The sequence below is a fragment of the Sinohyriopsis cumingii genome, chromosome 6 (genome assembly GCF_028554795.1).
Source record: "Sinohyriopsis cumingii isolate HCF-2022 chromosome 6, ASM2855479v2, whole genome shotgun sequence".
Lineage (NCBI taxonomy): Eukaryota > Metazoa > Mollusca > Bivalvia > Unionida > Unionidae > Sinohyriopsis > Sinohyriopsis cumingii.
Window position 1 is genome coordinate 54,742,605 of NC_142966.1, and position 72,089 is coordinate 54,814,693.

General features: G+C 35.4%; 1 protein-coding gene across 3 annotated transcripts; it reads right to left on the minus strand.

Annotated features, from left to right (window-relative positions):
• Window positions 1-10,037: 10,037 nt before the first annotated feature.
• LOC149796960 (protein FAM47E-like) lies at window positions 10,038-59,713 on the minus strand. Of its 3 annotated transcripts, none has more exons than XM_089961642.1 (10): window positions 59,624-59,713; window positions 46,066-46,222; window positions 44,212-44,433; window positions 42,209-42,363; window positions 35,998-36,094; window positions 34,116-34,373; window positions 31,597-31,611; window positions 24,214-24,378; window positions 18,813-18,893; window positions 10,038-12,154 (listed from the first exon to the last, which is right to left on the minus strand). In XM_089961642.1, the coding sequence occupies exons 1-10, from the start codon at window positions 59,674-59,676 to the stop codon at window positions 12,008-12,010; spliced, it is 1,350 nt and encodes a 449-aa protein (XP_089817768.1). In that variant the 5' UTR covers window positions 59,677-59,713; the 3' UTR covers window positions 10,038-12,007. The 3 variants fall into 3 exon arrangements, with proteins under 3 accessions (XP_089817768.1, XP_089817766.1, XP_089817767.1); XM_089961640.1 differs by lacking the exon at window positions 59,624-59,713 and adding an exon at window positions 50,638-50,924; XM_089961641.1 differs by lacking the exons at window positions 31,597-31,611; window positions 59,624-59,713 and adding an exon at window positions 50,638-50,924.
• Window positions 59,714-72,089: the final 12,376 nt, after the last annotated feature.

The window sequence follows — 72,089 nt, forward strand, 5'->3', positions numbered from 1 at the left end:
TTTTATACGGGAAGTCCCACACTCGTCTAAGCTTGACATTATATTTTAAAGGATATGTTCAGCTTTTTAAAAAATATCAAACACAGTATTAATTTCACGAGTTAAATCAAATTAAAAGTCAAAATAAATGACAACATTTTAATTATTGCTATTTGATGTGACGCTCCTAATTTTGAGGTGCTAGCACTAACAATGAAAATTTGAACAAATTTATTTCGAGTCGACCTTTCAACGTGTCCGGTGTATTTGAGCAGATACGATAACGTCCATGTTAGACGGAAACAGGATTTCCAAATGAATCCGTTGGAAGGACATTATTGTTAGTTTACTGGCTGAGCATGCATTTTGCCTTAAAACTTCTGTTTTCTACTTTTTCACCAATCCCTCTTTCCCCGCTCCTTGTTTTCAGTTCTTTTGCATACAGAGAGAGCAAAAGGACACGGTATCAGTAATAAAAACAGAGTTGCCGACGGGTACTCCATTATAACATATTTTTGTTTTGTATCAAGGAGCAAAATATTGCAGGTATTGTCATGCCATCCATTATATTCATGTTGAACATGCCTGGTACACCATTCTACCCTTAAAGTAAAACTTTCATTGTGAAAATGAGAAAGACTGTCCTACAATTAAGTACTTTTATACTTCGTGAAATAAAAACAGCCCATAAATGTAGTATACATTTCGCCAAATACGATAAGATACAAAAAGTAACTCCTACACGGCATCCCTACATCTACCCAATAAGAAAAGAATATACTTCAAACATTACATGACCCATTTATTCTGATCATGCCAATTAAATATTAAAGTGGAGTACTTGTGATTATTCAGTTACTTTATCATCAGTATCAAAACAGTTTTAGAAAGGTCTTATATTCATATCTACATCTCAAATTACGCTTTCTACCCATAAGTGGGGTCTTCATATTTTATCTAATTTCTTTCTTTCTTAGGAGGCTTTAGGACGAAAATAACATCCAGGTGAGGTCACAGTCCACTGATCTGGTCTATAGCTTTCTGTTTGCTACACCCGATCAGCCCCATTAGATCTTAACTGATGTTTTCCGCACACCTTCGTTACCCAGTCAGGTTTTTGACAGGTTCTTGGACATGACATCGATACTATGAGTACTATTTCACATCGTTATATAAAAATATGGCTCCGTTTTCAAAATATTTTTAAAGATCTATTCAGAACATTTAAGCATCTTCATGGTAAAAGGGTCTCGTCTCAAAACTGTTGGTATTTATGCCATAATTCCTTTACAAACCTTCTGAGGAGAAACCTGGTCGGACAAGCTTGATTTTCATCGTTCTAAGTCTGCTTTTAAAGGAGTTATATCCCCGATTCACAGTCTCAATTATGTGGGTTTCCGAAACATAATTTTACTGTACAATTGTTTCAACAAATTATCCATGCAACGTTATTGAGCGGAAGCTCGATATAGCGATCATTTTGAAGTCCGTGTGCAAATCAGTCCGTAAGTCCCTCAACAAAGATTTGGGTGAAAGTTATTTTTTATGAGATTGCAATCAATAATACAGGTTTTTTTTTAAAAAAACCTACTTCAATAAAGGTGGGATTAAAAAAAACGGTATATTTTATTGATACAACTTTAAATCATGTTTACAGCCTTCTACCTCGTCTTTAACTGCCAGAAAGGCCGATCGAGCTTGGCCCCGCGTCAAGCAGTAATTGCTTTTTTCCACTCTGGAGGCCATATTTCTAATTAAATTTTTGTCACACTTGAAATATGGACTTACATCATCACGATTTCCAACGAGTTCGATAATGCGTCCCATAATAAGCCAGATCCAGGCATATGAATGAGGGCATGTGCATGCCGAGCTTGTTTCATCTCTGGGGACAATATTTCTTATCTGATTTTGATCAGTCTTAGAATATGGGCTTTTATCAAGATCTCTAATAGTTCATTTATGGCATGGGGCGACAATTCCACTAGTTTCTCTTAGTCCGGTATCATAATCCTGGGAGAATTATCCTAAAATGTAGAGTTTAGTAATTTTTCTAATGTAAAATTTGGGCCCTTTGCATAAAATTAACTTGTTCAATTAAAGTTTTTATTCACCGCGCTGGTTGAGTTACGGACTTGTAGTGTCCTGAATAAGCGAGGTTCACGCATATTAATTACGTGATCTTGTGTCTGATTGACTGAACTTTTTACCTATCTGGAAGCCGTATTTTTAAAAAATCTAATTTAGATCAAACCAGGAATATGTTCTTCTATCTTTAAGATGTCAGAAGAATGCGAGTATGAGAAGGAGCGACGATTCCAGTTTTCACTAGCCGGGCAAGATGGTCGTATGTAATTATTACAAAATTTAAGGTTTTGTTTAGTTTTGTCTGCAAGTATTGGGATACATGAAATTCTGCTTGCCCACCAATACTTTGTAGTTTCCGGGCTGATTGGGTTATGGAATTGTCCTCCCCCGATTGAGCGAGATTCACACATTATAATTAGGTGAACGTGTAGCTGAGTGTCTGAACTTTAGCACTCTGAAAGTTACATTTATGTTCCATTTATTCTTGAATATAAAATATGAAATATGGGCTTTTATCATCCACAGACGTTAATGATGCTACCTTGGATGATTGGATGAACAGCTTTTTGCCCAAGGTAATGAATTTTTTTTATCCCGTTGGTTATAGGCAAATATCATCATGATGTTGGTTTATTAAAACATTATTCAGCAAAACATTTCTTAAAGTCAGTATGTAACATTACTTTTCTCATATGTCTCTAGCAGTATCATGGATACTTTGATCACAATGCTTATGCAAGGTACCCTACAGTACAAATCTCTCAGTGTATAGTACTCTATGGTACAGCACTCTCGTATCCTATGGTACAGCAGTTCTCAATGTATATAGCAGTTATGCCACTAGCTACAGCGCATTACTTTCAATGTATTTGTTGTACTTATGTTAGTACAGTATCATGAATTACTCTCGGTGTATATACTAATCATACTTTGTTTCCCTGGTAACGTAAAATGTTTATCAAGGAAAATTCTAAGCATGAAAAGAAACATCTATGTTATATGTTTGACATTTGCACATAATGCGATGTCCCAGGCTTCCGAGTGTTACATATCAAAGAAAAAGTGTTAACATTTGAAATAAATGTTCACATATGCGGCAGTATTGCTTTCACACATACGTGATTTTTGTTTTACAAACTTTTTTTGACATTTAAAGGTGCTACAAACGTTTAATGCAGCGTTCATGGCCATCTGTTTTTGGTTACCTATGCAAATAGTCAATCACAACGAAACTTGTGGAAAATATAGACTTTCTTAGTGACTTGTGAAGTCGACAGCCAGTTTGACATTTGGAGACAATTCCTGGAATTCATATAACTTCATACAAATAAAATCTCTTTTAAACTCCAGGCAAAGTGATGTTTAATAGGTAAAATGAAAGACAATCTGTTTGCCGTGTTATGTGCTACACATAGCGTAATGGTATTCCAGTCATTAAAAAAGATAATAAAAACCTCGGAATGATTTTAAAGAGTACGGTTTAGACATACGTACTTTGACCATATATATATATATATATATATATAAGATAAGAAGATAAGAATTCTTTATTTCAGACTACATAGTCCGTACATCTAAATTAAAATATAGATATAAAGTAAAAACATTGTAAACATAAATTATTACCCGCGGACCCGTGATCGGATCTCCGTAGAGTACGAATTAAAAATTCTCTAACCTATATGATAGTCTTATTTGTATTAATTCTGCCTAATATTATCAAGCATTGTTCTATAGAATCAAGGGATAGCACTTTCCGTTCTGTAAACATAAATTGTATATAATATTTTATCCTTGTTTGATTTTTCTCATGGTGCGTATCTATTCGCCATTGGAAGGGTTTTGCCTTCCTATTGAGTTTTAGAAGGCTTTTTGTCCACCGATATGGCTTTTCTGCTCTGCACTATATAGACACATTACTTTTGCCGATGTGTCTTTAAAACACACACATACATACATACATACATACATACATACATACATACGCATTATTTTTAATGAGCTAAGGAGACTTAAAGAACGCGCAATGCGCTCCTCAAATAGTGACAAGTAACACTTAGCAAAAAATAAGAAAAGGAGTCAGACATATCGAAAGTACATGTATATGGTGATTTTGACATGACAGTAATTTTTTTCAGTTCGTCCAGTACAATTTTCACGTTCCTGCAATATATCTTGATATTTTTTTATCTTTCCCAACAGCAGTAATTTCAGTTTGATAGAAAACTTTGCTGATATTTATCAGTCAAAAAAGTATTTCACAACAAATCCGGGGAAAACAAATATTTATTCTTATCCCATGTTATAGTACTCTAAATCAGGAAACAAATTTTTGATTTGCCCATTAAAATTTGTAAAGCAACCAAAGTAGGATATTATGTATCTTATTTTCGTAACTGTAAAGCTAAATAGTTCAAAAATCATTGCTGAGCCCTCAAAATTAATTGAGATCCAGAAAATATTGTCGTTCTTGTTTCATAAAAATAAATAAAATGGTTGTATCTAAAATGTATAAATCCAAATTATTAACCATTCAAAATATCCATTTTAACTTTAAAAAATTTATAAATATCTTCCAGCGTACATTATGCTCAGAAAAATCATAATGATTCATAATGTTACAGTTGCATTCCTTAACTGTATAAACTTTATAACTGTGTTGTTTACTTTAATATGTGAGAGAAAAAGATGTAGCTAAAATATTTGTGTAACATTCTATGTTATCTGAGTGTATTTGTCCTCAAACCAGAACAATTATACAGAAAATCTTTCAGATAAAAATGTACAAGAAAATGCTGATGTCACATGTTGGATGTGATACAGATTGAGAGAGAGAGAGAGAGAGAGAGAGAGAGAGAGAGAGAGAGAAATTACAGAGTGGTATACTTTTATGTCTTGTTTTCTATAAATCATGAATGAATACTTGCATGAATGATTTCTTCTTATTGTCTGATGCTATCCAGTGGAACTAAATTTGTATCCTCGGGTATCAGTTTTAGTTTCAGATCAAAGGGAGAAACCTGACACATAATAAGCTTACATATCTGCAAACCAATTAGATTACAATGAAGCCATTATTTATATTAGTCACCAAATACCTCCATTATTAGTTGCGTTAAAGGTAACACTATTTTTTGGGTCATTGATGTATATGCTGATTAGCAAATTGGTCATTTTAAAGAAAGAATACAGTCCAAACATAAATAATACGTGGGGACAGGATGAGAGCTATACAATATCTAGTTGAGGATGAGGGTTATACAATATCTAGTTGAGGATGAGGCTATACAATAGCAAACTATACAATATCTAGTTGAGGATGAGGGCTAAACAATATCTAGTTGAGGATGAAGGCTATAAAATAGCAGACTATACAGTATCTAGGTGAGGCTAAGGGCTATGCAAAATCAAGTTGATGATGAGGGCTATACAATATCTAGTTGAAGATGAGAGCTATAAAATATCGAATTTAGGATCAGGGCTGTACAATATCTAGTTGAGGATGAAGGCTATACAACAGCAGACTATACAGAATCTAGGTGAGGACGAAGGCTATGCAAAATCGAGTTGAGGATGAGTTCTATATAATATCTAGTTGAGGACGAGGACTATACAATATCTAGTTGAGGATGAAAGCTATATAATATCTAGTTGAGGATGAGGACAATACAATATCTAGTTGAGAATGAGAGCTATACAATATCTAGCTGAGGATGAGAACTATACAATATCTAGTCGAGGATGACGGCTATAGCATATCTACTTGAGGATGAGGGCTTTACAATATCTAGTTAGGATGAGGGCTTTACAATATCTAGTTAGGATGAGGGCTTTACAATATCTAGTTAGGATGAGGGCTACACAATATCTAGTTGAGGACGTGGCAGAAGTTTCTTATGTATAAACCAATGAAGCACTAACAGGTGATTAAATGATCCACTTAAATCAAATGATGAGTGGATTTTACCTAGATGTATCATTGTTTTCCTGAGTATATTGAAACACACACACACACACACCATAAATTAGTTCACTATTTTTGTGTGACTCTTTTATGCATGTGATGATTTCTTTTCCATTTGTGTTTAAATATGATACCATTCCATAGATATTGTGGACAAGAATGTGCATTTTCTAACATTATGGAATCAATTTCTAACTTTTAATATTAGAAACAGGTGTAACATTAGAGCAGTGCTGTCCATCCTGCATCCTGCTGACTGGTTTTAAATGGCCCGCCAGAGCTTGAGCAGCTATATAGTCGTTGCTTTTCAGTTCTCTGCTGCAGCCCTCGGCTTCAAGAAAAATATTTTTCAGTGGCCTATGGTGTTAAAAAGGTTGGACAGCACTGCATTAGAGTATCGGTATTAAGAAATAATAGAAAATGCCTAGAAGTTTTAAATATTAGAATATCATGATCCAATATTTTAATATTACAAAAATATTCCATTTATTTAGAAAATTATATATTAGAAAATCTTGTGTACAAAAATAGTAGAAAATGATTTTCTAAACATAAAAAGTCAGTTAATTTTATTTAATAAGAGAAGTCTTTGTAGCAATTGTTGTTTGCTTTTAATATAACTACTTTTGTATAATATAAGAAAACTATTCTAAATCAGAGAAAATGCTTATTTTTGTCCAGAATGGTTTCACAAAATCATGTGAATGGTGAAATACATTTCATCTGCAAGTAGAAATAGAGCCTGGGCTAATCAATGAGTGGGAAAAAATGGAATTTTTAAAATATTTATATTGGTACAATTTGAAAATATCAACATTTTGAGATAGTATTCACCGGGACTTCAGTCTTATAGTTTCTTTCTCTTTTCCCATATATGAATGTTTCACTATTTTGGGATTAATTTTACTAAAAATTCTACTTTATAAAATAGTCTTAACCTTTTTAATACCCTTCCCAACCCAGAATGAAATATGAGATGGTTAAAGTCATTTTATTCACTTATTTTTATAATACATGTTAAGCAATAACTCTGCAATGGAGTCAAAGTACTGACAATCAAAGATAATTCCTTCACAGAGTCAAAGTACTGACATCCAAAGGTAATTCCTTCATAGAGTCAAAGTACTGACATCCAAAGGTAATTCCTTCATAGAGTCAAAGTACTAACATCCAAAGGTAATTCCTTCATAGAGTCAAAGTACTGACATTTAAAGGTTATTTCTTCATAAAGTCAAAGTACTAATATACAATGTTAATTCCTTCATGGAGTGAAAGTACCAACATTCAAAGGTAATTCTTTCATAGCATCAAAGTACTGACATCCAAAGGTAATTCTTTCATAGAGTCAAAGTACGAACATTTAAAGGTAATTCCTTTGTAGAGTCAAGGTACTGACATTTAAAGGTAATTTCTTCATAAAGTCAAAGTACTAATATACAAAGTTAATTCCTTCATGGAGTGAAAGTACCAACATTCAAAGGTAATTCCTTTGTAGAATCAAAGTACTGACATCTAAAGGTAATTCCTTCAAAGAGTCAAAGTACCAAATTCAAAGTCAGTTCCTTCATGGAGTAAATGTACCAACATTCAATGATAATTCCTTCATAGAGTCAAAATAATGACATCCAAAGGTAATTCCTTCATGGAGTCAAAGTAAAAACATTCAAAGGTAATTCCTTCATGGAATCAAAGTACCAACATTCAAAACTAATTCCTTCATAGAGTGAAAGTACTGACAATCCAAAGTAATTCCTTTATGGAGTCAAAGTACTGACATTCAAAGGTAATTCTTTCATGGAGCCAAAGAACTGACATCCAAAGGTAATTCCTTCATGGAGTATATGTACCGACAATCCAAAGTAATTCCTTTATGGAGTCAAAGTACTGACAGTCAAAGGTAATTCTTTCATGGAGTCAAAGAACTGACATTCAAAGGTAATTCCTTCATGGAGTATATGTACTGACAATCCAAAGTAATTCCTTTATGGAGTCAAAGTACTGACAGGCAAAGGTAATTCCTTCATGGAGTCAAAATACCAACATTCAAAACTAATTCCTTCATAGAGTGAAAGTACCGACAATCCAAAGTAATTCCTTTATGGAGTCAAAGTACTGACAGTCAAAGGTAATTCCTTCAAGGAGTCAAAGAACTGACATTCAAAGGTAATTCCTTCATGGAGTATATGTACTGACAATCCAAAGTAATTCCTTTATGGAGTCAAAGTACTGACAGTCAAAGGTAATTCCTTCATGGAGTCAAAGAACTGACATTCAAAGGTAATTCCTGCATGGAGTCAAAGAACTGACATTCAAAGATAATTCCTTCATGGAGTCAAAGTATTCACATTCAAAGACAAAAGAAACTATAAATAAAATTTCAAGCACATCAGAGGAATGATAAATTATAACAAAATGTACACTGCCATGATGGCAAGACTGAGACAAGATTCAAATGTACACACTGAAATTATGGTAAGACTGAGACATCAACAACAATAACCTTAGATAAATTGTTTTACTGGTTCATCTTTTCACTATGGTATCTACCATTTTGATTGATGTATTGCATTTTTGTTCCTAACATCATTATTTCATTGTGTTTCTTTGGCTACAAGACATTCTGTTGTCTTTGGCGAACCTACTTCTGTTCACTACTGAATGAGAATCACCCCATGCATGCTCAATTCCATAACAGTCAACTTGTGTGTATTACTATGCATTGTTCATGTTTCATTCATAAAATGAACACATAATTGTTTAATCAGATGTTGAAATAATTGTTTGTTTCAACTGTTTTTCCAATAGCATAAACATAATAATTCATATACTTATTATTAAGCATATAATAAGAAGGTTATTGACTGAATAAAATAAAAATAATAGTGTCCTCTTCCATATGCCCCAGAATGTCCTTGCAAGCTTGGGCATCCTACACCACATGACCTTGGGACTGATCATTTTCATTGCTCACTTAATAATTTATACATATTCCACTAGATTTTGCTATTAAATACTGATAAAACAAGTGTGCAAATGCAATTAAACAGTTACTATTAAAGAAATGAATATGCAGTGTCACAGCCATTTTAAACTGCAGTAAGGGAAGCAAATAAATAATTGATGGTCTAAAAGAACATGTAAGGGTTATTTCCCCTTAAACACCTTCCGAAACAAACCTCTACCATTGAGCAAAATAACTATTCTAAGGAATTATGTCAGGTATGTTGAAGCATTTTCTATTAAAACATTTATCAGTAAAGAAAATCTTCATTTAAGAGATTTCTTTAATTTTAAATAATTACCATTCATGTGCATGCAGCTTTGAAATTTAAACATTAGTTGTCCGTGTGGGTAAATGTAAGCATTAGTTGTCAATGTGGGTAAATGTAAACATTGGTTGTCCATGTGGGTAAATGTAAACACTGGTTCTCCATGTGAGTGAATTTAAACATTAGATTTCTATGTGGCTAAATGTAAACAACAGTTGTCTTTGTGAGTGAATTTAAACATTAGCTGTCCATGTGGGTGAATTTAAACATTAGTTGTCCATGTGAGTGAATTTAAACATTAGTTGTCCATGTGAGTGAATTTAAACATTAGTTGTCCACGTGAGTGAATTTAAACATTAGTTGTCCATGTGAGTGAATTTAAACATTAGTTGTCCACTTGAGTGAATTTAAACATTAGTTGTCCATGTGAGTGAATTTAAACATTAGTTGTCCATGTGAGTGAATTTAAACATTAGTTGTCCATGTGAGTGGATTTAAACATTAGTTGTCCATGTGCGTGAATTTAAACATTAGTTGTCCATGTGAGTGAATTTAAACATTATTTGTCCATGTGGGTAAATTGTTAACATTTTTCAAGCGATTACATGAAAATCAAATGATTTACTTTATCAAGGGAAATGATTGCAAGGCAACATGCATTAGCTGTAACTTTTAAATTACTCCTGTGGCTTTGATCTTGTAGATGACTGTTTTCAATGAAGTTGAAACAAAGGACAAAAACTTAGGCATGTTTATTCATAAAATTTTTGTTCACATTTATATAATTAAAAGAGAATTTTAAACAGCATACATAATAGGCTATAAAAATAATGAATCACAAACATGATGTGCACATGGTACCAACGTATATACAACACTGTAAATGGATCTTCTGAACTAAACAATAGTTACATATACTCACAGACAGATATTCACACACAGGGATCTCCACACATGTAAAATCAAATGCTCATATATGTAATTTTTTCACATTTTTATATATACAATTAATGTACTGATGTACAGATCAGGATGTACATACAACAGTGAACAGGTTTCTTTCTTCCAAATTTTAAATTTGTTTCAGACACTCTGAAATACATATCATATATGTACAAAAGTTCAATAATTTGCATTGATAAAAAATACAATTGTTAAATACAGAAAATATACACATGATACAAATTGTTAAGTCTTAAAAGTGTCAAAGACTTTAGAAAATTCAGCATCATGATCATGTGGGAACAAGTTGTACCATTAGGATTATGGTTATTGGGTCCTGTACTAAAAAAATGTTAACATTTGTCTGATTCAAACTCAAAGGTTCAAACTAGGCAGAGAATCTCCACAAACACTTCAGATTGATAAATTATAGAAATAAACTAAAATATATATTAAGATATTTTTCTAGTCATATATATATATATATATATATATATATATATATATATATATATATATATATATATATATATATATACTATTTAATAACATTAACAGTGGGCTCCATAAAAAAATACAGCATAAATGAGGGTGAGTGTCACCAAGGTAACTCTGAAAAATTAAGAAAGGGATGGACTTGGAGAGAGAGAGAGAGAGAAAGAGAGAGAGGGTTAAATGGTTTCATACTTGTGTTATAAACTTGTTGGGAATAACTGTCCATAAATAGATATTTCTATAATGAGGTTATTTGGTTTTCTGTATAAATTACCTTATTTTTAAGATTTTTTGAAAAATCATGAAAAACATTACCCCAAAATGTTTCAATACATATGATGTGTACCAGCAACAAAATTGTCTGTTTCATCACCACCTTTTGAAAACGAATGTGGAGACATTCTGGTGTTTATTCAGAAATGAACTAGATTCTTTTAAACAAAAACAAGATCAATATTTGTTTTCAGAAACAATATTGAAACTGATTTTACTGATAGAACAGTAAAAATCAAATTTCAATGCAATGCCTTTCAATATTTGTTAATTCTAACCTCTCTGCTGATATGTAATTAGCATAACAATACCAGTCCAATGTACATGCAAATTATTGCACAAATACTTCCACATGCCACAGCTCAATATACATACAGCACGTACTATGATTCTTATGGAAACACTATTGGGCATTGCTTTTGATGGTTCATTGACACTTTTCAAGTCTGAATACCAGAAAGCTTATCACATTTATGATGACTGCACTGAAATTAAATTAAAAGATAAAACCAAATCACAAATTTCACTTTACAAGTCAAATCAAAGTTGTTATAATTTTGATCAGCAAATATGGTCTATTTTTGTATTCAAGAGTTATCAGTGCATGCTAAAATCAGGAAGTGTGTGTATACAGTCAAACTACAATGATCTTGTGAAAATCTCACTATCTGGCAAAAAGCAAAATACTGGCATAATGCTACCTTAAAGCAAAATACTGGCATAATGCTACCTTAAATCAGATTTTTATTACTGAATGTAATAAAGAATCTTAGTGAAAACAGTATGGTAACAGACAGTTATACATTTAGCGAACTTTCTATATACCTTTTGCTGAGAGAAAGAAAAGAAACAATAAACCAATGGTATCCTTGAATGATATCGATATATCTTGATCTGTGGCTTACCTGTTTGCCAATGACTTAATTAGAAGACAGAGGAGAGATCAAGTGAAACACATATGGAAATAATTTTAGATGCATTTCTGGTTTTGGTGTTACTATGATTTTCCCTCAGAAGATGCATCCTGTGTGGGGTCTTTCTTCTTGTTGTGCAGCCTTTTTTGTTTCGCAGCTTGCTCTGCCTCCTGCCTTTTCCTCTCTTCCTCTGCAGCCTTCTGCTGGATCTCCGATATTTCATCCAGAAACTGCAATGTAGCCAGTTGATCACACATCATTAGTTTATCACAAAATACTATATTATCACACATCCTTTATGTTTATCATACCTCACTAGTTTATTACACAACACTAGATTATCACACATCCTTTATGTTTATCACACATCACTAGTTTATCACACAACTCTAGAATATCACACATCCTTTATGTTTATCACACAACACTTGAATATCACACATCCTTTATGTTTATCATACATTACTAGTTTATCTCACAACACTAGAATATCACATATCCTTTATGTTTATCACACAACACTTGAATATCACACATCCTTTATGTTTATCATACATCACTAGTTTATCTCACAACACTGGAATATCACACATCCTTTATGTTTATCACACAACACTTGAATATCACACATCCTATATGTTTATCATACATCACTAGTTTATCTCACGACATTAGAATATCACTCATCCTTTATGTTTATCACACAACACTAGATTATCACACATCCTTTATGTTTGCCACACATCACTAGTTGATCATACATCCTATGTATGTCATGATGCAAGCTAGTTGAATAATTTCAACCTTAGCTGCACAGGACAAACAATTTCTGAACAAGTGTGGAAACAATGTGTTCACACAAACCAAAAAAAGCCCCCAAAGTGTATGAAACATGAAAAATGTCCTTAAATGGTTCAGCATCTAGACAAGTACACATAAGTAACTTTAACTCAACAGGTGTACTTAATTTCAGTTGCCTTTACTGAGCAGTTACTAAGTTATTATGTTAATAAGATATGAGCTAAACGTATTGTGCTAAAATGGTATGAACTAAACTTATGTTACTGTAATAACAATGTATGAACTAAAGCCAAGTTATTGAGCTAATAAAGTTAGAACTAAATGTATGTTATTGAGTCAACAAGGTATGAAATGAATATAAGTTTAGTTCATACCATTTTAGCACAATACGTTTAATGAGAACACTAGTCCAAAAATTTGTAGAAGTCGTCTGCTTCAGAGATAAAATGTGCTATTTATTATGGATTTTGATGTGCTGAATTCAAATATGACAATTAAAACAAATGATTGGCTACTGTTTCCCAGATATTTAAGTTTTTACATTTTATATCTATGTATATTGTGTAGATACTAGAGTTTTAATCATAAATTGTAAACCTAGGTATTTTCCTGTGCTTTTGGGTGCTTTGCAAGATAATATTTCACCTGTCCTGTTTATGTAACACTTTAAAAAATAGCAGAAGGGTTATATGAATAAAATGTATCATGAAACAAAAGGCAAAAAACTATTATGTATATATAAGTACAAAATTTAGTTCTTATTCAGTGTCTACTCGGCGATGATTTGCTTGTCTCTTTTATTCATTAAATGGAGCATCTCTTGTCACTGTCCAGCAATAGTTTGCAAGCATTGATGGGCTCCATGTGCTGTGATAGCATTTCTCCATTATTGCAATGTCCTTATGAAATCACTTGCCGTGCTTGCCATTCACTGCTCTGCAGTTCAGTGGAAAAAATATATAGATAAGAGTGCAAAAAATGTATCTTTAGTGACATGTTGCAACCAAGGCTTTTGCATGCCTTGAGGATTTTTTTCCCCCCACCAACTCCCTGTAGTTGTCTGCCTTGTTTTTCTGAGAGAATTTGTTGCCACTGACCGGAAGGTTTTCCATGCTGTCTTTTCCTTGCCATGCAGTGCACGGTCAAATGCATCATCTCAGAGAAGTTCACGTATCTGAGGACCAACAAAGACACCATTTATTTTAGCTTCACTTAACCTTGGAAATTTTTCAAGGAGGTACTTGAAAGCTGCTTGAGTTTTGTCCATGGCATTGACAAAGTTCTTCATCAGACCCAGTTTGACATGCAATGGTGGTAACACAATATTCCTTGATTCAACAAGTGGTAGGTGCTGAACACTTCCTCCCAGGCTCCAATGACTGTCGCAGTAGCCAATCTCTCTTGACATAGTGGTAATCTCTTGCACGACTATCCCATCTGCAGAGAAACAGCAGTATTTTGTGTATTCAGTCTGCAGACCAAGCAAGAGAGCAAGAACCTTCAAATAGTCACAAAGCTGCCACTGATGTAATAGTTTATGCACCTCAAAAGTTGTTTCATGTATTCATAGGTTTCCTTCATATGGACTGCATGGCCAAATGGAATTGATGGCAAAACATTTCCATTATGCAGCAATACAGATTTAAGACTTGTCTTCAATGAATCAATGAACAGACTCCACTCATCTGGATATGAATGATGTTGAAGGCTGCCATCACACCATTGATGTTGTTGCAGGCTACAAGATCACCTTCCATGAAAATGACGGTCACAGAGCATGGAAATCCTAACATCACCTGCCAGGAGATTCCACTGTTGTAGTCTGGAGCCCCACAGCTAGCTATCTGCCTTACTCTTGGACAGTTCTAAATCTCTGATAATGTCATTCTGTTCATCTTGTGTTATTAAGTGTGGTTCAGAGGAGGATGGGAGAAAATATGGGTCATGTGACATTGATGGTTCAGGATTAGAAGCTTCTTCTTCGTCCTCTTCCTTGTCTGACTCAAGTGAAAATGATTATGGTGTATCAGGAACCGGCAGTGTTGCTGAATATGTGTGGGCCCCACTTCTTGTCCAGATCTCCAATTTTGCAGCCAAAATAAAGATGATAAGCTTTTTTAACAATAGTGGTTTTACTGTGCTTTTGTGATGCAAAAGTCACTTCACCACAAACATAGCAGAAGTTACCTGTATTGTTCAAACAAGTACGAGACATCCCAGCTTACTTTTGGCGAAACAGAAATGTGTCCCTTTGAAAAATCAAACACTGACAAATAAGAGAGCATGACACTGTATGATTTCTAGAGCTGATATAGGGCAATTTGTTCAGCAGAGTGATGTAAGTTTAGTTATGATTGCATCATCCAAGATTTTTAGGAATAACATGATGCAATTCATATATTGTATGATGTATACTAACTTCAGATTGCATCATTCATGGTTTTGTCTAAGGAGCAAGTACTGTCCAAACCCAGTCATAAATTTACTCAGAGATCCAGTCGAAGATGTACTTTGACAGTCATTTCTGGTTTAAATTGAGATCTCTTCCCTTTATAACTCACTTTTCCTCCACCATTCCCAGGACAAAGGTCATATATACTGACCCAGTATCATATCTTTAAAACTAGAGCCAATCAACAATTTTAAGCATCATTTTTGTTCTCAGTGACCCAGAATTAGCACAGTTTGATTAAATGTATTTTGGAAGCATTTTGGCTGTAGACCAGTGGAATTAAAGCCAAATTCCACAACTGTATACACCATTAAGTGATACTAAGATATTTCAGCATGCATAAATGTAAAATTCTATCCATATTTTTATTTTTAATATCTCTGGACTATTTTTGTCATGGTTTCAAATTCACTGATACCTGGGCTTCACAGTTACTTCAAAAAAGAGGTATGTTAAAATCTGATTGGATAAAATGGTGTACACCTCCAGATAAATTGTTAGTGTGGTAATTGGACATTTAAAGCAGAGATTCTCAATCTTCTTGAGTTGTAAAACTGGTTAACTAATGTGGATTAATGATAGAGAACAAAGGGGCACAGGCATTGCCCATTACTCACAGTCAATATAAAAGCATAAATAGTTAACTGACTTGGATTGTTGTCAGAAACCAAAGACAAATCCATCAATTATAATCAAAGAGAGATGAAAAAACATCAGCTTTTTAAGAATGAACATGGGTAATATGCCAACACTACATTTTGCTTTAAGCTGAAATAAAAAACTAAAATGGACCCTTGATGATCTAGTGGTGGTCCAGCTGTATTCTGATTTTTAATAGATGTCATGGCCATTCTTTACTAAATATATGATATTCTGTGAATATATGATAGCTATGTACTTAATACATGGCATTTTACAAATATTCATCTGACAATGATAAAGATGTACCCAAGTAATTGGCTAAGAGTGTCAAATAAAATTCTGATAAATCCAATATTAGACCTATGGCTAAAATGTGACCAGGAAGAATGGAAGTTAAAAAACAAAATATTGGTCCATATTTAATTAGGAACAAACTGTGCGATTTGCATAAGTAGATAAAGTATACAGTATAAGTACTATATGGCCCATGAATTGTGGTCCTTTTTAATTGTTTTCTTTTATTTCATTTCTGAGAAATCAGAAAACGCAAGTACATATAAATGCATAAAAATAATGTTAAAAAGTATAAAATAAAAGTAGTCATATTAATTTATAAGAATTTATTGATACGGTAACTCAAGAATTAGTACAACTAAGTGACTTTTTAAAAAATTTTAACAATTATTTCTCAAATTCATGTTCTACTGGTACGTACAGATATTTCAATTACAAAAAATCCATATATGTCAATTTGGAGTACAAACTAAAGCTGAGATGTCCAGATCAGAAGGTACTGATTCATATGCTGAAAAATATGGTATATGTCACTTGTTGATCTAAGAATATATAACTAACTGATATTTTTCATTTTTAAAATTTTTCCTTAATTATCACATAAAGAGGTAGATGTTTTGGTTCTGAACTAGGTCCTGAAAGCCAGGATAATCTGACTGCTGGAAAATTTTCACATTAACATATTTAACATAATACTCACATTGTGTGCTCGATAAATTAATATCTGAGTGTAATTTTTCAAGGTTTATCAATAAGCTCATTATAATAAGAGCCCGGTGATGATATCACAAACAATGCCTCCATCATGTGTACATACATATAAAAAAAAACTAGTTCCCTTTGCTGAAGCATGGAGCTTTTGACTATGTAGGTACAGTGTGACCCAGCTATTACGTGCCCCGTGATAATGCGAATTTGGATATAACGCAGTTGTGGCATGGCTCCTGAAATTTTGCATATTCATTCACACAGGAAAAAATATTTTTTGGTCCAAGTATGTGAAATAGTGATCCATGAGTAAAGCCAGTAAGTCATCTTTGTGATTGTCTTCAATTAATTCTGTATACAATCTTTGCTCAAACAATAGCCAACATATCTTTCTTCTTTAACTGCATACATAACCAAGCAGCAGAAAATGCGATGGTTGATAAAAGATTCTCACAATTTAATAAACATCAAAAAACGAAAGCTGCCAACATGTTTGCCAGGCTTGGCAATGTTATTAGACACAATCAGTTGACCAGTAAATAATGTCCGCTTTATTAGCTGGAAACTGAAAGGGTATGAAATTGAAAATGTGTTCAGCTTAAAATTTGTAATAAAAGTGACTCGTGACCATTGCATGCCTACTGCACTTATTTCTCTGGTTTTACATGGGTATGGTGTTTGTTTATGAACTCATTATTAATTTCCTATTTTTCATAAAAATATTTTACCGTTATGGAAAAGCAAGTTCACAAACGCAAGTCGTTCTCTGCACTTTGCGCAATGATTAGTATAGTAGTTTTCACACGTTTCTTTCGATATTCACAAAATCTGAAGTAAAAGTTATATGCACACTGAAAGCGTGTGTAGATTGTAAATTATTCTTGCTGTAGTCATTCAAACATATAGATGTACAAGCGTTAATTATTGGAAATTTGCAATGGATAAATGTAAATTTTAGCAGCATGAAATTTGTACAGACACCATTCATAGACCCTGGAACGTAATGAACTGTACACTTGCTTCATCTTTCTTAACCTAATTTTGCTGTTAATTTTTTCCACTGAATTCAGACACATAATAATGTGTGACAAAATTATTGAATAGTTTAAATATGTATGCAACTTTTGCAATAGAATTACATGTATAATGGATTAATTGCAAGCCTCGACGGTATGATATCAGACAGCAAGTAAACGGTGTTAATACTCTGTTCATGCTGTATATTAGACATTGAATTCAAACACAATGATCTGGGACAAAATTATTGAATATTGTAAATCTGTGTGCAATTTTTCAATGGAATTACATGCATTATGGATGAACTGCATGCCACGACGGCATGATAGTAAACGGTGTTGATACTCTATTCATCATATACATTAGACATGAATACACTTATATGTGCCAATGAGTTGTTCTATGAAAAAAGTAAATTACTGTAAAACCTTGCATTAAGGCGACCCTGATATTAACACGATCCAATTTTTTGGACCCCAATTATCGCGTTATAGTGGGGTTCCACTGTACATCATCTTTTCAAATATGTTTGCACTAAATAAAGCATAAAAAGTTAATTTCTCTGACTGATTTAACCCACTAAGTCATGTGAGAACTTAACATCAAATATGCTTAATGGGAAAGTTCCAAGACAATCATGATGTACTTGGTTGATTTTCGCAGCCACTTCATCCATTGAGGCATGCTGGGATAGAGAAACATATCCTCAGTAAGCGAAATTACTCTGTGATTTTTTTTAATCTAAATTAGCAGTGAGCACCTATTAGGCATGTGTATGTATTACAATGGTTGTGGTATACAGGAAACACAAAGTACCATAGTAAGATTGTCATGGCAATTTTATTTAAATTTACTGTTTTTCTTTTCTCACCACTCCAGTGACCAAAGACCACTAATACAAGTTTTGAGCAGAGAGAGAGAGAGAGAGAGAGAGAGAAAGGACTATGCTGATATTACTCTTTATATTTATTTACCTTTGGTCTCCTTGTTCCTGTCTTTTTATCCATAAACTCCATAAAAGCCTGAGAACCATGCATAATGGATAGTTCAGAATTCTGAAAGACAGAAGTGACCATAATGTAATGTAATTTAGTTCTTGATGAAGCATGTAACTTTATTATGATATGGTTTTGGAAATTGTTTAAGACAGGTTCTCTGTATTTAATGTATCATGTTCACACTGTGTTTATTTAGCCAGTTTTAGTCACAAAGAACAAGCAACATTTATTTGCACTCATTACAACATGGTTCCTCTTACAAAGCAGGTAAGGTTCTGGATCCTGTTGTATTTTATGTAGTAGTAAAATTATATTGTTATGTGTATCTATATTATGTGTATTATTTTCATAATAATAGTTAGTATGGGTTATTTAATTAATAATATTTTAAATATTGGTTTTCTAAATAAATGGGTTTGTACTGCAGGATGAGTCATGTATCAAGTGTGTTGATTCATTCATAAGTTCCAAGGTGGAATCCAGGTAAACATCACGTGCTGAAAATGGAGGTTGTGGGATTCTTAATAAGGGTAAGCTGACCTAATTCTTGATTAGCTAGTGTAACCCACGTGATTCTGTTTACCAGTTCAATGTGCAATGTAAATGAGTCACTAAACCATCTATATGATTTAGGGATTATGACTTAGCTTTCTATATAACAGAATAATTATGCAGAATTAGGCATTCTTAGTAGCAACACCAGTCATGGAAGATATTTAGTTATATTGAGAGGAACTGATTCATTTAATGTAATTATTTATTGGAATTACAGTACTTGAAATATTTAAGATTAATTGGCATAATAGCTGTATGGAATTACTCGGTATTCATTTAAAGACCATTTAGATTTATAGCTGTCACAAGATTACTGTGAATTCATTTAAAGTTAATTTGGGATTATATGAAAGTGATTCTTCTGTACTGTTGATACATTAGTTCATTGCTGACCATCATCTGGAATACCTTTGGAATCCATTTGGATTACTCTATACATCTGGAATTTATAGAACATTTATTGCTTAGGATTTCATTCATCATACTGTAAGTTCTTTTAATAATAATAATAATAATAATAATAATAACAATGACTTTATTTAAATAGGGTGACATCTAATTCTTTCCTTTTGTATTTTCAGGAAATAAATATTTTCAATTATACAAAACTTGTTGGTTTTTGATCTTTCTTGTTATTTATTTTGAGACCATAGAGTTATAGCAACAGCATTATAACAAGGGTGTACTTTATCAGGTACATCATTATAGGGCAGTCTCACTATATGGTGGTATATTCCATGACTCCCATGGACAGCATTATAATGAGGGTTTGCTGTATCATGTACATCATTACAGGGCAGTCTCACTATATGGTGGTATATTCCATGTACATCATTATTGTTGTAGGGTTTAATGCCATTTTTCAGCACAAGATAGGCTATACATGACAGACAGTATAAAGGTGGAGGAAGAACCCAGGAAAACCCCAGATAGAACCATCAACCTACGAGAAGCTACTGGCAAGCTTTCTCACATACCCACACTGGCCGAACCTGAGACTCAAACTCACGCAGAGAGAGGTGAGATGGCAATGATCCATAACGGTGAGTGCTTCAGACCACTCGGCCACTCGGGGCCCCATATAGTATTATAATGAGGGTGAACTTTATCAGGTACATCATTATAGGGCAGTCTCACTATATGGTGGTATATTCCATAACACCCATGGACAGCATTATAATGATGGAGTACTGTGTAAGGAATTGACATCCTGCAGTTTTCAAGGCTGTAATGACAAGAAGTGTTGTATGTGGCCAAACTAGTTTGTCATGATATGAAGTGCTGTATGTGGCTGGACCAATTAGTCATGCTATGAAGTGTTGTATGTGGCTGGACCAATTCATCATGATATGAAGTGCTGTATGTGACTGGACCAATTAGTCATGCTATGAAGTGTTGTATGTGGTTGGACCAATTCATCATGATATGAAGTGTTGCATGTGGCTGGACCAATTCATCATGATATGAAGTGTTGTATGTGGCTGGACCAATTAGTCATGCTATGAAGTGTTGTATGTGGCTGGACCAATTCATCATGATATGATGTGCTGTATGTGGCTGGACCAATTAGTCATGTTATGAAGTGTTGTATGTGGCTGGACCAATTCATCATGATATGAAGTGCTGTATGTGGCTGGACCAATTAGTCATGCTATGAAGTGTTGTATGTGGCTGGACCAATTCATCATGATATGATGTGCTGTATGTGGCTGGACCAATTAGTCATGTTATGAAGTGTTGTATGTGGCTGGACCAATTCATCATGATATGAAGTGCTGTATGTGGCTGGACCAATTAGTCATGCTATGAAGTGTTGTATGTGGCTGGACCAAATTGTAATGATATGAAGTGTTGTATGTAGCTGGACCAATTAGTCATGCTATGAAGTGTTGTATGTGGCTGGACCAAATTGTCATAATATGAAGGGTTGTATATGGCTGGACCAAATTGTCATAATATGAAGTGTTGTATGTGGCTGAAGTAGTTCGTCATGGTATGAAGTGTTGTATATGGCCAGACCAGAACATCATGCTATGAAGTGCTGTATATTGCTCGATCAATTCATCATGATACAAATTGTTGTATGTGGCTGGATCAGTTCATCATGATGTGAAGTGTTGTATATCATGATATTAAATGCTGTATGTTGCATATGGCTGGACCAATTCATCATAATAAGAAGTGTTGTATATCATGATATTAAATGCTGTACATTGCATATGGCTGGACCAATTCACCATAATATGAAGTGTTGTATATTATGATATTAAATGCTGTACATTGCATATGGCTTGACCAATTCATCATAATATGAAGTGTTGTATATCATGATATTAAATGCTGTATGTTGTATATGGCTGGACCAATTCATCATAATATGAAGTGTTGTATATCATGATATTAAATGCCATATGTTGTATGTGGCTGGACCAATTCATCATAATATGAAGTGTTGTATATCATGATATTAAATGCTGTATGTTGTATATGGCTGGACCAATTCATCATAATATGAAGTGTTGTATATCATGATATTAAATGCCATATGTTGTATGTGGCTGGACCAATTCATCATAATATGAAGTGTTGTATATCATGATATTAAATGCCGTATGTTGTATATGACTGGACCAATTCATCATAATATGAAGTGTTGTATATCATGATATTAAATGCCATATGTTGTATGTGGCTGGACCAATTCATCATAATATGAAGTGTTGTATATCATGATATTAAATGCCGTATGTTGTATGTGGCTGGACCAATTCCTCATAATATGAAGTGTTGTATATCATGATATTAAATGCTGTACATTGCATATGGCTGGACCAATTCATCATAATATGAAGTGTTGTATATCATGATATTAAATGCTGTACATTGTATATGGCTGGACCAATTCATCATAATATGAAGTGTTGTATATCATGATATTAAATGCCATATGTTGTATGTGGCTGGACCAATTCATCATAATATGAAGTGTTGTATATCATGATATTAAATGCTGTATGTTGTATATGGCTGGACCAATTCATCATAATATGAAGTGTTGTATATCATGATATTAAATGCCATATGTTGTATGTGGCTGGACCAATTCATCATAATATGAAGTGTTGTATATCATGATATTAAATGCCGTATGTTGTATATGACTGGACCAATTCATCATAATATGAAGTGTTGTATATCATGATATTAAATGCCATATGTTGTATGTGGCTGGACCAATTCATCATAATATGAAGTGTTGTATATCATGATATTAAATGCCGTATGTTGTATGTGGCTGGACCAATTCCTCATAATATGAAGTGTTGTATATCATGATATTAAATGCTGTACATTGCATATGGCTGGACCAATTCATCATAATATGAAGTGTTGTATATCATGATATTAAATGCTGTACATTGTATATGGCTGGACCAATTCATCATAATATGAAGTGTTGTATATCATGATATTAAATGCCATATGTTGTATGTGGCTGGACCAATTCATCATAATATGAAGTGTTGTATATCATGATATTAAATGCTGTACATTGTATATGGCTGGACCAATTCATCATAATATGAAGTGTTGTATATCATGATATTAAATGCTGTACATTGTATATGGCTGGACCAATTCATCATAATATGAAGTGTTGTATATCATGATATTAAATGCTGTATGTGGCTGGATGAGTTCATCATGATGTATATTGCAAATGTTACAACTCAGGAACAATACAATCTTGTTGACTATGAGGTTCCACATCAAAAGTGATTAAAATTTAATAACAAATATAAATTTGTGTTCAAAAGAAACTTTTCATGCATTTAAGGACAAATAAATATACATTCTCAGAGAGACAGTGGGAGTCCTCATTGTGCATAGACATGGCACTAAAGAATTAAGTGACAAAGAAAGTCTGAATAACCAGTGTGCTTGTAAATTGCTGATAACAAGCCTCTTTAAAAGGCACTAAAGTATGTGTGTGTGTGTGTGGGCTGCATCTGATTACTATCAATAAAGACTGATTTATGAAAAATATGTGTTTCTAATCAGTGACATCTATGAAATGAGAGACAGAGTGAAAAAGCAAAAGATAGCAAAGCTGCAAGTTCAATAAAAAACCACAGCTAGACTTGCTTTTTGAAAGAAATAACAGGACTTGCAGTCTGATTTATCCAGTTACATTTTCTTTCTCCATTTTAGCATAGTTGTCTACCTTGTTTCTTCCAAACACATTCAACACTTCTCCATGAATGATATCAAAGTTTTAGCTGATTCTTGTTTTGCCTAACACAGAACGTTTCCACTTTTTAAGATGGGTATTCAGTTAAAGAACTTACACTTCAATGGAAAAACATTCTTTATTTAAACTGCAACTGGAACTGAGCAGAATATGTACCTCTATCAAATATTTCTTTAGGCCATAATTTCATACAAAACATGAAAATGATACTTGTCTAAACATGAGGCAAAGCCCATCTTTTTAGCTGCTTTTTAACAACGGACTCATCATGGCCCTGAAGGATGTTTTAAAACATGATAAAATGTATGTAAACTTGTTAAACTGAAACTTAAAGAAAAGAAATGGATAAAAACAGAAAAGTCAAATCTGATATTCATAGATTTTACAAATGAAAAAGGATTCCTACTTTTTGATGGGCTGAATTTCAGAAACACCACCATCCCAGCTCTATCCTACAATTTTTAAATATTCTTTTAATGTGGGAATGGTATAAAAAAATGTATTGGTGAACCTAAATATTAATTCTTTTTCTGTACATAACTCAAGAATATATGACTTAGCTTTACTTACAAGTTCATGACTTTTCTGTTTTGTCTCTGATGTTTCTTTGTCCTTTAGCTCCTTCGGATCAATCAGGTCTTCATCATGATCCCTTTTCTGCCAGGTTTTAGGGTCCAGGTACCAGGCTCCATATTTAAATTTGACCCAACTGGGTTCGTAACTTCCTGAATACACCTAAAAGTAAACAAATTTGTAACGTTTTTGAAGTTTTGTCAATAAGCATCTTCATGCCAAATAAATCCTCAATTTCATATTTATTTCTGCATTTCTACTGACCTGCAGCTATTTCTTAAATATGTCTGTCAACAATGCTTAACTGTATGAGTCTTGTAGATTTGCCCCAAAAATAGATTACTGTAGTACATCAGATGATAAATTCTTAACACAGGTTTGCCACAGAGATTTATTGTCGGACACTATACATTTCCCCATGCATCCCCAATACTCTACCTGACGATGATCATTACACCTGTTTTGATAGGCACCATTGCCATGCAGTGTCATATGATGTCACATTAGTTTATACTAAATCTATTACTGATTTCTCCATTGTGAATTGTCCTCCTAGTGTTGTTTGGTAGGGTGAAGTATCACTATACTCTGCCAGACACTATTACAGCAGAACAGTTCCCTCAGGAGAAGAAAATAATGCAATAGTAGTTCATCCCATATACAATCTAGTGACAACTAAGATCTCTGACATAACTGAGACCTGACAGATGACAATACAAGATCATATTTTGTTGAACTTTTGATTTACCAATCTAATTAAAGCTTCCACATTTATGATTTGAAAAACTTTTTCAGAGTATATCATTTCTAATGATGACTCACCCTAACATGAAATGCAACGCTTTATCTGATAGGTTACTAAAAAAATGTAAACCAGTAAATCCAAAGTTTGGCAAAGCATAAACCTCTATTGATGCCTGTCAGATCTATTTTTTATATGCAAACATCAATCAGAATCAGATGTCCCTTGTATGAGTCTATATAATTATTAGAAATGGTTGTATTTATTATGAAATGATTGTCTCATAAACTTGTCAAAGATAGGTAAATGGCCTCTTTTGAGACAGACAAAATGGTTGTTGTTGTTGTTGTTGTTCTAGGGTTTAACGCCATTTTTCAGCACAAGATAGGCTATACATGGCCGCCAGTATAACTGGTGGAGGAAGAACCCTGGAAAACCCAGGGAAGAACCACCAACCCACGAGAAGCTATTGGCAGGCTTTCCCACATACCCACGTTAGCCGAGCCTTGGACTCGAATCCACGCAGACAGAGGTGAGATGGAGACAAAATGGTAAAACTACACTTCATTTTTTACAGAGAAGGGATATATACCAGGACCAACTTGTTCCCTTAAGGAGTAGGGATAGATGCCAGGACCTCCCCTTAAGGAGTAAGGATAGATGCCAGGACCAACTTTTTCCCTTAAGGAGTAGGGATAGATGTCAGGACCAACTTTTTCCCTTATGGAGTAGGGATAGATGCCAGGACCAACTTTTTCCCTTATGGAGTAGGGATAGATGCCAGGACAAACTTTTCTCCTTAAGGAGTAGGGATAGATGCGAGGACCAACTTTTTTCCTTAAGGAGTAGGGATATATGCCAGGACCAACTTTTTCCCTTAAGGAGTAGGGATAGATGCCAGGACCAACTTTTTCCCTTAAGGAGTAGGGATAGATGCGAGGACCAACTTTTTCTATTATGGAGTAGGGATAGATGCCAGGACCAACTTTTCCCCTTAAGGAGTAGGGATAGATGCCAGGACCAACTTTTCCCCTTAAGGAGTAGGGATATATGCCAGGACCAACTTTTCCCCATAAGGAGTAGGGATAGATGCCAGGACCAACTTTTTCCCTTATGGAGTAGGGATAGATGCCAGGACCAACTTTTCCCCTTAAGGAGTAGGGATAGATGCCAGGACCAACTTTTTTCATTAAGGAGTAGGGATAGATGCCAGGACCAACTTTTCCCCTTAAGGAGTAGGGATAGATGCCAGGACCAACTTTTCCCCTTAAAGGAGACCAGAAACCAATGGAAATATAGAATAATAATAAAAGTACTATAGCAGAAAACCTTATTCTGAAGTATCATCTGCGACCGTAATGCCAATATTGAAATATTGGCCTATCTTCTAGGAGCTGAATTTCCGTGACCTCGTATGCAAAATTTCCGCGCCTATTCGGTTACTTTCGGGATGTGACGTCATAGTAGCGACTCCAGCAGCCCAAGTGGGAGTTGGCAGAGTAAAAGACAATACCGTTTTGCGTTGCTTATGGGTGTAATAGAACATTAAGACAAGCCTGTGGACAACATTTTTTTTTCTTTTCCGAAAGATAAAGGCATAATGAAAGAATGGATACATTATTACAAACGAGTTGATTTCAAAGCAACACCATACAGCACTATCTGCTCGTTACATTTCTCAAAGGACTGTAACGAGGGGGATTCTGAAAAAATGGCAGCTCAAGGATACGCAAATGCTAGGCCTAGACTAAAAGTTGGCGCTGTTCCAGACATAATGTTGAATATTTTAAATCCTGGGAAAAGTGTTAAACGTGCGAGTTACGAAAATAGGCAGAAGGCCGAGTAAGTGACCACAAAATGCAATAAGCAGTTCACAGATCTTTTATCTACACCAGCAGTGCTAAAAATAAATCTGATAGCCCGACACCCTGGGCCCCTCTGGTTTTAGTTCCGGCCCATCCTGTATTCAAAGTGAGGTGCCCGTCAGGCTTGTCGAAACAAAAATTGTTTGCCTGAGGAAACTTGGATCGCGCTGGTGAAATTAGTAAATGTATTTTCAAGATGTTGACATACATGCCTTAACACGGCACAATCTAAATCAAATCGCTACTGTCCAAGGTGAAATTTAGATTTGATTTTAATTAAATGGAGGCTTTGTCAAAAATAATATTCTAAACCTGTCGTGTTTCGAGAAAACACAATTTTCAGTAATCTTATAAAAATTACAAATTTAAAAAAAAAAATCATTGTATACATGTTGTATGTATAAACGGTAATCTGCAATGATTGGAACTGATATAAAACTATTCCTTGGGCAGTTTAAATAGCAGCGATTAAAAGAAAAGAGGTCAAAGTTTCACATTAAATGGCTGACAATATAAACTGGGGGGGGGGACTATTGACCCAACCCCCAACCCCTTGCCCCAATGTGCAAGCGCCATGGGATGTACCTTTTCTCCATGTGATATGCCTTATTATTCCCCCAGGACAAGCCCATTTTGCATATTCTGGTCAGCTCTGGCTAAATTGCAAAATAGCTAAAGTTTTGATTTAAGTACGCAAACAATAAAGCCGGTGGGACTAATGAACATACTCCTTATCCTTGCATTGATCTTGTGAAAAGGACTGCCCTTCGGACATACTTCAAAGAAACCATGTTCGACAGTGTGTGTATGTGTAAGCACCAGCAATTGATTGCCAAAATAAACGATGCCTATTTTGTTGTTACTTACAATGCCATGGACTTCAGGTTTAAGTCTTAATGCATGTATCACACTGTTGGCTGAACAAAATATTTATTTAGAATTAGTTCCTAAAGGCCACATATACTGCATGGTATATTTTGTTTTATTCCTTGTAATTTAATCATGGTAATTAAACTTTACATATACGGTAGAGGAATGTCAGGTGTTAACTGGCCGAGTTTCTTTGGCGGAAATGGAGATGCGATTTTGTTTGCAGAGAAAATTTCACAGTGATCATTCATTTAAGCTAATTGGTGACAATTTTATTCTTTTAATTTTTTTATACTATAGTACTGTTGTAGTTGTGTAAAAACATCTGAAATTTACTTGAATAATGTTTAATTTTCAGGTTCTATTTACTGAAGAAAAAAAAGAAAAAAAACTGTTGTGTGATATTAATTATTTCGTCCAGTGCCGGATTTAGACGTGTGTGCATGTGATTTGAATTTTAACGTAGTTTTAACAATTTTTCAGTTATATCACTTCGGTGTCTGCAGTGTGGCAGTTTAGACTGTGGATTGCATACGTTATATCTATTTATATATGGTTTGGGGTTGGGTTTTTTTCTTCTGACAAATGAAAATTGACAGACATAATGTAATAATCGGGACTTAGCTGCGAAAAATTTAGAGATATTACGAGATCGGGATGTAGATGAGGAAATACCCCCAAAATCGGGAGGTTTTTCTCCCGGCTTTAGAGTTGACAGGTATGAACTGTCCGGGCTTGTGGAATTTCAGTCAGGGCTTCAGTTTATTTAAGTCACCAGCCCGGGGCCTGTGCCTAAAAAAAATCTTTTAGCACTGACCAGTACAGTACATAAACTATTATATCAGACTGCAGATTCAAGTTTTGAATGTGCAACCCAAAATGGTCTCCTTCCGTCTGCCTCGCTCGCCAATGTTTATGTTTGTATTCGAGGACTGGCTAGTATGGCGTCACGGTACCACGTGATCTGTCGTCTCATTAAAACTCGGAAAAACTCGGCAATTTACGGAATCGTGGTATCTTCCATGCAATAAAATCACTACCCGCTTACGATATTTAATTTATAAACATGACAGTCGAATTAAAATCTGTAGAGAATTACATACGTAGAAGGAAAATTTTGATTTCTAGTCTCCTTTAAGGAGTAGGGATAGATGCCAGGACCAACTTTTTTCCTTAAGGAGTAGGGATAGATGCCAGGACCAACTTTTTCCCTTAAGGAGTAGGGATAGATGCCAGGACCAACTCTTTCCCTTTAGGAGTAGGGATAGATGCCAGGACCAACTTTTTCCCTTAACTCATTCGGCCCCAGAGGTTTTTGTCATTTTTGCCTGAAATGTGCGTAGGAAAGACATTTGGGGGGCTATTTCTGAATACATTGTAATACATCGGTTTTCAACAGATTTTCCATGAGAATAATGCCTAGTTGTATTATAAACATCATTTTCCATTGGTTATTTTGCTTGTGCATGAGCAGATGGGTAAAAGTTGTTGCTCTTTTTGTTGTTTTTGTTGTTTTTTTTTGCTTAATGGACCCATCATTTTCGTATGGAGACCGTAATTTATTCCAAATGCCCACCTTATCCTAGTTTTTGCAAAGGTTCACCTGTCTGTGTGCAGTTAAGACCGGTATGCCTTAGATCTGAGGCCAAAAAGTCTAAAATCCGGACCCAAAATCGCATTTTGATCTCGAGCAAATTTTTGGTGAAAAGAAACCGGGTTCAAAAAATGAGGTTTTTCTCTCTGTATTTTGTAGTGCAACCAGAACTTCCAGATTATTTGATATCATTTAAGAGCTATATCTGTCTGCTCTTTTTTAATACCACCCATGTTGGTGTATCTTAAATGACCTTGATGCTGCAGAGCTTGGAAGTAGGGTACAGTCTCATCACGCCTACAGACGGGATCGGGGCCAAATCGGTTAAGGAGTAGGGATAGATGCCAGAACCAACTTTTTCCCTTAAGGAGTAGTGCTCAGAGTGACACACCTGATATTCTTTATCAACAAAAATATCCAATATACAAAAAACATACAACTATTGACAATTTCTTTGGTCCAAATAAATAAAGGACTAATTTACAAGTCAAGTTATTGATCAGAGACATTTTGCATAAAAAAGATTTGTATGATTCCCTTGCTGGTACTTGTATATTGACACTTCCATCAGATGGTCAAATGTACTGGTTTATGATTTTTTCTTCATGACATGTATTTATACAAATGTATATTGCTTAGCAATTTAAATACCACTACATGAGTTCAAATACATTTTTCTGACATTAATTTTACTAGTATAAATTGCTTATTACCATATCCAATGTTATCAACAAGGACATATTCAAAAACATTTTGAAACATAAATGATGAATTTGGATATAACATTTCTTGGTTATAATGGTATAAGAATCCCAGTCCACTGTGAAATGTTATAAACAATTTTTATTGCCAAGGACTTTTAATAAAAAGAAATCATCAACTGACACAGAGTCATCATTTCAATTTGATCAGATTTCAAATTATTAACTTCCCTCAGTGAAAAATATTTTTAAAAAATCACTAATAAAGTACTAAGCTATACTTTCTATATATAATATATCTACACATTATGATTCAAAATAAAATGAAGCAAAAATCACACAATTCCAAGAAAGCCAGGCATTTTCATTGCAAAGCTATAAAAATGATATGAGATGAAAAGCAATTCTTGCTATACATAAAATTCAAATCATGAACATTTTAAAAGAAATGTGCCAAATATAAATATACTCCATGACTTACATACTTAGGTTTTTGTTTCAGGTAAATTGTGGAATGTGTGTGAGTGTGATTTGGATTTTAAATGTAGCTTTAAAATAAAATTCAGTCATATTGCTACTATGTCTGCAGTGTGACAGTTTATAGTGATGTCTAGCACTGGGGCATCATGCCGCAGACATGTAGCATTATGTCCCACCCAGTCACATTAAAAGTCCTAATCACACGCTCTCTCCCCATATATATATATATATATATATATATATATATATATATATATATATATATATATATATATATATATTACTTATCTAGAGACATTATAATGAAGGTTAGAAAGTACTTGTAGTTGTTGCTGCTAATATAAAAAACTCCCTATCTATAAAATTGCCAAAATGTAACTATTCAATATTGGTACCCCTTCCACCACACTAAATATAAACAACTCTAAATTATGCCATTCTAATGTATGATATTAAATATATCCCTACACACTCTCTGAAGTATGCTTTTAGACATGTCTCTAAAACCACTTTAAAGTATGCTATCATAATGTCTCTAAAACCACTCTAAAGATGTGCTATACACATGTCTTTGAACAAACTCTAAAAATGATATAAAACATGTCCTTAAAATCATTCTAAACAATGCCATCAGACATATCCTTAAAACAGCATTCTAAAGTATGGCATCAACCATTGTAAAGTATGCTATAAGGTATGTCAGATATATCCCCAAAAACCATTCTTAATAACAGAAAGATCCCAAAAACCATTCTTAATAACAAACAGATCCCAAAACCCATTCTAAATATCAGACAGATCCCAAAAAACCATTCTAAATATCAGACAGATCCCAAAAAACCATTCTAAAGTATACTATGAGACAGATCCCTAAGATCCTTCTAATGTATGCTATCACATAGATCTCTAAAACCATTCTAAAATATGAGACAAGACAGAGATAAATTTCAAGGCGTATATGGTTGGGTAAATAGACTAACTATGAAGCTAGATGTTCCTACATCCCAGCATTATTCTAGCAATTGCTAAAAGGTTCCAGTAGTCTCATAGAAAAGGATGACAAAAGCAATTTCCCCAACTGTTTCAAGCCATTCCAGTGAAAAATATAAAACTGCATTTATTACATACCAGGTCTCTGCTTCTCTGTAAATTTGTATATCAAAAGAATTACATGTAAGCCAACAATTGTAACTAAAACAGATGTAAGTATTCATGGCTAATGCACATAAACAGAGTTCATGCATGACTGCAATAATAATGTTGGTGAGACTCTCTTGTACTTAATGCAATAGTAAAACTCTTTGTAAATAATCTACCCTCACACTTCAGTGTTTTGACCACAACCCCAAAGTTTTAGCTTCATGAATAGGAACCAAAAGGTAAGGATTGTCCCCAGGACAAAAGTAAGATGGGAATGTGCATCTGTCTTTTCATTCCTATGATGTTAACCTGGTTATAAAGTAAGAATCTGAATAATATCCAAACTATGACCCAGGAGTTTTGTCCCTTGAGGAGCAAGGATAGATGCCTGGACCAACTTTTTCCCTCGAGGAACCAGGATAGATGCCAGGACCAACTTTTTCCCTTAAGGAGTAGGGATAGATGCCAGGACTAACTTTTTCCCTTAAGGAGTAGGGATAGATGCAAGGACCAACTTTTTCCCTTAAGGAGTAGGGATAGATGCCTGGACCAACTTTTTCCCTTAAGGAGTAGGGATAGATGCCTGGACCAACTTTTTCCCTTAAGGAGTAAGGATAGATGCCAGGACCAACTTTTTCCCTTAAAGAGTAGGGATAGATGCCAGGACCAACTTTTTCCCTTATGGAGTAAGGATAGATGCCAGGACCAACTTTGTCCTTTGAGGAGTAAGGATAGATGCCAGGACCAACTTTTTCCCTTATGGAGTAAGGATAGATGCCAGGACCAACTTTTTCCTATAAGGGGTAGGGATAAATGTCAGTACCAACTTTTTCCCTTAAGGAGTAAGGATAGATGCCAGGACCAACTTTTTCCCTTAAAGAGTAGGGATAGATGCCAGGACCAACTTTTTCCCTTAAGGAGTAGGGATAGATGCAAGGACCAACTTTTTCCCTTAAGGAGTAGGGATAGATGCCAGGACCAACTTTTTCCCTTAAGGAGTAGGGATAGATGCCTGGACCAACTTTTTCCCTTAAGGAGTAGGGATAGATGCCTGGACCAACTTTTTCCCTTATGGAGTAGGGATAGATGCCATGATCAATATTGGATGCATTTATAAATGTCTTTTTATGTCCAGGAAGTATATGCATGGCTATATGGCAGGGACATCAAATAGTTCCCAAGCTATGACCCAACATGATCCCTGAGGGGTTAAGGATATACCTCAGGGTCAATGTCAGTTGCATGTGGTGAGTCAATCTGTCTTTTCATGCCCAATATGTGAATATATAGTTTTAGGGCTGGGATCTCAATAGTTTGCATGTAATGTCCCAGTGGCTAAATTACTTTGGGTAGGGATGAACCCTGGGTCAATGCCACTTGCATTAATAAATTTGTCTTCTCATTACCTAGATGTTAAGTACCTGGGGTAGGGATGGACAACTAGTCAATATCAGTTGCAATTATAAATTTGTCTTTTCATTCCCAGTAAAAAAATATATATGCTTACAGGATAGCAATACCAACAGTTTCTATGTTATGACCTACGGGTTATGGCCCTTGCAGGGTACGTTGTTCATGTTTCTGCTTTTTCCCTACAAGTCAGATCTATTTCTGGCAGACAAGTTTGTGTGGATTGACAATGGTGCATGACCTAGAAAACCAAGTCTGACATTTATTGACAACTGGGTCACTAATCACATATGCCATTTCTCATACATGTATGAAAAAATTTCTGGAGTTATTTTGATTTTTTTAAAAACCTACCTACCCAAGTAGCCTCACCCCATGGAACAAAAAGAAATAAAAATTGACACAATCTATACTTACAGACTCTCAGTGACCCAAGTTGCAGGTTTCTAGTTTTAATGGCATTACACATAAACATTACTGTCAAATGATAAAAAAAAATTCCTGACCTGTGAGTAAATGGACGATTTTGTGAAGTCACAATGTTTACATACTGTTGTTCAACAATACTATCTTATGTTTTGGATTTAAATTTTAAAATATCTAACACCCACGAAAAATAATGAAATTAAATCCTCTATGAATATTTATGACTTTACAGTATGTATGGACAGACAGACAAATGGAGACAAGTATGCCCATACAAACACTGGAACAGAATGACTGTATAACAACATCAATGAACTTCCTTGCAATTATGGGTAAAATAATCTTTTGACATAAAATCCATAAATTTACTAAAGTTTCTAAAGGTTATCAACATTTAACTTGAAAAATACTTGATTCTGAAAATAAATTTCACACAACTGATGCTGGTACTTAATGCTATATGTGAAACAAATCTTTTAAAAACTTCTTAAGACAATGTCTTTTATTTTCATCAAAATTACTTTATGTTTTTGAAAACAAAAATGTGTAAATTAAATATTATCTTTCCAATATGTACATCTTATGGGAAGAAATTTCTTAAACATAAATCCAAGTTTCTATGAATCATTATTATTACAATTATGGAAAGAAAGATTTGCTTGTATTCTTACCCAAGTTTTTGTCTTGGCTTTATTCTCTGGGAGGTTTTTCGCAGACTGCTGCTGTGGAGGAACAGTGGCTGAACTCCTCAACTCAGGAGGGACATTTGTCAATTCAACAACATGAATGGGAACTGAGAGTGCTGGTTTTGTTTCATAACCAGAAGCAAATAGACTGGTTATTGTAGATTCTTCAATATTATTGCTTTCACCACCTAGGCTTGCTACCCAGTCACAGAATTCTTTGGTGACCATTTTAATGTGTTCATCCTGAAAAATACAGCATGCATGGCAAATGTAGTAATGAAGTCATTCTATCCAAGGACAGAGCCAGATAGACAGACAGTCATACATTCCACTAAGACATTATCAACAGTCTTCAGATCCAGACGTTATTATAGTTTTTAAATTCATTTTTAAATTTTATGAAATTAGCTTTACATACTGTATAAAATAAGCAATAGGTGCATTGCCCTTGTCATAACTTTTACAATGATATTAATAAAACTAATTTAATAGTGGGGCAGGGGATACTAAATGATGATGATGATGATGATGATGATGATGATGATGATGATGATGAATATGAAGATGATGACTGGTTTAATATCAAAACTTAGGGCAGTAAAATGCATGATATAAATTTGAAAACTTTTGTGCCATGATGACATCATGACCCTATAAAGTGAAACAATTGATATTTACACTGATGGCTATTTTTTTGCAAACTTTCTAAAGTGTGTAAGAAAGGTATAAGAGTACAACAGCCAGTAACCTCAATGTTTCATCACTATAAATACAGCATGTCAGCAAATGTGAATATAGTACAATTTTTCCCCTGACTTATTATGAAGATAGTCTCTCATTGCAATGTTTCTTTCAGATGTTTCGAAAGTATCATATAAACAAGTACTGGAAGAATCTGCCCATTTGTTATTTCACAATTTTATATTGTTTCTCTTTTAATTACAAAATAATAAATAGAAACTGTACATTAAACACAATACTAAACACAAAAAAACTAAAAACAATATTAAATTTGTCTACATTATATTGTCTTTTTGTTACTAATGTGGATGGATAATTTAACAGTACATAAATTTTTATGATCAAATTTACATTCTTTAAACCTACCATTTCAAGGCAATTTCTGCATCTACTGGCTGGTAAGTTATTAAAAATATTGCAAACAGAGAGTCGAATTTTGAAAAAAAAACTGACAATTAAAATAACTGGCATTTCAATTTTGTCAAATTTCAACTATTTTCCTCATTTATTTTCTTGAAATGCACACTCATGCATGCAGTAAAAGGCAGCTATCTCAGGCAACCTTTTTGTCCTGTGGTGCATCCTGTAATACAGTTTATATAATACTTTGATTCTAATTTAATGACTTTACATATTTTTTTTACTTTATATCTATTTTGTTGCTTTTTTCAGACATGTAAATTTACTTGGCGCTACTTGGCATTGCTGATGTGCCAATAAATGCAATGCATACGTCCATTAAATGAACAGAAATTGTCTTCCTTAACTGCAGACAAAAGTAAAGAGTTTTTTTTGCAAAATCTGTCAGGTCAGCTTGTACTAGGAGTTTGTAATGGACTATGGAGATAACAAATGGGAACCCCCAAAATATGATCTCTGCAGACTGATGGTCCTTTAATACAGATTTTTAATATCCAAAATGTAAATACAGAATCATATTTGGAGGTCATTCTAAGTAGGTGGTCCATTAACAGATGTGGTCTTTAGTATTCAATTAAATGTAATTAATGCTATGTTTTTGTCATTATAGGTGTTACTGGTATTGACATTTTCTATAAAACAAAAGGGTCACAGTCCAATCTTAAATATACAAAAATATATATTGTGAAAAATCAAGTAAATTTACCTGGGAAGAATCTGAGGGCTTTTCTAATCCTGTTTTCTTCTTGTCTTTTTTATCTTTTTCCTTCCATCTGTATAGATTTCTTATTTGTTCTTCTTGGCTAAACAAGAGATTTACAACAGGTTTTATTAATTTCATCTTCTGATGTCCCCAAATCACAAATAGTTGTAATGTTTGATGTTTGCTGATGAAAAACAAACCATGACTAGTGTATGGTTATTTAAAAAAAATTATAATTCAGCTATGTCCCCAGTGCAGAATCAAATAATAACCAATTAAAAATGTAAAAATAATTTGAAAAATTGCTTTTTTTAAAAACATATTTCATTGTCACAATAGGTTACAATGGGATTGGGCACAAGATCTAACAACTTAAATTAGCCCTACATGATACAAGTACTGCGACTTATTCAACATGACAACACAATCATATAAAATGATTGGAGAGAGAGAGAGAGAGAGAGAGAGAGGAACATTGATAGTAATCATGATTTGAGTACTAAGTTATTGAAATCATCCAGTAGTGGTTGTACATTTACATACATGACATAAATTCTTTTCAATTGCATAGCCCTTTCCCAAAAGTAGTAAATCTAAGCTAATAGTTGCATATGACACTGAAAGTAATTTCTCATCAACTCAGTTTGTTGTCTATTGTACTTGGGACAGAACATGAAACAAAGCATGGTGATTTCGATCCCACATGAACAAAAAGGACTGTAAGCAAGTTGAACATAGTCAAGATCAGCTTTTAATGAAAAAATATGTCATAATATAGTATAGATAATATCCAGTATTCAATTAATAAAACTTGGCATTTTGCTAAATAAGATTTTTGGACATAACTGCTTTTTCAAAGCACTATAAGACATACTACAGGGAGTATCTTGTTCGAGATTGTTCCACAAAGATACCGTTGAGAGTCTAAAAGATTATTTGGTATAATTAAGCCGGAAATTACAAATGACCATATTGTTTGCATGTCAAAGGTTATCATTTGTTTGTTTGAACACAAGGGGAAGGAGTAATTCATTGATACAGTTTGGAGTTTGGCTCATTTTAATATTGTAGAGTGTTGGTAACTTTTGTCTTTTTCTTCTAGATTGCAGACTTTCCCACCCTATTTAAAAATAGAGAGATTGCCTACTTGTGTATATTGTAAGTCCTGTAACTATCCTTGCTGCTCAAGATATAGTTTTTCCAACTGTTCATATTTGATCAAAGAGCATCCATCCCAGACTACACTGGATATTAAAAGGTAGGCCTGATATAAGTTATATACAATTTTGATAAAATTTGCCTACTTAGTTTGGGTTTTAGTTTTCATAGATTAGCTATCTGAGATGATGATGCTTTTAAATACTATCAATGTGACAAGTCCATTTGGTATTTGATAAAAGCATTAATCCTAGATGGCAATGAGAATCCACATATTTGATATTATCAAAAACAAGTTCAGGATTATTTGTTAAGTGTTTTGTTTGTGAAAAACAGAGCCACTGTTTTTTTTCTGGATTTAACTTAAAGAGCCATTTCACCATTTCTTACACTAGTTTTATTAGATTATTATTCATGGCAAGCTCTGTTTCAGCACAATAAGGGGAAGAATAATGCTGAGATGACTCATCTGCAAAAACATGAGTGATAGAGCTCATACCATTGGCAAATATCATTACATTGATTAAAAAGAAGAGTGGCCCAAGCACGGATCCTTGCGGCATACCAGCAATTATAATCATTTCCCAAGAATAAGTATTTTGCAAAACCACCGCTTGTTTTCTATTACTTAAATACCTTTGAAACCATTTTATCAGATTACCTGAACCAATGTATTACTTCAGTTTAAATAATAAGTCTCTGTGCCAGACCCGATTGAAAGCTTTTGATGGTTCACAAAATACAATTAAAAAATACATCTTTCAAAGAATTTTGCAACACAGCTATTAAAGTAAAGAAACTGATCTATAATTGGCAATCTCATGTGGATCACCTTTTCAGGAAAGGGAAGAATGTACGCAAATTCCATTTATCTGGAAATTTGTTTTCCTTCTGTGATTGATTACAATATATTGCTAGTGGTGCTGCTTTGTTTCACTGACACCTTTAAGCATTCTATGACTTATGCCATCATACCTAGTGGATTTATTAACAGAAATGGAGTTAATAATATCGTTGGTTTCTTTAAGCATCTTTTCTGAGAAGTCAGCAGAGGAACATTACTATCATGAATATCAACTATTCCAACAACTGAGTTTAAATAATCATTTAATAAGTTAGAATTTTCTTTTTCATCATAGTTGCAAACTGAAGTATTATTTCTTGTATCTATAAGTGGTGGAATAGAATTTGAAGGATTTATCTCATTTAAAAAGGTTTTTGTAATTTTCCAAATGTTTTAGGAGCATTTTTTTCAGAGTCTGAAAGATGTACTCCAATATTATCCTTATATTGGTTTTTAGCACACTTTTTCATGTTGTTTACTTTATTTCTGAAATATCTGAATTTGTTCCAGTCGATTGGCCTATCATGATTGCTGGCTGATTTGTGTGCTCTATCCCCTTCCTTTTCATATTTCATAATTGGCAGTCAAACCACAGTTACTGGTTGGTCAAACTTTTACAGTTTTACAAGAATAAACAAAGTTGAGAATTCTAATACTTTGGTTACCACATTTGGTTACCACATCAATATTGCTTGGTGTTGGCAATAGATATGCCCAGTTAGTTCCTGTTATCAGAGCGTTCAATATGTGAAAATCAACTTTGTTGTAAATCCAAAAATGGTGCATGTAGGTCATTTGGAGGTGCACGTTAATGTTGACTGCTATATTAGGAGCACCAGGATCACTAAATTCTTTATCAATTTTTAAGATGTCTGTGTGAAATATATTTGTACCACTGCTTATAAAGATTAGATTAAGCAAGGTTTTGGTGGTAGAAGTAACTGATTAAGGATTTGTTATAACATTTCATAGGTTATATCTTGCCATTAAATTAACTAAATTTGCAGACATAGAAGGTACAAGCAAATCAGTGTTATAGCCCCCCACCCCATAAGAATAATGTGTTTATATTTGTCACTGACGATATCGACTGAAGCTTCAAAACTTTCCCAGAAATTGGTTGGAGAGTAGTTTGATCTGTACCCTACCCCTACTGCTAATTTATGAGAGGGTAAGGTAAGCACAATCCACATTAGTTCAATACTGTGACAGCCAAAGTTCAAATTGTTCAGATGTTTTCAAGTCAGAAACGTATACCATGATGTCACCTCTGAGACAGTTTCTATCTTTTCTATAGATTCCTCAAAACCAATGAGTTTTAAACAATCCACATGAATGCTAGAATTTAAATGTGTTTCATCCAGAACAAAATTGCAAATTCCTCCACTAAACTTTTTATAATCTAGGTAATCAAGTTTTTGTTGAATGTTCCTTATATTTAAATCAAGTAAGAAAGTTTGATTACCCTCGATAGGTCTCAGGTAGTTTCAATGTTACCACAAAGAGTAAGAGAGAAGTCATTAAAATGAATGGAGTATACTTGATAAATGGCAATACAACAACTGCATTTGATTGCTTATAAAACATGTTTAGAGACATATTCATGATTCTGATTGTCATGGCTTTACCACAAAACAATGAATGATTATTGAATACCCCAATGGAGATTCTATGCTGCATTATGGAGTTGTCTATTATTATTAGAGATTTTATTATGTGGTAACTGTTCTCCATGGTGGTATTCTCTGTGAATACACGATATGGTAAATCATATATAAGAGTCTGATTGTACAAAAATGTATTGCTGACATTGTGTATAGAAGGAGATATAGAAAATAGTAATAATGTGAAAATGATGAAAAATATAATAGGTGAGATCATGCTTACAAGTTTCTTGAGATTGAGATAATTTGCTGGTTAATATGGCATACAACTGAGGAAGTGATGAAATGATTTTAAAGTTGGAAAAAATACTTGATACAATGTTAAAGCTATATACTAAATTCAATATAGATCAACTAAATTTAGATGAAGTCAAAATGTAAATACATGTACCTTAAGACTGGACATCACACTGCATTCCAATGATCAAAAAAATAATCTTAAAATAGTGAGACACACATACATGTACATATATACACTTGCCCATACACACCTGCATTTATGCACTTACAAGTATATGTTGAAATGCATATATATAGAGTTACATATGTACTTGTACAAACATATATGCATGAACTATATCTGACATGGAAGGAGAAAAATTTGCAAATGGTCTGTCATGATAGACTACTTGGTGTCCTGGTAGATAATAACCTATCATGGACTGAACATATCAAGCATATCAGTAAAAAAAAGTCAATTCAAGTTTATGGCTTCTCAGTAGGATAAGACATTTTCTCCCTGAAAGGCACAGAAAACTATTTTATAACAGGTACATACACTCCTATTTAGACTACTGTAATATACTGTATTGGGTAATTCAAATGATAAAACATATCTAAGTTGGCACATCTCCAAAAAAGAGCATTTGGGCTAATATCAATCCAGAAAGAAAGCAAGGAAAATTTAGCTCGTAAGTTAAAAATATTACCTATTAAAGACCGAATCTGTTTGAGAAAAGCCAAATTAATGTACAGGATATCCAATAATAGTGCTCCTGAATATTTACGATCACTATTCCAGTATAGGTTACTAGGCAATACTCCCCACCTGCAATCCATGTCTACCAAACAGTATAAAATTCCCAAACCAAATAAGAAATTATGTTTAAAAAAAGTTTCCAATACTCTGGAACTTTGCTCTGGAATAGTATTCCAGTTGAGATTAGAAATGCCCACTCTATTTCCTACTTCCAAACCCAATATATCCAGTGGCTTCAGAGATGCAGCTAAAATAAATAAATTCCTTTGTATGAGGGCCTCAAGGTAGATTAGTTCTTAGCTAATTTGTGTTACCCTCTTTAAATAAAGTCATTATTATTATTATTATTATTATTTTATTGAGTTGAAGCACATTTTTGTCAGTTGAATATACAGCATTACTCAAACTGGGATAGCATGAGAAACAAATGTAATACATACTGCATGAACAATAATAAGAGCTCATCAAAATCCATGATGCAAGCTAAACATAATTAGCTGCATGTGCAGATTTGGCAATGGAAGAAATTGGGTAAAAAGTTCATAAAGTTTGCAAAGTGTACATAATTATTGAAAATGTTTAACTTGTGTGCACAATTTATGAATCAGAGATTAAAGATTTTAATCAATTATTATGAATTAGGAAGATACTGGGATATCTGATTCTGACTATATATAAAATATCTCACCTCCTTCTGCTTTCCTAAATGAAATAATCCCATCCCTTGTCCAGAAAGAATAGAGTTTATTCTTTTTCTGTTTTTTTGTTGCTCAGTTTTCTTATTTGGTTATACCTAGCATTTGTTAAATCTTTAGTAATGAAGGTTCCATTTTTTTCTTTTTTCAGTTTCTTTTTCTTCTGCAGAATTGGGGACAGGCTACATACTACCTGTTTGGCTGTATTACATACCTAGAGCACTACCTGTTGGGCTGTATTATATACCTAGAGCACTACCTATTGGGCTGTATTACATACCTAGAGCACTACCTGTTGGGCTGTATTGCATACCTAGAGCACTACCTGCTGGGCTGTATTACATACCTAGAGACTACCTGTTGCGCTGTATTACATACCTAGAGCACTACCTGCTGGGCTGTATTACATACCTAGAGCACTACCTGCTGGGCTGTATTACATACCTAGAGCACTACCTGTTGGGCTGTATTACATACCTAGAGCACTACCTATTGGGCTGTATTACATACCTAGAGCACTACCTGTTAGGCTGTGTGTTTTTATTTTCCCATTCACCTAAAGCATTAAAATATGATAACTATTCATTTAACATGTCAGTCCTCACCTGCTGACATAGATCCATGGCTAATTGGCCTCAATTGTGTGGTCAACAAAAGGTAAAAAGTATTACTTGGATGTAGGACAATGGTCAACCTCTTATTAACAGGAGTTTTCTATAAGGGATTTGGGGCAGGGGGCCATAACATGTTGACCACTGTGACTTACAATAACTTATACTTTTTCATCTGAGATACCATCATGAAGTATACCAAGAAAAAATATCAATGTTGGATAGGAAAACACACTTTGTTGTGTGATTGTAAAGGGACGTACTCTTGTTCCTCTTTGTTATCCTGTTTGGTGGATGCAAGTTCTGATTTTTCAAAAGCATCTTCATTCTCCCCTTCCTGCATTTCAGGTAATGATTCATCAGGAGTGTCTGCCAGATTCATTTCTGGATCCAGGATATCTACGATGTCCTCAAACAACTGAAAATCACATACATTTTTTTTATGACATTCTGTAAGCATTGTCATAAACTGTTTGATCTAAATGCATGTTTAACTGCTGCCCCTGTATTCCACTGAATATGTATAAATAATGATTGATTTAACCCTGTACCTCATGCAAGTGTCTTTGGATGCCTCTACTCCATTTGCATGGAAGTGCCTTTTGATGCCTCTATTCCATTCACATGGAAGCGCCTTTTGACGCCTGCTGTAAACATCAGCCATTTTTAGCTGGTTTTCATAGTGCCACCTTTGGGGAAAACCCCCCTACTAGATACTACATTCATTTCTGCGAATGACAATTATGTCAGACCATGTGGTCGCTGTTTATACACTGGTTGATATCTGCTGTTTAAAGTAACTGGATTGTAATCTCCACTCTCCAAAATGGCAGTTATGGATTTCATTCAGTATTTACGAAGTTTTCATGATTAGAATCACAACTATGAAAGATTCAATAACTTAGGTAAAGGCTCTGATATTGATGTAGGCAGCAATTAGTTTTTATAAATTATCAAATTCAGATGACTTAGAGATGTAGACGCAGATGAAAAATAGGTAAATTTTGAGTATGGGAAATGGCAGCTACAGTTGGTCACGCGGCCTCACTGACATGACGGTGAACGAGTTCTCTCAAGATTTTAAAGCACATAAAAAATTCTTCCGTGAAAAATAATTACTCAGCTATAACAATTGGACTTTACTATTAAATTTTTCCACATATAATAGATGTGTACTAAAAATGTAAAATGGTGAAAATTGCTGTTAAACGTAACTTACACTAAATTGCTTAACAGTTCACAGGCAGGCCTATGTGTATGCTGTCGACTAGGTAACTGGTGTTCTATTTATAGTGCGCTGCACTTTGTCACTATGTTCTACAAGGTAAAGGGGTAAGTAGTACTAATTGTTTTTTTTAAAGATAACCATTGGTGCTTCAAATACATTTTTGGCATTATCCCAATATTAACTATTAGAAAACATTTTATGCATGTATGATGTGTGTGTGTGTGTGTTTATTGGCAAATCAGCAGAATGGTACTGACTAAAAGTAAAATTATAAAAATATAAGTGTAAAGAATGGCAAAAAAAGCTTCTAATAAAGCCTTCCATATAAATGCAAACATGAAATATTACAAGGTAATGAATTTGTATTATGCTCCTCTCTGGACAATGTTGTTAAATTATACAATCATATGTTTAAATATCTGTTACAACAATGGATTTAGATTTTTAATGGATTATAAAAGGAACTATAGTGTGTTGGGAATGTTAGTGAATTACAATGTTAACAACCATTACATTTTGCTGAAAAAGCAAACATTTTCATTTAGAAATAATATCATTAATAGTAACAACAGAATCGTTTTTGCATGATGCCATGATTCATCAATAATTAATTGTTGGAACCAACTGATATATTGATATTTTCTCTCTCATATCATGTATGCAATTGCTGATTTTTCCTATGGACTTTAGTCTCAAAAAAGTTATGATTATTATCATTGGTAAAATGCATTTAAAATAATAGATCAAGGCACAAAATATAAATTACATAAAATAAATGGGTCATAATCAATTATATAGTAATTAAAAAAGACACGGTAAATGAATACACATACATGTATACAGTAATTAAAAAAGACATGGTAAATGAATACACATACATGTAACTTAAATTGGGATGGAAAATATCTGTAAGATTTCTTTTAATCTTTGAGAGCTAAGCATAATTTATAAAATCAGAAATATTTAGAAGACATTAGGTTGGGAGCAAAATGTCAACAATGACAACAACATATGTATAAGTAATAAGGACAATCCCACCTCTGGCTCTACACTTTCCTCCAGATGTGGGTACAGGGCTAGGGGATGCTGGGTCAGGCCATATTCAATCTCATCAATGTGGTCCCGCCTCTGCTGCTGAACGGGTGTGGAGCGGGCATAGCAAACTTGTTGCTTGGTGAACCGTTTTCTCACTGCAGGCTGCTTCACTGATCCAACATTCTCACTGCTTCCTACAATATTTGGACCAGGACCCTTAGGACCCTGAATAATCAAAGACCCTTTAAGTTCAACAATTTTAGTAAATTTAGAAAAAGTGTTTTTGTGAACATGAAATTTTAACAATTTAGCTAGCAAATATTTGTGAAAAACATTATTTCACAACCTATGTAATCCAATATACTATATACAGTAGTGGGTATTTTTAATGGAAGTAATGTTGCACAACTTTATTCAGAAAGGCTTTTTTTTGTGTTTGGCTATTATTATTTTATTATCTGAATATCTAAAGTGGTTACATATATTAATGCCAGTACATTTTTACAGGGTTTATCTTTGTGGTCTCAATTTGAGAATACTCAGTCACTTATATTTCATCACTTCTAAATTCCTTCTATACGTCTGTTTATACAAGATCTGTTGCTGATCAGTAATTGGCAAATATTTTACCATAAATACAATTATATATCAAAATTGTGCACATTCTGATACTATATACTGCATACAGTATGGTGTTCAGGCTAGCCTACTAACTGGAAAAGCTGCATATGAACACTTGTTATATCACAATCATTATGTGAATGAAGTTGACAAATAGTCATGAATTTCATTTTTGGTGAAAATAATTGTCAGATCATTAGTAAGTGGTTGTTTTGGATATAAATGAAAAGTATTTTGTCTAGTTTCTTTTGACAATTGTTTAGTCTGATTACTATATTTGTAAAATGATATCAAACCAGCCTGTTATTCTTATTTGTCTCTTTGTAACTTGGTCAGAAATGGAGATGAACAGGTGTGGAAATTATAACAGGTACAGGGTCTGGGTACCTGGCCATGTTAGGCTTCTTTACTCCCACTTTGTCCAGTTTCCCACCACCATCTCTCACCACCATTTTTGTCACCATAGAACCACACTTTTTTTTTAGGTTTTAAAAAACAATTTGTTATTGACATCCAAACTGACAGTGGGTGCAGAACCCAACACAGCAAAATCAAAATTTAATCCTAAAACCTGGCCAGGCCAGGTATTTCTGGGTAGTGCAAAACCTGGCCAGGCATTGTACCCATTCTTACCTAGTCAGAAATGATATCGAAATAGCATATTATTCTTATTTATCCTTATGTAACAGTAGAAGAGTATGAAACTTACAAATATAACCAAATTTTCACATGATAATATTTTCACATGCTTTGAAAGGAAACTAACATTGTGAAAATAATTATCATAGTAACAGTTATACTTTGGCGGCAGAAAAATACAAAATTATCTGTGAATAATTTCTACATCTTTGATACTTCCACAGAATACAATATTTATCATAGCAAAAGCTACACAGTTGTGTCACTTAAATCCATCATAAACTGTCAGCAATTCTGATGTCATACTGTCACAAAATAAAATAGTCACAGCTCTTAACAAAATTTTGTATTATTAGCATCATAATGATGATATCAATTTTATTTTTGATGAGTCCTGAAAGTAAATGGTATTTGAAGTTCCACTGATGCATTGCCTGTCAAATTTGATTTGTGGTAATAAAACATCCTTGCTTGAAGATCCTTAAATACAAGAATGTTATCCCCTTAATTCCACATTATACAGCAATTTAATGATACTAAAATACAAATATTCCAAATACATGTATTCTAATATGACACTTTAAAAATCTTTTGTACCTTGATCATGATATCTCCTTGTACAGGAGGTGGAAGTCCATCTCGGAAGTCATCCAATCCATCCTTTAGGAAGAGCCAGTTCCTTCCCTCAAGATTCTTGGAGGTGTCCCCAGGCTTCACAGATTTGATATGCTTTGTTCTTAGTCTCTCCTTATACCTGTTAAAGTTACAGAAAATGTGTCACTGTATTCATTGCATGAACAATATATATATATGGATTGTTGTTTCTCATTTTGGTCTCATTTATCTACATAACGTTTGGTCAGTGGCTTAATGTTGAGATTATGCAGTGAAAAATGATGACTCAGTGCTGATTACTGCTGTTCTAATTAATTTAACTGAGAGTGGGGATAACCACACAATAAAGGCTTGTGTCACATGAATGAGACAAGATTGTGCATCAGAAAAAAGGGTAACAGGTAAACATACATACACTTAAAATGAAATCAGACGGAAGTCCACTTTGATTCAAGGCATAATTTTATGGCTGCAAGAGAATCCTGAAGTCACTCACTGGTGTTTGATATATTATCTCTTTACTGTTACTCAAAGTATCAGCCAGTTTTAAGACTAAATAATATTTTCATATTTTTATTAGCATAATAATAGTCTAGGATATCTGAGACAACTTACTTATAAGTATAATCTTCTTATTTTTTACTTTTGTGTGTGCCTTTGTGATGTGAGACAACTTACTAGCCTAGTCTTTTTATTTTTTACTTTTTCTTTAGAAGTGGGGTATGTGTGCCTTTCTGTGATGTAAAAGACCAAGGTCACAATCACATGGCTGATGCATTGTTTGGCCAGAAATATATGACTTTACTTCATAAATGATGAATTTACATGAATAGTTCTTTAGTGGACTTGAGTGGATAGCAAAGGGTTTAGTGGAATTCAAAATTGGATGGCACACAATGATCCACAAACTGGCTAAACCTGAGATTGTTACAAGTGAATAAGGCTTGTATTTTCCTCTGGTCAGATTGCAAATTACTGGTTCCATTCAAAATGTTACTGTTTGACTCAACAAAAACTGGAACAATTTGCAAATTAATGGGACTCAGGAAGAAAGAATATGGAAGGTGAAAAAATAAAACAGGCACCAGTGAAAAGTTTAATAAATCAATTTTTGTTAATTAAAGACTTACTGCTTAAAGTGACAATCACTCTTTCAATTACAGTAATAATTTCAAGGCAACTGATAGGTGTTTTACCAAAAGAGATCTTTTGCCTAGAGTATTTATGGGTACATTTAGCTACATGACTTTTTCACGCAGCAGGCACAACTTGTATGTAAAATCGTATGTTTTTGACCAAACAATATATCAAATCCATGTAGATTTTTAGTGGCAGCTTTCTCCTTTTTTAATCAACATTTTTATCACTCTGAGGGGTGAAACTTAATGGCATGTTGTGAGTAAATGTTGTGCTCGTGAGTGAATGGGTTACACTTATGAAGCTGTCCAGACAATCCAGGCCATTGGTTGAGATTTATGTGTGCATCACTGTAGAAAAGAATTTACTGTTTTTGATCCTTATTGGCAGCTTTTCATTTTCCAGTTACACCGTTCTGACCTAAACCACTTGGGGTATCAAGATCTTCATCCTTTTAAGTGTTAATTTAACTCTGATTCTATCAACAATGACAATGGTAGACTATTAGATCACATTTGTATAAATGAAATGTTTTGGACATGTTATCGATGATTAAAAAGAAAATGATCTCCTCTTACTTTTAATGTAAAACTGTTCTTTAAATGAAATAATAAAAATGGCAATGTCAATTGTAATTATCACTGTTTTTCAGACATTATGGGATTGTACTTGACAGTACCACATCTTGTGAGTACAGGAGAAGATACACAATTGGGGGTCATCTCATAAGAGTTCATTTCAGCTAAAGTGTGTGAATTTGTTGAATTTTATGTCACAAAAACACAAAATTGGATGTATGGTACAACATATGATTGAAAATATTGGTGTTAGTCATATCTCATTTTAATCCAAGATTGTAAGAAATGAAAAACAATAAAAACACATTTAAAAAAAAATATGATGCAAATATATATATTTTAATGAGTGTTGAAGCTACAAGTTCATAGGATAAAGTATATCCAGTATTTACATAGGAAAAGAAATTTTCTTTTCATTATATGCAAAACTTGCTCCAGAATCAAAAGTTTAGTAAATTAAACTCACTCGTCAGCACAGCACACTCACCCCATCTTTGTAAATTCACCTCACATTCAAAGGATGATTATATAAATCTGTAATTTATTAAATAACATTTTTGACATTGTGAACTATTATACAATATCAGAAAACAAGGCAACTCTGATTCAGCAATGCATAACAGTAGGTTTATCAATGTTTATCAATGTTGTCAAGATAGTAAGAGGAAATAACTTCAGAGACGCAAATGACATCTGGTCAAATTTCATTATCAAAACGATTAGCTTCAATGTCTAAAATGTAAGGCAGTTTCTATTTATTTACTCCAGCTGACAAACTACTCATATTTGCTGCTACAGGTTGAACTTTCTAGGCAAACACAATCAAGCATGGCATGATGTGAACTCTATATTTTCTCTTATGAAAACATAAGGATATATTTTTCACATGTGAAAATATTTTGAACAAAAAAATGTGAAAAGTATTTTGCCAATATATTTCTATATTTCATACTAATGAATATAATAAAACCTAATAATATATTATGGAACCATTTGAGTACTGGTAAATTCTTGTTCTTTATTGGCATAGTAAATATTTTGACAGGTTTTGAATATTTTTTGTATTCTTATGGGCACATTCATATATTAATTTCCAGACTACTAATTCAGCTTTTATATAAATAATGATGTATCTCATTCACCAAAAATATAGTTTTAAAAATAATATCTGATTTATATAATTCACCTGGCCAATTATTTACATTTTTCAGCAACTCTTTGAAGGATGTTTTAAATCAAGGCTACAATTCCATTCATTTTGGAAGAATGCATTTTCATTTTACAAACTTAAATTTGAACTGAATCATCCTCATGAATCAAACTTTTGCTGTAATTTAGGTAACTGATAACAGTAAATGAATTCAACATTACACTGGTCAAGTCTGTAACTGGCAACAAAAGCAGTGACAAGCATGAAAATGATATGTTGCTGTGGATGATGCAACACTGTTACTGTACCACTCAAATACAAAATATCCATGTGGCTTGCAATATATAATGTTGCTGAGCCCGATCCTATTAAATTATATAATCTGTAAATTGTGAAACTGATTTAAAAAATAACAAATAACAAATCAGACAGGAAATATACAGCTAGCATAAGTCATACAGATCATATAGGCATTCATTACTATTTCAGTAGTTAGTGTCATTTTTAGACATTGATAACTTATAACTTTAAATGGCAATTGTTCAATCAGCTTGAATCCTCATACATTCATACTAATTTGAAAGGTCATTATTTACACACTCTAAGAAATTAACATTAATCTTAAAGTGTGTAGAGAGTTTTATAGTACAAGTCACATGAATCATATGTGCATTTACTCATTATAAATTAAATATAAATTGTTCTTTGAAAATTTAACACTAATTTTCTTTAACCAAAGTCTATCCAGTCCTGATTATTGGATGCTTTGCTCCTTAACTGACACCAAGAAACTTCCAGATGAAAATTATTTATTGCTATGGACTTCTACAATGGTGGCCATTCGGTCAATATACTAGCACATCAAGTGGAATCATCACAATCAATGCTTGTAATAATTTGTTTATCAATATGCATGGTTTTCATTCTGACATCACAGCATGTGACATTTAATCCAGATTGTACTGGATCACACCTTGATTCTGCTGTATGCACCTGATGGGTCATCTAAATAATGACCTTCCAAAGGAATATGGATGTATATAAATCCAAATGAAGTGAATACTTGCCACTTAAAGGTAGGTATGTATATTACATTTTAAAAATGACACTCTTTACTGAATAGTCAGTGTTGAATGCCTACATGACCAGTGTGACCTGCACAATAGACAAGGTCAACCAAAAACTGTGATCCAGTACAAACTGGCTTCACTGTCATGCTGTGATGTTCCAAAGAGATGCAAGTGTTTTAAAAAAATTGTACCACCCTATAAATTGTAATGATTGATCCAAAGTTTTCTTTTTTTGACCCATCTTAGTAACTTGGCTACCATTACTTAAATGCACACTGTATCAATAATGAGGTCTTTAAGTTGTTTTTGTTTTTGTTGGGGTGGGGTCGGGTGGCGAAATTTATGGTGCTATGCATTCAGCAGGTAGGGTCAAACAGACTTTCGTTAAACCAGTTTAGTATTACATTTTACAACAACAATGAATGTTTCATTTAATTTGAATAAATGTGTCAATGTGACTATGTTAACATGCAATTAAGGAATTCTCGAAAATCGTGTTATCAACAAACTTGCTTTCGATTCGATGGACGGGGAATGTAACAATCTACACACATTGAGATAAACCAATATATTGGTTGAAATTATCAAGAAAAAAAAAAAGAAACACAAAAAAATATACCATGGCTGAGGCCGAATTTTCTTGTCTGTCTTTGTGTTTACTAGGGCCAAATCGTATTTCAGCTCGGCCATCGCCATCTCAGCTCCACAAATGAATACAACGAAATCACAAAATTACATTCCAACCAACGAGAAATTATTCATTTAAAAAAACCCAAAACAAAACAGAACTATGGTCATAGTCTTAGCATGTCGTCAGTCGATTTTAGTATAATTAATTAACAAACTGATAAAAACTAAAATTCATAACGGTATTGCAGTTGTTCCCTTAGTTACAACTCTTCTCCGGAAAACAATGAAACCCGAAAGGTAGACAGGTTTTCAAATATATTAGAATATATTACCAGGTAAAAGACAAGTTTGAGAACCACACATTAACAAATTAAATCAGGGACAGAGGAATACTTGTAGCGGAATTTTGGCACAGATGAAGACAAGCAGGTGTACACTGGCTGGAAACAAATTGATTTTCCTTTCCTTTAATATTGATACAAATATTGGAAATGGCACATATTGAGAACGGTTTCCCAACGTTTCGAGCTAAACAATCTCTTCGTCAGGGGAATAAATATACGAAATTTTAGCATCACCACGGGGATATTACAAACTGAGGTATCAAAATAAAAAGTTGGTTAACGACAATAAACGAACGGGTTATTGTATCTATCACAAAGAGATCCAACATGTGCTGACCTATTTCCAGGTTGTGAACAAAGGACAGAAATACGACGTGACGAAAAATCAACGCAGTCATTTGCTGAAGAAATGATATCCCAGTAGAGTTATGCATGAATGTTCTAAGGGAAAGATGTCAAGAAAATAGTTTAGCGGGATGATAACGATGATCATGGTGATGATGCTGATGATGATGATGACGACGACAATAATAATAATAATAATAATAATAATAATAATAATGATAATAATAATAATGATAGTAATAATAATAATAATAATAATAATAATAATAATAATAATAATAATAACAACAACAATAACAATAATAATAAATGTAATTACCTGGGTAAATACAGCAAAAATTGCGTACAGGTGAAATGACTGGAAGTAATGTTCATAAGACTGTAACAGGAAGGTCGATTTGTAATTGAGTTTTAAATTGCAGTATCCAGTATCATTCCTTACAAGTCCACCCCAGACTAGATTAAATCGGTATCATCTCGAGGAACTCGACTTAATGCCCAATAGAGCAGTATTAGTTGGTGAGTTTCGCGTTGATTTTGTTGCAAATGATGCTTTTGTGATTATTCATTCGCTATCTAAATCAACGGTTTAGCCAACATATTGAGCAGTACAGATCTTGCATGTGACGCTTGTTAGTTTTCTTAGTTTTATATCTTAGGAGGGCTGCTCTATCGAGGGGTCTAATTTTGTTATAGCCTCCTGAGTGTAACTCCATCTGTATACGATCTTTCTAAGGTGCCCTTTAACTTCTTCAAGTCACTTTTCAAAGATACTTGGATTAAAGCATATGCATTTTTTTATTGTTTTTTTTTACGAACACACATACTGTAATAGAGATTATCTATTTCCCATGAAAGGAGTAACATACAAAGGCGCCAAATGAGTACCCATTATAGGAAGCATTTTGTTGTTGAGTATTTTTTTGTATATTTAATTTGTATTGTGTGACTGACCTTTGTCCATAACTGAGGGTATGGATCTTAACCATTGTGACTAATGTCTTTATTATGAACAACACATTACATAGCTAATTCTTGTCAATTATTTGAGATTATATATTAAGATCATTATTACTTGGAGGTAAACAAGTTTCGTTTGGTCTTGACCTTGGGAGTTTCTAGATTGGATCTTTCTTATGAACTTGATGGAAAAAAATGGCCATCATCCTGGGATCTGATATTGTCTTAGTTTTGTTTATATAAGGGAGAATTAAACAGAATTACTCATTCCTCTCTTGACACCTATTTTTACAGGAACCAATTTTAGGTGTCTTCAGTTGAGATGATTTTTTAAAATTTAAATTAATCATTGGAGTTGCAAAGTGCTCATTGATTTAGGACTAAACAACTATTTTGGAATTATTATGAATACATTCAAAGGCATTTTGGATTATTTCATTGTGATACACAATGACGTTTGGCGTATTAGTGCATTCGAGACTAATTTTATATCATAATTCATTCAGAACACCACTCGAATTAATTCGGAATACTCTATAATTTTGGCATTGCGATAGAACGTTTAGGAGTATTTGGGATTCAGTTCCTTTTAATTTTTCACTTTTTATTCCAGGGAAAAACTATTTGTTGAATTTCACTGAACTTGATGGTTTTCGCTCTTTTCTGTTACTTAGTTTAAGATCATAGAGTCGTGACCACACCGGTAGCATAGTGGTTAGGGCGTCCGCCTCAGATGCGGGTGGTGATGGGTTCGAACCCCGGCCGAGTCATATCAAAGACTTATAAAAATGGTACTAACAGCTGCTTCGCTAGGCGCTCAGCATTAATAGGTTAGTGTTAGGACTGGTCAGCCTTGTGTCAGGATAATGTGACCGGGTGGACCATCATGCTACATGTCTAAGTTCTAGCCCTCACTATAAACTGCCACACTGCAGACATCGTAGCGATATGACTGAACTTTTTTTTAATGCTACGTTAAAAATATAAATCACACACAATTCTCCGTTAACTTGACAGGGTCAGAATTGTGCAGTATTCTGTATTTTACGATGATGAACACTTTCATATTGTACGCACGTGCACGAAACGTGTTCCTATAAATAGTATAGTGTATCAGGAACCACTTCTTAAACAAACCATGTACACTCATATAGAAAACACTTTAGGTTTTAGTTTATTCGATTTGTTTGTGGAAAAAAAACAACAAATCAGTTGTTTCGTCTATTTCTCCAAATAGAGATGATATTTGCGAACAATGTGGAGGAGTTTACTGAGTCAAACAAGCGGATAGAGGTGATATTCGCAATATCCATAACAAATGTGAGAGACGCAGTATTAAAAATACTGTTCTGATCATTTAAAGAATTATTTAGGAGAAATGTTCGTAACTTTTCGTTAATGGAATTGTTCAGACTATGGCCAGTGCTCTCTGGGGTATATAAAAATAGCACAAAAAAGCAGACTGAGAGCAAGGGCTATCGCATATGTATCAGAGACGTACCATTTTATAGGTGAAAGTACATAATTCGTGGGGCGCTTGTCTCCCACTCCCACCCCGGGCAATGTCAACATTAGACCACAAATCCTCCAAAATGCCCCATACGGCCTGCGTCTCTTACTGCCTCTGTCAACTAAAATCCAGCTCCTGGCCTTCGCGAGTGGCTTAGATTTGAAGCCCGGCAGACCATGTTTTCTACTAACAGGAGAAGGGGTGAAGGCGGCCCACTGGCGCCTTAAAACCAGTTGCTTCGGGTAGATGGGACTCGTAAACCTTGGATGGTAGCTCATCTAGGAGAAGGAAAATTCCGATTCCAAACCTCTGCTGCCTTGTGGCTATACCCACTCATGGGAAAGGCTAAGGGAGTAAACCCCGACGGAAAATCCGGAGATGGAGTCCCTAAGGCGGTATGACATTGACTTCAACGTCATTCCGGCAACTCCTGCGACGCCGTTGGTGCCAAGCTGTATCGGCATTCGTCGTTCCTTTGGGCACACCAGCTGCGTGGAGAGGGTGGATCTGCTGCATGGGCAACAGCTGATTCTCCATACCACCCTGCCCAGGCTTCATAGCTCCACTGGAGAGGACACTCCAGCGTCGTCGTACGGTGTCGGCACAACACGAGAAGTAGCAGTTTACCGGTTCTAAGTCAAAGCTCGATTGGCGTAGAGCTTGGCGCCAGGGGTTACTTCTGACGGTGGGAGAGATCATCAGGTCTCACTGGACAGCTACCGCCCGCCTCAAGCTGGGCAGCCCCCAGTCAGTAAGGTGCTGCCCGCCATGGCCTGCCTGCTTCACTGGGTGCGTGGAGCTTAGAGAACCATCTCGACAAGTGGGCCACAAAACCCTGCACCAGGAAAGACTAAAAGAAGAACTAAAAAGACTCCAACTCTTCGTTTTGCAACCTGGAACATCAGGACCATGTGTCCTGGATTGACCACTGACCTACAGCAGATCGAGGATGCACGGAAGACTTCCGTCATTGACAGAGAACTCTCCCGACTGAACATCGACATTGCCTGCCTCCAGGAGACCCGACTGGCTGACAGCGGCACCATCAGGGAAGCCAATTACATATTCTTTTGGCAGGGGAAGCCCTTGGATGAACCTAGGCAGCATGGTGTAGACTTTGCCGTCAAGAACACGCTAATCGCCTTCATCGAACCTCCATCATCAGGTACTGAGAGAATCCTTGCCCTCCGGCTGTCAACATCCTTAGGCCCGGTCAACATTTTCAGTGTGTACGCCCCAACCCTCTACTCCACCTACGAGGAGAATGACAAGTTTTATGAGGCTCTGGATCAGGCAATATTCAGTATCCCCAACAATGAAAGCCTTTACTTACTAGGAGACTTCAATGCCTGAGTGGGAGCTCACCATGAGGCCTGGCCCACCTGTCTCGGCTTTTACGGAAGGGGCAAGATCAACGAGAATGGTCAGCGACTGCTGGAAATGTGCTGCTCCCACAGCCTATGTGTGACCAATACTTTCTTCAAATGCAAGGAGATCCACCAGGTGTCGTGGAGATACCCACGTTCACGCCACTGGCACCAGCTAGACCTCATCATCACCAGGCGTGTAGAACTGGCCAGTGTCCTCCTTACCCGCAGCTACCACAGTGCCGATTGTGACACGGACCATTCCCTCGTGGCCAGCAAGGTGCGAATATTACCCAAGAAGCTGCACCACGCCAAGAAGAAGGGTCACCCACGTATCAACACCTGCTGTGCAAGCAACCCAGAGAAAACACAGCAGTTCATCAGGAAACTGAAGGAAGCCCTCACCAAAGTGACACCTGATGACACCATTGACTCCAAGTGGTCTCATATCCGTGACTCTGTGTACAATTCAGCCATCACAGCTTACGGGAAGAGGGAGCGAAAGAATGTCGACTGGTATGAGGCAAACTGGGAGGAGATGGAGCCCGTGACTGAGGCAAAGAGGAAAGCCCTCCTGGCATACAAGGCTGTACCTAGTCCCAGAACACTACAAGCCCTCAGGATTGCAAGGAATAACGCCCAGAAGACCGCCCGCCGCTGTGCCAACACCTACTGGCTGAACCTTTGCAACAGTATACAGACAGCTGCTGACACCGGGGATACAAGAGGAATGTATGAGAGTATCAAAAAGGCGACAGGCCCCCCCCCACCTACAAGACCGCCCCCCTCAAGTCCAAGACGGGCGAAGTCATCACAGACCAGGGGAAACAACTGCAGCGATGGGTTGAGCACTATCTCGAGCTATATGCAACCCAAAGCAATGTCACTGGAACTGCCCTGGACGCCATTCCAGACCTGCCTGTCATGGAGGAGCTAGACACACAGCCCACCCTGGAAGAGCTCGGAAAAGCCATCGATTGCCTTGCCTGTGGGAAGGCTCCTGGAAGCGACGGCATTCCGCCTGAAGTCCTCAAGAGCGGAAAACCAGCACTGCTCCAGCCCCTACACACACGCCTCTGCCTTTGCTGGGAACAGGGATACATCCCACAGAACATGCGTGACACCAACATCGTCACTTTGTACAAAAACAAAGGAGACCGTAGCGACTGCAACAACTATCGGGGCATCTCCCTCCTCAGCATCGTCGGAAAGGCTTTCGCCCGTGTTGCCTTGGCTCGCTTGCAGATCCTAGCCTCCCGCGTCTACCCAGAGTCCCAGTGTGGATTTCGAGCCGGCAGGTCAACTGTAGACATGATCTTCTCACTACGTCAGCTGCAGGAGAAGTGTCGCGAACAGCAGATGCCCTTCTACATTGCCTTCATAGACCTGACGAAGGCGTTTGACATGGTTAGTCGGAGTGGACTCTTCAGACTCCTGCAGAAGATCGGCTGCCCCCCACGTCTGCTTGCTGTCATTATGTCGTTCCACGAGAACATGCACAGCACAGTGTGCTTCAATGGCGCAACATCTGAAGCATTCCCAGTCATTAGCGGAGTCAAACAAGGCTGCGTCCTTGCACCGACGCTCTTTGCCATCTTCTTCTCCATGCTTCTCCAGTACGCATTCAAGGACTGCAGCGAGGGAGTGTACATCCTTACCAGGGCTGACGGCAAGCTGTTCAACATCGCCCGTCTCCGTGCTAAGACTAAAGTCACAGAGGTACTCATCCGTGAATTGCTCTTTGCCGACGATGCAGCCTTGACATCACACACGGAAGATGGACTTCATCAGCTGGTATGCTGCCTCTCCCATGCATGTAAGGAATTTGGACTGACCATCAGTTTGAAGAAAACGAATGTCATGGCACAGGACACAGACTTCCCTCCCTCTGTCTCTATCGATGGGTACAATTTGGAAGTTGTCGAGAACTTCACATACCTCGGGTCTAACATCTCCAGCTCACTCTTCATTGTTTCTGAGGTGGGCGGCAGGATTGCCAAGGCAGCAGCAGTGATGGCCAGACTTAACCAGAGGGTCTGGAACAACCCCAACCTCACAGAGAAGACCAAACTGCGTGTCTACCAAGCCTGCGTGCTCAGCTCACTTCTCTGCAGCAGAGAAACATGGACCATCTATGCAAGACACGAGAGGAAACTTAACAGCTTCCACCTGAGATGTCTGCGGCGCATTCTGCACATCCAGTGGCAGGACAAAGTACCCAACACAGAGGTTCTAGAACGCGCCAACATGAACAGCATGTTCTCCATACTCAGCGAGAGGCGCCTTCGCTGGCTCGGCCATGTCACGAGAATGGACCCAGGTCGCATTCCCAAGGACCTGTTATATGGGGAGTTAGCAGAAGGTGCACGACCAACTGGACGACCACATCTGCGCTACAAAGATGTTTGCAAGAAGGATATGAAGACAGCAAACATCAATGTCAACGACTGGGAGAGCTGTGCAAACAACCGTTCCAGCTGGCGTCTAGCAGTCAGGCAGGGAGTTCAAAACGCAGAGGAAAAGAGAAGAATAAAACAAGCTGAAAAGAGAGCTAAAAAGAAGGATAAGCAAAAGCGTACTTTGGAGCTATGCCATCGTCTCCCGTAGACGGACGGATGCCAAGGAAGGCAATGAAACATAATTCCTGGAAATAATACAACTGATGGTTTTGGTTGAAAAGTAAGGGCCTCAAAGCCAATAAGCCAAGACAGCAACTAGTTCGTATTTTCGCTGCCTGAATGGACTGATTCAGGCTTGCGATAGGGGCCATACAGGTAATATTATATCTGGAACCCTACAAAGAGGATGTAAGTGACAAGCATAAATATGTCTTCCTTCGCTGGTAATAAGAATGGCAAAACTACAGTCACGTTTTTGCATCTTGAATTTATTGAAAATGTACTTTCTAGTTCTGCAAATCAGAATTACACGAGCCATGTCATAGGTTCTACACAGTTCGAAACTGTACTGTAATTTCGACTACATTCCCAACGGCAATAACATTCTCCTTACTTCACTCGAAACGAAATGAACGTGAAATTCCTGAGCGTCTTTTTCATAATTACAATTGAAAGTTCATATTTTTTCAAATTATGATTCCAAACGTTCAATGGCAAAACAAAAACACATATGCAGCTGAGTCAGGATGCTTCCCTCCCGGCTCAAATCAAAGCCACGTGTTCTTTGTGTGGAATAGACACAGCTAATAAATACAGTCCATAATCAGCGGGACCGAGTAGAATGGACAAAACCCCCAAGAAAACAAAACAAAACAAAAAAAATAAATAAGTAAATAAATAAATAAATAAATAAATAAATAAATAAATAACAAAACCAGAAAAAAATCCATTAATTCCAGACCAACTGTTAAAGCTGTTGCAATGAGCATTTGTTCACAATATGACTCTAAATTTCAATTATAAGTAGACCAAAACGACAGTTCTTTTTTAAACTGATGTCAAGCTGCTATGTGCGCATCAATATTTTATTGTGGATTGATAAATCTACGGTTGTATAATTACGTTGGAATACAACATAAATTCAATCACTTTGTTTCTTGTAGTGTATTTTTTTAATAATCAAGTCTTAGGAAGAATAAGAAAATGAGTATATAATAAAAGGTTACTGTGTTTATATGGGAAAATCTTCACTTTATACACCTTTTCCATGTTATATAGTGAATTAAGCTGTTTTCTTGTTATCCACTTCACACATATTACATCGTGTGGCCGGATACAAACACAATCTTTTACAATTTGTGACTCCTCAGGAGGAATGATTTATCTTACATTAAGTTTTCTAGCGTGTCTTCAACTGAATACTCATATTGTTGTGAGAGTTAACTCTTTGTTGTCCGATTACGATCACAAATAAGTAAATAAATAAATAAATAAATAAATAAATAAATAAACAAATAAAGGATGTGAAATTACATCGTGTGTCGTTTTGATCCACCTTAAAAAGGGTTGGTTTCTTTTGTTTGCTGGTTTGAGTTTTACGGCACGACGACACACGAAAGATTATATTGTGGCAAAGAAATTGGAGTAATAGCGCATGCTCCGGGATACATCATTGAATGCTATGGCTGACAATAATGTCTGTCAATTTCTCCGAATATATTTTTGAATATGTAATCTCCTATGTAAATGTTCTTAATGCACTCAACCTTTTATTTTAAATGATTTTGCCTGTCTAACATAGGCCACCTTATTAGTTAAAACTACAATTTTTTCAAATAACTTCGAAATGTGAAGAATTTGTTTCTCCAAATTTTGTTGAGACACTCCTTGAACCATAAGATTCGTTGGAAATCCCAAGTGCATTTTCGTAAAATTTAAACACTATTAGCCTGTCACACTATCCGTTTGTTGGTTACCATCTGATTATCTGATTAAGGTCTGTGTGGGAGAGAGAGAGAGAGAGAGAGAGAGAGAGAGAGAGAGATCAAACCTGTAATAATAGTCAATGTCTTTGATGAGTCGTGACAATGAGTAATTAGCCATGCCAACGTCCAAATTTAGAGATTACAGATCCGACGACGTAACATAATTATGACGTCACTGTCAGTAACCTATTCTTGCACTAAACTTATTGTAAATTTAATTGATGGAAAATTGATGTTACGTTTAAATATGCACAATTCACAGAAATATCATCATGAAATGGTAATTATACACATCGATCATCTTTGCAAAAGGATATTTGTATAGATGGCCGAGAGTCAAAACCGGCAGAAATATAGTTCTTTATTGACTTACGCATATTACCGCTTCTTGTCACAAAATAGACGAATTGTGTTAGGAATCTGTCCACTTCATGGACGGCTTCTGGAAGAACAAAATGCCTGAAAGGCAAAATATCTTACAGAAGGCTCTGCCCAATAAAACCAGGTATTTTTATGTGTTTCCGACTTACACCAATAACTTTTATAAAAGCAATATTCAGCTGTAGTGGTATGTGAAAATATAAATGTATTAATTCTTGCTATCGGTTTTAAGTGATATAATTGTTTTATATTTTGGCTGTTTCGGGATGTATCCAGAATTATAATAACGCCATGCAGTCAGATAGGTTACAATCTGTTTTAAGCAAGCCATTTAAAAAAAGAGTACCTGAACAGACAAGTTAAATTTAGTCATATCTTGCATGCATAAAATGATGTGAAGTATTCGAGTTCTTATCCTTGTGAGATAGACTCATGTACAAAACGTGGTTATTAAAGTAATAATCTCGTACAGTGATTCTTGTGAAATAAATATGTGTAACGAAGTCAATATATATGCATGCATGCGTAATTCAAACAATTGTATTCGTATTTTACCGTGCATCGTGCAATACATGGTTATATCAGTTCGTGGAGAATCATTGAACTATGATTGTTTTGTGTAACCTGGATGCTACTACGGTCGATGATGCTGGTTTGAAGGTCGGCTGTAGTCTTCTCGGCGGGACGGGCCAACGGTTTTGGATCAACGGGTCTGCGGGATAAGGAGGATCCCGAGGGATCCTTTGGCAGGCTGGGAGGAGCGAACTACATGAGATTGTTCCATCACCATTGGACAGGAACTGTAGAATAGGAACAATCTTGTGATCGTCAGCAGGAAGCCATGGGACAAATAACTCCATACGTTCCGTTTTTGAATCACTTTAATTCAAAGCCATATGTGTGAAAATCCAATGCATTGTCATGATACAATCAATCATATACCTATCGTACTTTTCGTAAACCGTATATCAATCATACTTATTTATAAATTTCAGGTAGTGATGAAATAGGTCGATAGATCCACACGCCAACCACACTTATGTATAATTTTATATATTAATCAGATATACTGATAGTTTCATACATTGGACATATCCGTTCGTATATGGTATAATATGTGTTTACTTGTAGAAAACTCCACATTCTGATCGGTTCCATTCAGGAACGATATTTTTTTCCCTATATCCATTGTTGAACTTTGTGAGCATCATTTTGTTATATCCGCTGATGGACTTTATGTGCAGGAGATAGCTCTTTGATTTATTCGATATTCACATGCAATTTATATAATCATCTCATATATGTAATAGCATTAGTGTTTTCGCTTATATACCCGATTAATCTTGCATGCTTGATCTGTCATTCGATACAGCTTTTCAGTCCGTATTTCCATATCACACACCCAGGCTCGAACTACTTATGTTTCCTCTTCGATGTCCACGCGTTGATATTTTAGACGCAGGGAATTACATTCATTCCATAAAGCTAAATGTAATAAATACAAAACAGAATTTCTTGTTTTGTTTGAAGTCGGAGGAAATGACTCGTTTAATATGGCTAATGAATACTTCTCGGTTTGACAGCTTCGACGTATTCCTACGCCATATCAAACTCGTTCTTTCCGCCTACTCAGAACAAAACGCGAATGCAGTATTGTGTATATATCGGCAACGGCTGTTGATGGTTTAACTCAACGTTGCTGCTTCCAAAAATTGTTATGAATTATTTCATTTTTGCAGATGGAAGAAAACACTAAACTTCTGTATCCTAAATAAGTCTTGGTAAAATGCATGAATTAAAAACAAGCTAAATTCTGAAGGTTTCAAATGAAGTCTTTAAGTAGCAGGATGGCTTATGATTACCAATCAGCAAATTTTCACTTTTTGAACATGTACTCTTACTCACCTTCAGCTACTATGGATTACTTTGTAAGTATAAGGACTGGTAATAATCGTCCAAATAACTACTGATTTCTGATACTTCGGACATTGTATGTGCAGTTCTTCGTATAAATAGAGACTGTAAAAGGAACATTTGCAAAACAGAGAGCAAAAACAAGATGGAAGACAATGGAACAAAGTAAAATAAACGATGTCAGCTGCGTGCGCACAAACATAGTAATGATGGTAGATGTTGGGTAAACTTTTTCATAGATATCGAAGTCAATAATAATGAAAGGTTTAAATGTCGGTTGGTCAGGACTATAAAGTTTACATCATTTAACGAACATTACACAACAAAAATACACCAGATATTTGCATAAGAGAAGTCGGAAGATACGCGGTTGAATATAGCGATTCAACATACAGATGAACAAGTCAAGGAAGAAAACAAAGCAATAGAGAACATAAACGTGTTAGTATGATTTAATTAATGTATGAAAATTGTGACACTGCATCGCTTGACGTCCGATTTAAAAGATGCACTCCAGATCACTTTGCTACGAGTCAGTATTACGTTCCAGTGTACCGAGATAATCACATAAATATTGAATGCGATGAAGGTCTACTGAAGACTATTATTTACATGCAGGCCAATAACAATCAGATTACTGACAATTTGTGTTTAAGTTAGCATAGACAAGATGGTGCTGTGTGTATTGGGGGTGCTTGTTGGCTTCAGTGGAAAACATTGGTATTTGAGGAGCTTTTTGGTATAAGGGAGGTAACCCAGTGTGTAATGCAGAAAATAGGCCTACAATATCACCATGACATGCGTTATTCTTAATCTCAGATGTTATCCAGAGACTCAATGTTTCCTTTTAGCCTCACAGAGGCTTATGTATATATCGGCAACGGCTGTTGATGGTTTAACTCAAAGTAGCTGCTTCCAACATTTTTTATGAATTATTTCATTTTTGCAGCTCGAAGAAAACACATGACAACACATCACGCTCCGACCCCTTGGGCTTTTCAGTTGGTACCGTTGTGCGTACAGAATGGACGTTGTGAAAGGCATGCCTACATTTCTCACCCAAACACGCATACAAATATAGGATAACAGTTTCTTTGTTGTCGTGAAACCATGTCTGCTAATTGTTTATGTTACTAGTAGGACAAACTTTTTTAGTACAAATAATACGATTGAAATTTTCTCTAAATTGTATTAAAAGTAAGTTTTTATTGAATTATATTGAAAGTAATTTTCTGTTAAGATATACTGAGATTAAATCCATTTATTTCGGTATTACAATTATATACTATTTAATAAAGATTGCGCCCGCATGAGCAGAAAGGCAAAACCCTTTTGTACATACATTTCCCTTGTATCATAGAGTCAGCAAAAACTACACTCGCTAAGTTGTGTAAGTAACCGCATTGCGGAAGCCTAAAATTCATGACTAAGCTATAAGCCTCGTGGTGTAATTGTCTGTCTAATGACGCACATAGACCCAGACGACAGTCTGTAAGAAACTATGAAACCTCACTTATTATGGATTTCATATCTACATTTAAATACGAATGTCTGAATGCGTCAAACTTTAACATGGTCTACAAAAATTTAATTCCAGTAATAACAACATAGATATAACACATATTAATATAATCTGTAATAACTGTAATATTCAAATAAGTTCGTTTTGGAGATACATAGTGGGTGAAAACAGATTGATACTATATTATAACACGTCTAATTGATTCATGTCACGCCCGAATCAGCTGGTGACGAATAATCTAATTTGGGTAAATATAAAGTGGAGTTGTTGTTGTTGTTATAGGGTTTGACGCCATTTTTCAGCACAAGATAGGCTATACATGGCGGCCAGTATTAATGACGGAGGAACAACCCGGGAAAACCCCAGAAAGAACCACCGACCCACGAGAATTTACCGGCAAGCTTTCTCACATACCAAGATCGGCTGAGCCCGAGACTCGAATCAACGCAATGAGAGGTGAGATGGCACTGATCCATAACGGCGAGCGCTTTAGACCACTCGGCACTCTAAACTGAAGTTACCTGGAAATTTGAACTGAGAAAGTCACAAAACGTCTACATCAAGATATACAGATGCGGTAATAGACCGGAGAAATTCTTTATACATGACCAGGACAGAAAACCTGAATACAGGTATAATAAATACTACAAACAAGGCCGATGACAGAATTAGATTACGACCTAGAAAAAATTCTCCAGTAGCCCGCTGACGGCGGTGGGCCCTCTGACCGTTGTAGGCCCCCGGATTTTGTCTTAGTTGTCCTACCCTGTCTGTGGCCCTGTTTGAAAATTAGTTGTGCGCGAACATGGTTATGAATTCGATGCAGACATCACGATACGTTTCCAGAAATATATAACAGATTCAAATGTTAGACTTGTCTTGTAATGTCAACTGCATGTGATTTAAATGACAATGAACAAACGGTCATTTATAATCATTATTATGGTTGCATGAGCTGGTTTAATTTTCTGTATGAAACTGGTTCTTCATTTCTCGATCATTCTTGTTGCAGTGTCAACAATTGATTAAAACTGCATCCAACAATGCATGAACAAGCAGAAGGACACAATAGACCAGCCAAGAAAGAAACAGCCTATCCAGCTGCTATGAAAAGTCAGATTTTTACACTACCAATGATACTAGGCAATGTTGCTTCTGTCGTATTGGACAAATTGAACAAAAAGTTGATACTATTTTTCATGTGTTGTTTAACGCTGTCCATGAACGACTATTATCAACTTCCCAGCACCACTTCAACCAGCACTTGTTCCTCCTCCACCCCCTGGTAAACAGTTTTACTGAATTTACTATTATTATTACTCTGTGGTCTTAAACTAAGTAACAGAAAAAAGCAAACCACCAACAAGTTTAATAAAATTAACAAATAATTTATTTCTCTAAATGTTCCATCACAAGTCCAAATATTTAGAATGTTCCGAACGAATTCCAATCTTGAATATGCTAATGTATGATATACCAATAGTCTTGATGTATCACAATGATATAATCCAGAATGGCTATGCATTTCAGAATAATCCCAAAGTTATGTTTTGGTCATGCACACACTATAAATTAAATATACATAACACTATGGATTGAGCACGATATACTCCAGTCGTGCATCTCTCTATAATACTCATCGCACATTTTGCTTTTAACAAAACTACTTTCAATCTTTTATTTAATGCTGAATTTACATATTTGAATAAAAGTTTGATTTTTGTTTTAACTGGTGCTCCAGATCTATTAAATGTCCAGGTGCATGTGGTCTGTTACATTCAACAGTTTTCACCAGTTCTTTTATTTTAATTTAGGTTGCAGCTGCTTCTTTGATTGATGTGTTTCTTTTATGTCCTTCATGTTTAACGACACTTTCAGCGTACGATTTATTATATTTTATTACCGACTGAGCAACCGTGATAACATCTACATACTATCACAATTATCGTTTTCTTGCTGAGTAAATACTCTTTTCTCTGCAGTTGCGAGCTCTCCACTTTGCGCTGTTTTCTTCACTGTAATCATCTATGACGATCTATGCTTCTTTCGATGGTCAAATGGTTCATTCTTATTGAATGGTTGCATCTCGATTTCATCAAGAACTGTTTGTCGTCTTTGAGTAATAGTGGGTTCCAAGAAATTGAGAGAGAACAAGACATGATCAAGAAACGGAAGAATTCAGTAGTAAGCAACATAGTTAAACGAAAACAGACAAAAACTCTCGATTACCTGAATAATAATGTGAGAACAAGGTATGGTTACTCGGTTGGAAAATATTTTCAATGCTGCTTTTGCTGCATGAGCATCTACGCACCCTAATTCTAACAACAGAAACAATGACAAACTAAAATGGTGATTGCTACCAGCCTTCAGATCAGCACGTAAAACGTGCATGTATTTATTGTGTTTGAAACGTGTTAGTGTTTACGATGGTAACGAGTTTTGTAAAAGTTTTGTAGCTAATAAATAAAATGAATGGTGAGGTATGGTAAATATAGAAAACCACGCGTACAAAGCAATACATATCTTAATCCAATACATCATTCTGTAACACAGACACACACACACACACACACACACACACACACACAGATTATTCAACTCGAACTAAATGTACAAGTTATAAGACATAAAATGGAGCCTATAGTCCCTTAAGACAAATTAGATATAGCAAAAATTGCTCAGTAGCAGTGCACTAATACGTTGTGTCAACATGTAGAATGGAAACAAAGAAACAACTAATCTAACCAAGTTATCATTTAGTGGTAGGCACGTTGGAATATCTGTGTGGATCATACTGAAGGTATATAATTCGGTTATAAATATGAAGGATCTGTGTTAGAAAGCCATGTTTCTTGTGTCTGAGTCCCCTAAAAATATGAAATCGATAGGAAATGTGTTCGAGGAAAATAATTTTGTACTCACGGTTGTGACAGAAGTGTTAGCTGAATGATCAAAACAATACAAAATAAATTAGCACTTGATGAGGTTGAAATGTTACGGACGTGTGTGTTTTTTCTCCAGCAAATATCTCTTATCATTGTATGAAGACATAGTAGTAACTGTTGGTGTATTGTTGTGTAATTTTGGCAACACGACCTAGTTAACGTTATCCATTGGTTATTTACAATTTGGTGTGACAAAATTTTGTGTACATGTCAAATTTTGTTATTTCTTATCACGCATTTCTGTACAGACACCCTTTCACTCTTTGTCAGTTTCAAAGGAAAGGACGCCACATTCTTCATCTTTGTAAACTTTGGAACTTTCTGATACACACTTGTAGGGCAATAACTATTTTACCTTTCTTGCAACCACATGTGTCGTAAAACAGGGTATTATCCTTTGCGTTTGTAAAAGTTACCTGTTTCTACATGGATATATAATTGTCTTTAGCAAACTTTTTTAATCATCATATTCGTCTTTTATCTTATTATGATCAATTACGTACATGAACATCTTGGATAATACTGTAAAACCATTACAAATGCATTTAATTATTTCGCATTTCATGCTTTTTAAAATGACTCGCACCGAATCCTTGTCTATAATCGTTCTATGTGCAAATTACATGTTTGCATCAGCATATATTTTAATATATGTTCTTCTGTGTAGGTTTTCTAGAGAGAGAGAGAGAGAGAGAGAGAGAGAGAGAGAGAGAGAGAGATATGTTGCATATATAAGACATGTATTAAGATACTGAAAATACAGTCTGACCACGAAAAGAAAAAAGGATTTATTGCACACCGGATTTGGTATTGCTTTACATGCTGCAATATAAACTTCAAAGTGAACTCATGCAGAAATCTTCGACTACCCGGTACTATTGGCAGAAAGCTTCACGTTCATTAATCAATTTTGATTTGCTTTGCTCGCATCGGCAAAGTAAATAATTAATTTTCGAGGTGTCTTTATGTGGGAAGAACTTGCATGGATATTACCGCTTGAGGGGAACCGGGATTCTCAGTCTGGATTGTTGAACATGACATGGAACTCATTGTGTTGAGTACTTGGTAATGCTTCGACATCCATTATATTTAGACTTGTACAGGACTGCACCGCCAATTGAAGTTGCTGATTATTTACATGGACGAATAAGTCATCAACTACTGTTGCAAACTCGGATGGATCGCCCCAAATGTGGAGGTCTTGTTGATGAGGCACTGCTTGCACTCGAGTATTCACCAGCACCAAGATCGTTTGATGATTTTACATTGTTTCTTACAAAGTACGCTTAACAGTATCTGAAATGCCTCTTGATACTTACGGACGCTAGAGAAAAGGACCTAACGCGGCCCTGGTGTGGATCTGACCAGGATTGCCACCAAGCGGATTTGACTCGGTTAACCGGCTTGGTTGTTATTGACGTCGATATGGGCGAGTTTGTGATTTTCCAAGATCAAACTGAAAAACGTGGACATTCAAGATGTTGTTCTAAAGCAGCGAAGCACCGTCAAGCAAAACCGTGTCGAAATCAGTGAAACTGGGGGACTCGGTAGAATAGTAAAAAGGGAGTTCTGGCTCACTTTTCCCTCTACGTGTTTTAGGCGAGCGAGAAACTTCATTGGACTAAACTACTGTGAAATAGGGATTCTGGTTCACTTGTGTGTGTTGTGGCTCACTGTGTGATGAGATCCTCCATGGACTACTGAGATATGTGTGTTCTGGCTCACTGCAATCTAATGGGGTTTCTGGCTCACTTTGTTTTTCTTATTATAGGTGTGTCTGTAATATAGTGAAGATGTCTCTTTCACGTTAACCGTGGCATGTGGATAAGTTACGTCTGCGTGCGAAAAGCTCTGATCCAGAGTTTGAATTAAGTGAGGAGGAGTCTCAGGAATGGATGAATAGTACGAGAGAGTTGATAGCATATGCAAATAAGGATCTGAGTTATGTGCCTGAGATGATCTACTTTGAGAAGAGCGAAAAAGAGGAAGAGGAGGAGTTGGTGAAGCGTAGTCACAGTCACCAGCAACCGGTACGGAGCTACAATCCACAGTATTATATCTGAAATAAACTGAAGCGTTTTCATTTGTCTGAGTATGAACGAAATGAGTTTGATTACTGGCTAATTAATGTGACTCGAGTGCAGCTGTCGGATAGTGCAAAATTGATTAAATCTGAGTATGCGTTTAAACGTATTTTTGAGAAGATGGGTCTTCACGAGCGTGCATGAATGGTAAAGCTGTTCCTGGAAAGAGCTTGATGGAGAAATATGATAAGATTATTTCCGAGGCGCTATCGTAGTGAAGGAAGAGGATGGAATCCATGAGTTGAACTGTTCAGGAGAGCCAAACCACTTGACTAGTCATTTTTTCCTTTGGTAGAGATGACCTTTTAAACACGTCCTGGCTTTTTTTGTTGTAATTCCTGTTCGTAAAAAGACCCCTGGATGGGTTCTCCTGAAGAATCGTTGAGTGTGTAGGTGATAGGGATGGTTTTATGTAGAGTAACGACGAGGAAGATTTCTTCCGTCCAGTTTGAAGTGTATCCTTTTCCGAAGGTGGATTTGTGTCGTTGTTACGTCACACAGTACCATCCAAAGGTGCTATCATCAGTCTCTTGAAGTTGTAGCGACTTACAGAATGCTTCTTTAGGAGCGGTGCGGAGATTGCGCGTGACTTCATCAGAATGAGAAAAGCCAAACGAATCGAAATATTGGACATCGTGGGAATGGTGATCGTTGGCGATAGCGACCAATCGTGTGCCCTGTCCATCGTAATAAATTTAGAGGTTCACGACGCAGCTGAAGTCGGAGTTCATCTGTTCAGGAAGTTGATCGTAAGAAAAGACACATCGGAAAGTGGGAGATTTTAAGAGATGTTCGAGATCAAATTTGCTTAAGACGTTGTTTTCCTCATGTCAGCAAACCATTTCCGCTCGTGGTGCTTGACAGCCGGAGTCCTCAACCAATGCCAAGAAGTCCTGGGAGTAAGGTTTCAGCGATGCCCGTAAGTTGTTGTTGTTATAGGGTTTAACGCCATTTATCAGCACAAGATAGGCCATACATGGCGGCCAGTATTAATGGTGGAGGAAGAACCCAGGAAAACCCCGGAAAGAACCACCGACCCAAGAGAAGCTACCGGCAAGCTTTCTCACATATCCACATTGGCCGAGCCCGAGACTCGAACCTACGCAGACAGAGGTGAGATGGCAGTGATCCGTGACGGAGAGCGCTTTAGACCACTCGGCCACTCGGGGCCCCCCGATGCCCGTAAGCAGAGGACCAATAAATACTCACTGCTTAGACAACTGAGTCGCGGATAAGTTCAGAACGAGACCTTTTCGAGCTGCCTTATGTTTATCGACGGCAGTGGTCTGACGATTGGTCAGCATGAGTCGATCGGGTCCGATGAGTGCCAAGGCTTTCAATCGTACAGGTCTTTTATGAGTTTCCGCCACAGCGATACTTTTTTTCTGCTGCGAGGAGATTGTGACATCTCCTAGAATGTACGAAATGATAATATTTATATGACTTGCTATTATATTTTTCGTTTTTCCTTATTTGCAGCTCGTTTTCGACACATGCCGCTGCCCATGACTGCTTTTCGGGTAGTTCCCGTAATGATCTCCCATAGCTTCAGCGAGTCCTAATTGGGCTAGGATGTTAGCGAATAACTTGGGAGCCATGGTTTTGATGAAGGGAATGATGGCGGTGGCAATGGAGCCTCCATCCCGTTGTCTGCGATGAGGTTTTCTTGGTATGTTAGTAATCTTATATAAAGGTGTTTCTGACCCAAAACCCTATTTTGTATTGGACGACAACATAATTCTCCCCCCCCCCAAGTTAGGCTAAACAACTAAGAAAACAACTTTGTTGAGACAACACAGTTTATTTCATAACCGTTTGCCCAACGAGGACATATTATTGAATTGTCTCCATCGTCAAACAAAACAGAAACACTCCTTATAAAGACTACTCATATATTTCACACAAAATTGCTAGATATTTCTCGAGATATTTTTAACGTTTCATCTTTTGCAATAAAGTAACTATCATCATCACGACTAAACAGATACATATTTATTTTACCGCTCATAAGAGAATCCATTTATAACATTTTGATAAAGTTTCCATGGGAAACTCTTGTCTTATTAACCGAACATTTCTTAGTTCATCATCTACTGTAATTCTTGTGTATTTGTTTTGCGATATTGAATTTTAAAGATTGTGAATAGTTTTAACGAGCTCTTTTGTGATCATAGCACGTTTATGAAAATATAATCGTATAATCATTGTAAGCCAGAGACAACTTCATCTTGTTTCTATTTTTGAAGTACGTGCTATACTTCTATTTGTTAAGTATAATCGTCATATGCTTACCCTGAAAGTGAATTCTCTTCATCTTTAACGTGGTATCTTCCACTGCAATATCTTCCATTGTATTCAGTATTTCACACACAATTTGCTGCATACCGTTTCTCATTGTTAAACGCTCGCTTTGGTATTGCATCAACAAGAAAATCGTCTTTGACTCATAGTACATGTATGATATCTAGCATGATATACTCTTCACCTCGGAGATAAGCTCGAAGTTGATTCCATATTTTATGATAAGTCGCTGTTACCATCTTACAAGACGCTTTCTTGTTCTCATATTTTGGCTCTATTCTTTTATATATTTGTCGATAATATAATGGATTTTGCTGTTCCTCCTGCTGATGCTATTCCTGCTGTTGTTAACACAATCGGGATATAGTTTAGCACCATTATGATTCTGCTGTACTATTTTCTAGCGCGTCTTATACAATGAAGTATTCTATGATAGTTGCTTTAATATTTGATTAGCTCGTTGCTGTCGTTGTCTGAGAGACTAGATGATATGTAGTTGAAGTAGATCACATCTTTTTAAGCCATTATTGATCCATACTAATAAATTATACAGCGCAAAGATAAACGTTTTCTCATCAGCAGATTTATCAACAAGATGACTCAATTTACTATTAACTGGATCAGCATGAAAATTTATATGACCACCATATACCTCAGATGATGCATCTTTATATCTATGATCACTAAGAAAATTTGTGATAATTCGTACAGATGGTGGTTTAAAATGTGTTGTATTTCGGTGACATCATTCAAAATATCTTGGTAAACATCTTTTGTTAATTCGATTTAATATGTTGATATAAATAAAAGTCGCTGTGATTATTAGTTAACATATGATTTTTAAGTATTGCATATGCTGTTGCAAAAGATAAAAGTCCACGTTTATCAAAGTAGATGTTATATGCAGGTAGGTTTATATTCCAGACAATCAGATCTTTAATAGTTTTGTATTTGTTTTCCAGATTTCTTTATAGTCTTTTAGTGAAATCTTCTTGTGAAAAATATCATCACCTCCATCTGGTTTAACAGGTTTGATAATATTATTAATACTTGTTATATCATCGCGTAGCATCACTGTAAGACTCAATATTTGACTCAAAAGCATCTACTGCTATCAGTGCAGCATTTATCTGTTCATCAGAGTATTTTGTATAATCAACGTTTGTTAGCGAGTCAACAAATATCAGATATGCTGTCGCCAGAGGATTAGAGTCATCACGATAACCTGCGACCTCAAATAATTTTTTTATCAGGATAGCCCATACCTATCGCGAAATATTCTGCGTTTAGCAAAAATGTCACTTATCCTACAATTTTTTTTAATTAATTTGTTTTATTTCAGCTAGCTCATTATGTTCAACATGATTTTTTAATTCGATCT

Coding starts and splice junctions, on each gene's coding strand:
- LOC149796960 (XM_089961640.1), bottom strand. CDS start 50,714: ATGGCGATGGCCGAGCTGAAATACGATTTGGCCCTAGTAAACACAAAG. Junction 46,223..50,637: donor AAAATTCGGCCTCAGCCATG/GTATATTTTTTT, acceptor TAACTTTAACAG/GTATAAGGAGAGACTAAGAA. Junction 36,095..42,208: donor GATAACAAAGAGGAACAAGA/GTACGTCCCTTT, acceptor TCTCTTGTTTAG/CCAAGAAGAACAAATAAGAA.